At 37.5% G+C, this 71959-nt stretch overlaps 4 protein-coding genes across 4 annotated transcripts; 2 read left to right on the forward strand and 2 right to left on the reverse strand.

Moving 5' to 3' along the window:
* Window positions 1–18448: 18448 nt before the first annotated feature.
* LOC135617509 (uncharacterized) lies at window positions 18449–19570 on the reverse strand. The gene has a single exon (XM_065117831.1). The coding sequence runs from the start codon at window positions 19523–19525 to the stop codon at window positions 18569–18571; it is 957 nt and encodes a 318-aa protein (XP_064973903.1). The 5' UTR covers window positions 19526–19570; the 3' UTR covers window positions 18449–18568.
* Window positions 19571–28164: 8594 nt separating this feature from the next.
* On the forward strand, window positions 28165–28605 carry LOC135616387 (chaperone protein dnaJ 11, chloroplastic-like). Its single transcript, XM_065115573.1, has one exon. It carries the CDS (start codon window positions 28165–28167, stop codon window positions 28603–28605), a length of 441 nt encoding a protein of 146 aa, XP_064971645.1.
* An 11362-nt stretch (window positions 28606–39967) lies between these two features.
* Window positions 39968–41843, forward strand: LOC135617510 (thaumatin-like protein 1). The gene is made up of 3 exons (XM_065117832.1): window positions 39968–40137; window positions 40242–40917; window positions 41565–41843. The coding sequence occupies exons 1-3, from the start codon at window positions 40071–40073 to the stop codon at window positions 41725–41727; spliced, it is 906 nt and encodes a 301-aa protein (XP_064973904.1). The 5' UTR covers window positions 39968–40070; the 3' UTR covers window positions 41728–41843.
* A 553-nt stretch (window positions 41844–42396) lies between these two features.
* Window positions 42397–47946, reverse strand: LOC103992106 (endoplasmin homolog). The gene is made up of 15 exons (XM_009411696.3): window positions 47825–47946; window positions 47571–47697; window positions 47292–47445; window positions 47058–47138; window positions 46856–46967; window positions 46644–46770; window positions 46390–46528; window positions 45692–45809; window positions 45392–45579; window positions 44786–45001; window positions 44531–44696; window positions 44297–44438; window positions 44041–44191; window positions 43207–43611; window positions 42397–42971 (listed from the first exon to the last, which is right to left on the reverse strand). The coding sequence occupies exons 1-15, from the start codon at window positions 47889–47891 to the stop codon at window positions 42720–42722; spliced, it is 2445 nt and encodes an 814-aa protein (XP_009409971.2). The 5' UTR covers window positions 47892–47946; the 3' UTR covers window positions 42397–42719.
* Between the last annotated feature and the right edge of the window lie 24013 nt (window positions 47947–71959).

Raw genomic sequence — 71959 nt, forward strand, 5'->3', positions numbered from 1 at the left:
AAAATATTTCCATTAAATGTGATAACACAAGTGCAATATGCTTAACTAAGAATCCTATATAACACTCAAGAACAAAACATATTGATATTAGACATCATTTTATATGAGATCATGTTACTAATCATGACGTAACCATAGAGTTCATTGATACTAAACATCAACTAGCTGACATTTTTACAAAACCTCTTAGTGAAGAACAATTTGATTTCATAAGAAGAGAATTAGGAATGTTGATGTGTCCGAATAAATAAATTAGTCAAAATTATTTTTCGGACTTTATTGGATGATCAACATGTGTTGAAATGTTTTGTCTTCATGATAATATCTTGTCCAAATACATCTCATTATTCGAATGCTATAAAACATATTTTCTCATACACTTTCATGAAAAATAAGTTTCTGAAATAGATTTGATGAAGTGATTCATGTGTATGTATTCCATCTTGCAATATCTTTACGTATACAATGGATTATAACAAAAAGGGGAAGAAGTATTCAAAGCAATCTATGTAAAACTTCTATATAAGCTTGCTAATATTATTTTTCTGGTATCACAATTACCATGCTTTTTGTTGATGACAAAGGGGGAGAAATATATGAATTGATAAACACTGCTATGATTATGCCATCCTTGCATCACCAAGAGATATATGAACATGTGCTATAGTTTGCATTATGCCTTAAGTTGATATCTTACCATGTGAAGAAAATGCAAAACTTGCTAGAATATTTGAAGTGTGTGCATCATGTAATAATGCTTCACAGCTTTATATGATAATGTTCTACTGCATGATGAATAGTTACAAACACAATCATACAAACTTGATGATGTATGTCAAGCCTTGACATCATCCTTGAAGAGATACATCATGATGGGTATCATGATGGGAGTATTGATAAGTTTAACTGATCTAACTTATCAATACGTCACTTGAATTCTTAGGTCTTGAATTCAAGGTTGACTTATCTCAACTATGGCATATAGATAGAGGGAGTTAAGAATAACTACATTATCAATTGATTGTCATCATCAAAAAGGGGGAGATTGTTGAATCTCGGATTTTGATGATGAAGTCAATTGTCATTTGTTGTCTAATCTATGTGTTGAGATAAGTGTGCAGGATTAACTACGATGAAAGTTAGACAAGCAGCAGGAGTTACACCGGAGTCAAGTTCATGATCATGTTGGGAGTTCGAGAGTTCGACGGAAGTTCGGACGGTCGTCGGAGGTTCTGCGGGAACAGATCCGAGAAGTCCAGAAGCTTGCCAAGCGAAGCTCATCGGAACTCGCCAAGTGGATCGTCGCAAGTCCAAGAGTTTGCCGGAAGTCCGCAGGAGCATCACCGAGGGTTCATCGGATGATCGACGGAAGTCCGCCGGAAACTCGCCGGAAGAAGCGAGTGACGCACCGAAGCAAAGCTGCAGAAATTGTCTTAGATTTAATCGTAGTTAGCACATTGATTAAGTTAGAAATGGGAGGTGATCCCATTAGCTTAATATTGGGGTAGTTGGGCCCCTAAAAAACCGAAATTGGGCTGAATGGAGCTACCCATTCAGACCCTGATTGCACCAGGAGGTGCAACCGCCCCAGCCAGGAGGTGGCACCGCCTGGGCTAAGTCTCCCAGCGAGACTGGGTGGTGCAACCACCCCAGCCAGGAGGTAGCACCGCCTGGGGCTCAGTCTCCGAGCGAGACTGGGCGGTGCAAACTCCCCTGACAGGAGGTAGCACCGCCTGAGCTCAGTCTTTGAGCTCTGGCAAGCGGTGCAACCGCCCCTAACAGAGAGGTGCAACCGCCTGGGCTCAGTCTTCGAGCTCTACTAGGCGATGCAACCTCTCCAGTCAGGAGGTGCAACCGCCTGATCCTAGAATTCCGGGATTTGATCGTTTTGAGCTCCAAATTTGAACTGGGTTGGGGCCTATAAATACCCCACCCATTCAGCACTGAAAAGATACAGACCTACACCGAATTCTTGATCTTTTCTATGATTCTAAGAGCTCAAATTTGTGTAAAGTCCTAAAGTTCTCCTCTTTCTGTTCTTCAAGTTTTGAGTTGTAAAGAGAGGAGAGAAAGGTTCTGTAAAGGTTGTCTCCTGAGCCTGTCAAAAGGAGTGAAATTGTAAAAGGGCAGTTGGCCTTCGCCTATTGAAGGAAGGCCTCTAGTTGACGTCGGTGACCTCGTCGGTGGAGGAAGCCAAAAGTGGAGTAGGTCAAGACTGACCGAACCACTCTAAATCTCTGGTTTGCGTTTATTTTGAGCACTTTATCATTACTGCAAACCACCTTCACAGCTACTGCTCTCTGCGCTTTTACGAACAAGTTTCTAAGTTCTGATCTTTCCGAATCTGCATTCAGACGTAAATCAGTGTCTTCGTACGATCTTTACATTGCTGTTTACGTTTACGTTTTGATTCTATTTATAACTGCAAACTGTCTTCTGCGCTTTTACGAACGAGTTTCTAAGTTCAGATCTTTTCGTAAAACTACGTTTAGACGCAAACTGCATCTAGACGTAAAACTACGTTTAGACGTAAACTACGCAAACTGTGTTTAGACGTAAAACTGTGTTTTAGACGTAAACTGCGCAAATTGTGTTTAGACATAAAACTATGTTTTAGACGTAAACTGCGCAAACTGTGTCTAGACGTAAACTGTGTTTAGACGTAAAACTACGTTTAGACGCAAACTGCGTTTAGACGTAAAACTACGTTTAAACATAAAACTGCGTTTAGACGCAAACTGCATTTAGACGCAAAATTGCATCTAGACGTAAACTGTGTTTAGACGTAAACTGCGCTCAATCTTAAGTAATATTAGAATCGGCTTTTACATCGAAATCGTGTTTATCGAACGAACGCAGCTTTCGTTTTTAATCGCAGAAAGATTTCCGCTGTACTAATTCACCCCCTCTTAGTGCTCTCGATCCTAACAATATCAGGCCTAGTACATAGCAATGACATATATGATAGACCCTATTATTGAGGCATAGAGTATCTTATCCATGTTTGTCCTTTCTTTAGGAGCCTTTGGGGACATACTCCTAAAAAGCGATATCCTATGTCTCATCGGTATGAGACATCTCTCGAAATTTTTCATGTCAAATCTTTTGAAAATGGTGTCTATGTACCTGGACTAGGACAAGCCAAGCATCCTTTTGGATTTATCTCTATAGATCTAAATGCCCAAGATATTGGATGCTTCCCCTAAGTCTTTCATGGAGAAGTGTCCAGATAACCAAGCCTATACTGTAGATAGCATTTCTACATCATTCTTAATTATCAGAATGTCATCCACATACAATACCAAGAAGGTAATAGTACTCCCACTTACCTTAGTGTACACACAAGGCTCATCTTCATTCTTAACGAAGTCAGAAGATCTGATTATCTCATCAAATCTTATGTTCCAACTTTGGGAAGATTGCTTTAGTCTATAAATAGATCTAAGCAACCTGCACACTTTTTTTGGGCAGTCCTTGGACACGAATCCCTTAGGTTATATCATATACACCTCCTTTTCGAGGTTGCCATTGAGGAATGTGGTTTTCATGTTCATTTGTCAGATCTTATAATCATAGCGTGCTGTAATAGCCAATAGAATTTAGATGGATTTTAGCATGGCTACGAGTGAGAAAGTTTCATCATAGTCAACATATTGCCTTTCACGATACCCCTTAGCCACTAGATTTGCTTTATAGGTCTCTACCTTTCCATTTACTCCGATCTTTTTTTTAAAGATCCACTTACAACCGATGGGTACAATAGCCTCAAGCGCATCAAATAGGTTTCAAATCTTGTTGGAGTACATGGAATCCATCTCATAATTCATGGCTTCTTGTTATTTCCAGGAGTCTATACTCATAATAGCCTCCTCGTAGATATGAGGATCAATATCCTCAACAACCTCTCCTCTAATATGTCCCACATATCTTTCAAAAGAATGAGATACTCTGTCGGACTAACGTAAAGTTGGAACTTGTGTATTAGGTACTTAAACAAACTCAAGCTATAGAGTGGTGCTTGAGCTAGGTTCTCCAACCTTACTCAACTCTATCATTCTTGCACTGTCTCTACCAAGAATGTGTTCCTTCTCAAGGAACACCGCTCTCTTAGCCACAAAGACCTTTTGATACTTGAGATAATAGAAATAATACCCACAAGTTTCCGTGGGATATCTCACGAACTTGCACCGCTCCATCCTTGATTCTAACTTATCAGAGTTATACCTTTTAACGTAGGCGGGGCAGCCCTAAATCTTAATAACCTTAAGATCGGGTCTCTTCCCTTTCCATATCTCATATGGTGTAGACATTACCGACTTAGTTGGAACTCTATTCAGAAGGTAAGCTACGATTTCTAGGACATATCCCCAAAATGAGATGGGTAGGTCAGTGAAACTCATCATTGACCGTACAATGTCTAACAGTGTACGATTCATCCTTTCAGATACACCATTGAGTTGAGGTGTAGAAGAAGGTGTCCATTGGGATAGAATCCCATGGTTTTTGAGGAATTGGGGAAACTCTGTACTTAGGTACTCACCTCCTTGATCTGATCAAAGAGTCTTAATACTCTTTCCAATCTGGTTCTCTATTTCATTCTTATACTCTCTGAATTTCTCAAAGGCCTCGGACTTGTAATTCATTAAGTATATATGTTCATACCTTAAGAAATCATCAGTAAAGATAATGAAGTAGGAGTAACCACCAATGGCATGAGTTGACATGGGTCCATATACATCCCTATGTATGAGTTCTAGTAGCTTAGTGGCTCTTTCTCTAGTTCCACTAAATAGAGAGTTGGCCAATTTTTCATGAAGGCAATGCTCGCAAGTTGCATATGACTCATAGTCAAATGGATTTAGATATCCATCCTTTAGCAGCTTTTGAATCATTCCCTCATGGATATGACCTAGCCTACAATACCATAGGTATGCAATGTTTACCTCATTTTGTTTTTTCTTAGACATACTTACATTTATGATAGGTGGAGTAGTGTCTAGCATAAACAAACCATTATACAATATTTCTCTCATGATGATCTCATTATCTAATAACATTGAATAACCATTGTTCTCAAAAACTAATTTACATCCACTAACTATCAAATATGAAATGGAAATAATATTTTTGATAATAGAAGGAATAAAATAACATGCATCCAATGCAATAACAGCTCCACAAAGCAGATATAAGGTGACCTCGTCAACAGCTACTGTAATAACTTTTGCTCAATTGCCCATCTTGAGGTTCATCTCATCTCTCGCGAATCTCCTAGGCCTTGCCAGAACCTACAATGAATTGTAAATATGATAAGCACTACCAGTATCTAATACTCATGTGTTTTCATAAGAGTTTGACAAATGGAGATTGATCATGAATGTACCTGAAGCTTCTCCAAGCTTTTATTTTGCCTTCTTTGTAAGGTACTCTTTGCAATTCCTCTTCTAGTGCCCATTTTTTTTACGGTGGAAGCAATGGCCTTTGTCCTTTGTCGGGTCTTTCTTAGCAACCTTTGCTTTACTTGGTCTGCCCTTGCCTTTGCCCTTCTTAAGGGACTTTTCTTTTTTCCTTTTCTTTCTAGTCTCACCACTATAGAGAACTAGCTTCTCTTTCTTGATAGTGCTCTTTGCTTCCCTCAACATATTGAGGAGTTCCGGGAGAATCACCTCGAGCTTATTTATATTAAAATTCATTATGAACTATGAAAAGGAATCTGGTAGGGACTGAAGTGCAAGATCCACAGATAGGTTATCCTCTAGGATCATTCCTAGACCTACGAGTTTCTCTATCCACTCAATCATCTTTAGGACATGGTTCTGAACTGATGTCCCCTCAGTCATCCTAGCACGGAAGAGGCTCTTGGATATATGTTAGGACTCTAGCTAGGAGAGTCCTAATTGAGAGGGGCATTCATGTTTACCTACTTAGCCGACCCTATTAAAAAAATGAAGAGGTCGGCTAGGGTTAGGAGGTTATTTCTTAGAAAAGCATTAGGAGTTGTAAAGGAATAGGAGTCTTAAGTAGGAGTCCTATTATGAGTTATTTTTAGAGAAGCATTAGGGTAGAGGAATAGGAGTCTTGAGTAGGAATCCTATTATGAGTTATTTTTAGAGAAGCATTAGGAGTTGTAAAGGAATAGGAGTCTTGAGTAGGAGTCATATTATGAGTTAGGGTTTAGAAGCCCTATAAATAGTCATATATTCATCCTCTTTTCATAAGTAATAGGTGAATTTTTTCTATAGCCTTTAAGCAATAACTTGGAGGAAGGAACCCCTATAGAGTTTCAAGGAGGCCAATCCCCTAAAGAGATCAACTCCAAGCTTAGAATCTGCAAGGGTTCTAACATTTGGTATTATCGCAATGTTCTTGGTGTCTCGTTGCCCTTCCACAACCATCCATCAGCCCTCCACCACCACGGATCATCCTTTGATCTCCCCATGAATTGCAATAGGTTTTGGTTTGCTACCTTACTATTGCTGCAATTTAGTTATCCTTATTCAAAAATAAAAATAAAAATTATTCCAATATTGCTGCTTAAACTTTTCGTCGTAAAGTTTTCATCTCTACGACAAAAGATACATTGCAGAATTCCAACCGTGTAGCACAATCTATTTAGTCTTGCTACTACATTTTTTCTATCCAAATCTCTACAAATTTTTTATGACAGCTTTGACACTTCCTAACAGAGGATTTTTCTTTGGTTTTGTCAAAAAAATTTCAATATAAACCACTGATTTTTTACGTCCAATCTGCTACACTTGAAAATCTGTGCTGCAGAAAATTTTAGCTGCATATTGTTGCCTTAATCGATCTATTTGTAATCTTTTTCGAACAAAATTTTTTATATAATTTATAAATTATCTTGGCTTCCATCTAAGATTGATCTATTGAGGAATTCATCTCTAAAAATGATTTTATGTTGCTGTAAATTTTATTGCAAATCGCTGAAATATTTTTACGAGAATTCTACTATCACAACTTGCACCAATTTCCTTGCTGTTATACTACCAAAATTTTTTTGATTAAATAGGATATCCTTACTGTCATATAAACTGAGATTTTTCTGTCAATTTCCTCCTCAAATCTCTTAAGTTTTTGATGGAAATTTCATTGAGAAACCACTGTTTCTTCGACGATATTTCTGCTCTTACAAGACAACACATACCTGCAGCAACTTCCACTGATTTCTATCGAACCTTTGCTGCCATCTGCTACAGATCTAAAACTTTCATCCATAGCCCTAAAACTCCACTAAACCACACCCTCAAACTGCACCCAAAACAGCGATAAAACAAGCCTAAACCGTAGCCTACATCCACTAATCCACCAACCCTTTCGACCATCACTTCTCGCAACCTATATATGCCTTTACCCTACAACAAAAGAGAGATCTTAATATCACAGATTTGGAGGCATATACTATAGCATCTAAGGAGGCAATCAATGCTAAATTCGGAGCCTTCGAGGCATGAATGGAGGATAAGATTCAGACTCTCTTTACCAAATTCAGTTTAGGCCGACCACCAAACCTGAAGAAATCACATCAAGGAGAGAGCTCTATCCAATCGCACCAAGCCTGAAGAGATGACTTCCAAGAGAGGGGAGGCTCTATGATCGACCGCAACTATCCACGCATGAGAGTGGACTTCCCTATATGGGAAGGAGACTTGACTGGTTGGATCTCACGTGCGGAGTGATATTATCAATACCACAAAACTGCGGATGCATCTATAGTGGAAATTATGGCTATACATCTTGAAAGGAATGTCATACAATGGTTTAACTAGTTTGAACACACTCGTAGGGTCCTCTCATGGTGACAATTCAAAGGACTGCTGATCCGCTTTGGACCAACTGATTACGAGAACATTGACGGACAACTAGCAAAGATCCGACAAACCTCCACCATTCAGGAGTACCAAACCAAGTTTGAAAGGTTATCTAATCAAACTCATGATTGGTCTAAAAAATAGCTATTGGGAACCTTCATTGAGGGCTTGAAGTTGGAGATCTAGGGAGAAGTTAAAGCACGACAACCACACATGCTTATGGCAGCCATCTCTTTCGCACGACTTCAAGAGGAGCGATTGAACCATGAAGCTCGAAGGACTAGGATCGTTCCTCGATCGGCAATTCTGAAGCCATCAGCCCCCCCTACTATCAATCGAGTACTTGTTGAATCTCGTATTTTGATGATGAAACCAATTAATAAGTGTTTATGATTTAATATGCGTTTTGAGTGATGCAGGATGCTTCGATCAGAGAGATACAATTAAAGCATGAAAAATCATGTTGGGCCGGGGGAAAACATGTCAAAAGATTGGACGTCACGCTAGTGGATCGACCAACGTATCGATAGAAGACTTTAGACCATGGATTTAGGCATTGGGCCAAAAAGAGCGGATATTGCACTAAGGATATCGGAGTTGCGGAGTCAACTGACCGATTGGGCAATAGGCCGCAAGAGAGGATGATGCGCCGAAGAATCGGACGAAGTGTCGAGGGACGAATGACATGCCGAACAACATGATTAATGCTTAGTATTAATTGTCTAGATCGAAGTGTGTTTTTACATGTGCAGGATTAACAATGATAGCAAGGCATAAAGCAAAATGAAGTCCCGGAGTCAAGAACGTGATTTCATTGGGAGTTCGAGAGTTCGTTGGAAGTCCGGACGTTCATTGGAAGTTCTGCAGGAACCAACCAAGAAAACTCAGAGCTTGCTAGAGAAGCTCGTCAGAAATCATCAAAAATATTGTCGTGAAGTCCGGGAGCTTGCCGGGAGTCCGCTGGAATATTGCCAAGAGATTGTCGAAAGTTCGCCGGAAGAAACTAGACTTACGGACTTGTTTAGCTTAGGAAATGTCTTAGAATTCATAGTTAGCACATATTTGGGATTGGAATTGGGCCAACCTAATTATGAGCCAGTTGGGCCCATGTAAGGACTATGTTGGGCCTAATGAAAGGCCCAAATAGTGACCCAAGAAGTGACATTATCGTGGCATAGTCTCCGAGACTGTGTCAGTGGTGGTACCACTAGTCTAGGCAGTGGTACCGCCTCTGGTAGGGTGCCAGGCGGTGGTACCACCAGTCTGGGCAGTGATACCACCCAGTGGCCTAGTGCCAGGCGGTGGTACTGCCTAGTGCAATGTTATTGTCAAACTAACACTAGTGGTGGTATCGCCGACCATAGGTGGTGGTACCGCCCGAACCCAGGAAACTTGGGATGAGATGTTTTTAGGCTCTAAGTTTGAATCAACTTGAGGCCTATAAATACCTCTCTCATCCTTGGTTAAACTATATAAGACTTGAGAGTAAAAATAGAAAGAAACGCTGTTGCAATCTTGTGTGAACTCTTCTCAAAAGTTATAAGTGTTAGAATAGTTTAAGAGAGGAGTGAGTGGGGGTGTAAGGGTTATCTCCTAAACCCGGTAAAAGGAGAATTGAGTTATAAAAGGTGGTTGGTCTTCGCCTATTGAAGGAAGACTGATAGTGGATGTTAGTGGCCTCGACAGAAGAGGAATCAGCGAAGTGGATGTAGGTCACGACGACCGAACCACTATAAAAATCTGGTTTGCATTTCTCTTAATTAATTTACTTTAACTGTAAACTCACTTTAGTTGCTTTACATCCACTACGCTCTTCCGTGTGCTTTCAAAGTTATTACCTTTACGAAACGGTTTTTCATCGGAAATGGATTTAATCGCAACGAAGTATTAAACCGACGTAATCTTTCGACTGCACTAATTCACCCCCCCCCCCCCTCTTAGTGTCAACTCGTTCCTAATAGGTGGTATCAGAGCCTCGTGATTTCTTATTTGGTTTAACACCCAAGATAAATAGCTCTTTTCCGCCTTCAAGAGGGACTTTCTCTCATTCATTCTCCCTTATTCAATGGGACGGACTACACATATTGGAAAACTCAAATGAGAGTTTAAATTTATAGAGTATTATGGAAAATGGTTTACGAATGTCTTCTCTTCTAATGAACCATTGGAATGATTTGGAGAAAAAGACTTTTTCCTTAAATGCTAGAGCTATGAACGCTCTATTTTGCACTTTGGATAAAACTAAGTTTAATCGGGTTTCTACTTGTGAAATAGCTTTCGAAATATGGCACACTCTCGAAATTACACATGAAAACACTAGCAAAGTTAAAGATTCGAAAATCAACTTTTTAATGCATGATTTTGAACTTTTTCGAATGAAGCCAAGTGAAACCATTGTTAACATGTACACCCATTTTATGGATGTCATCAATAATTTAAAAGCACTTGGTAGAAGTTTTTCGGACTTTGAACTTGTAAAAAAAATTTTACGTTCTCTTAATCAGAGTTGGGATTCAAAAGTAACGGGTATTCAAGAATCAATAAACTTAAACCATTTACCAATTGAAGAACTTATAGGGTCTTTGATGACCTATGAAATGATGTGCAATGCACGTGAAGAACTTGAGAACCACCTTCCAAAGAACATGAAGGATTTTGGACTTAGAACAATTGAAGACCACTCGAGCATAAGCTCAAGTGATGATGAACTTGAACTCCTCATAAAATTTTTAAAACAAGAATCAAAAATTAAAAATAAACTAAAAAATAAGAAGAATGCGACTTTAGACAAATCAAGCTCATCCGAAGACGAGAAAATCAACAAAGGCGAGATGGCAAACTACACCTTAACGGCTTTCTACAACGAGGTAAACAACTCAAACGAAACTCCCTTAGTTTACTTTGAAATTACATGATGTTCTTCATGAGTTATTTTTAATTTAGTTTAAAAAATTATATAAATTTCTTTTCGAAAATTGCATGTTTAATGATGTAATGAAAATGTAAAAAATTGGAATCATGCTAGTAATTTTAAAAATGATAATAAAAATTATATGTTTTATGTTAAAGGAATAAAATGTTAGATTTAAATCTAATGATAATCTTATGTATATTTTTCAAGAAGAAATAATGTATATCTTGATGATTCTTGTATTGATTTTTGACTTTGTTTGAAAATGCCTTATGCTCAATGAAACCATGATTGATGAATATGGTTTATGTTTAATGACTTCTTTGGCTTATATGCCTTATCATGATGAATGTTTTGAAAATAAATATTTGTATCATGCTTTATGATTTTTATGAATAAGGACTTGAAGTAATGATTTGAAATATTTTGGAATTAAAATAATAAATCAAATCTCTTGTTTAAAGAAGCCTTATGTTTAATATGTTATACTTTTTTGGTCTTGATGGTTTTTATGACGAAATCTACTTTTCGATCCTGATGCATGGTTTTGACATAAGAACAAATATTTAGGCATGCTAATATAAAGTCAATCACACAAATTGAAACTAAAAAAGTTTAGATATCTTTAAGAATCATTCAACATTATGTTCAATGAAACCATGCTTAATGCCTTAATGAAAATGTAATGATGGTTTGAAAGTATGCTTAACGAGTTTATATTTCGAACTTATGCATGATAATTTTTATAATCTTTTCAAAGTTCTTTTTTAGTGTTAATGAATGATGCATGGATTTGGCATAAAAGAAAAGAACATACATGTATGAAAATCAATCAATAAGTTGAAACAAAAAAGAGAAAAATATTTTTCTTGAAAATTTTCTTTTTCTTGTCTAATCGATTTTTCATTAAGAGACCAATAAAATTATTTATGTCATTTTGAATCTCTTGAAAGAAATGTTGAGATTTTGATAATTTGAATTTGAATGAGTTTTATCAAAATCATGATCTTGGTTTATTGGAATTACTTGAGATTTTTTTTTGAATCAATATCTCTTCTTTGTACTCCTACGATCTTTTTTTGATATTTTATTTAAAGAAGAGATTTACTATATGAATAATGTCTTTTGGTATTTAAGTGGTCTTATCTTTCATGACATGATCTCTTTGTATTTATGGCTTATATACCTTGAAATGATTGAAATATTTTGCACCATTATGTTCTTCCCTTATTCTTTCTTATTTACAATGACAAAAGGGGAAAAGAAAATAGCTAACATCTCAAGAGAACCAAGTTTGCTAGCTTGAATAATAAACTTAGACATGTTAGATCTCCCAAATGCATAAATTCTTCTTATACATTTTTCGATTATAATCTTGATTTCTTGAATTTTAGACTTTATCTTTCATTTTTTATGATTGAAATAATGATTGAAACATTGATGATATGAATGCATGAAATACTCATGATATTGTTTTAATGCTCTAAAATGATATAAATTTGCTAGCTTATGAGTATTGTGTATGATATGATGATTGATTTATTTTTAGTATCATGCATAGAGTAAGGATGATATGTAAAGTTTTAAAATTATGCATGTTGTAAATTGAAACTATCATGATGCACAAGCATATTGAAATAATGATTGAAACATTGATGTAATTATGAATGATGATTTGATATTATTCATGCAATACTTCAACTTATGATAATGATGCATGCAATGATAAAATATTCATGATGAAAAATTATTTTGATATTCATGACTTGATTTTTCATCTATGTTATTTTACCTTTGTCATAATTTGAAAATTATTGTAAAAGAAAAAAGAGATACAAAATTGTATCATTCCCTTCTTTTTGACAATAACAAAGGAGGAGATAGCTAGCTTACTAGCTAGCTTGCACAAGTCAAAAAGATGCACAATTCTTGCCAACTTTCATATGTGTAAAATTTGCTAGCTCACAAATTCTAAGGAAAAAAACTTGCTTGCTTGCTAGCACATCTAAAGAGAAGATGCAAACGTACTTCATGTAGCTTGCTTCATGTAAAACATTATATCTTGCTAGCTTTTATCTTGCATTATTTTTCAAAAAACTTGTTAGCCTTCATATCTTGCAATATTTCAAAAAACATTAACACTTGTCAAATTGCTAGCTTGTATGTTGTAGAATAATATAAAATTTTACTCGCTTGCACTTTGCAAAGGAAGCAAAAATGTTACTTCTCAAAAGAGAAGAAAGAGCTTGCTATCTTGCCTATCTCAAGAAGCAAAACTTGCAACTTGCAAGAATCGCTAGCTTACACACTTAAACAAGAAAGCTATCTTGCATTTGCTTTTGAAATTTTGCTAGCTTGTATATTGTAGAACATGCTATCTTTCTAACTTGCAAAACTAAAATTTTTGCTAACTTGCATGATGATAAAAATGGAGATTATATTTATTATACAATGATTTGAACTTGTATGTCCAAACACTTGACAGTTGGAACTTCTCCTTTTTGTTGATGACAAAGGGGGAGAAGTATGATTATGTTATGCATGATGACATGTTACAAATATTCATGATAAAATTTACAATGACTTGAATTCAACTTGAATTCAAGGTTCTATTAATAAGGCATATTGATAGGGGGAGTTTGTTTAAACTCTGGGAGTTAAAGTTAACTCCGTTATTAATTGGTTATCATCATCAAAAAGGGGGAGATTGTTGAATCTCATATTTTGATGATGAAGCCAATTGATAAGTGTTTATGATTTGATTTGTGTTTTTAGTGATGTAGAATACTTTGATTAGGATGAGATAATTAAAGCAGGAAGAATCATATTGGGTTGGTGGAACATTTTAGAAGATTAAATGTGGAGTCGGAGGATCAGTCGACGTATCGACAGAAGGCTTCGAGCCATAGATTTGGACATCGGGCCAAGAAGAGCGGATATTGTGCTAAAAATATTGGAGTTGCGGAGTCAACTGGCCGATTGGGCAATAGGCCGCAAGAGAGGACGATGCGTTGAAGAATCAGACGAAGCATCGATGGACCAATGACATGCCGGACAATATGATTCAAGCTTAGTAATAATTGTCTAGATCGAAGTGTGTTTTTACATGTGCAGAATTAACTACGATAGCAAGGTATAAAGCAAAATGAAGTCCCGGAGTCAAGAATGTGATTTTGTTGGGAGTTCGAGAGTTCGTCGAAAGTTCGAACGTTCGTCGGAAGTTTTGCCGGAATCAACCGAGAAGTTTAGAAGCTTGCCAAAGAAGCTTATCGGAACTCGCCAAGAAGATCATCATAAAGTCTAGGAGCTTGTTGGGAGTCCACTAGAACATTGCCGAGAGATCGTCGAAAGTTCATCGGAAGCTCGTTAGAGGAAACCTAGACTTACGGACTTGTTTAGCTTAGGAAATGTCTTAAATTTCATGGTTAACACGTAATTGGGATTGAAATTGGGCCAACCCAATTAGGGGTCAGTTGGGCCCATGTAAGGATTGTGTTGGGCCCAATGAATTACCCAAACAGTGACCCAAGAAGTGTCATCGTCATGGCACAATCTTCGAGACTATGTCAGGCAGTGGTACCGCTAGTCTAGGCGACGGTACCGCCCCTGGCAGGGTGCCAGGTGGTGGTATCACCCAATGGCCCAGTGCTAGGTGGTGGTACCACCTAGTGCAGTGTCAGTGTCAGACTGATACTAGCGGTGGTACCGCCTGAACCTAGGAAACCCGAGATGAGATGTTTTTAGGCTCTAAGTTTGAATCAACTTGAGGCCTATAAATACCCCTCTCATCCCTGGTTAAACTATACAATACTTGAGAGTAAAAATAGAAAGAAATGCTACTGCAATCTTATGTGAACTCCTCTCAAAAATTCTAAATGCTATAATAGTTTGAGAGAGGAGTGAGTGGAGGTGTAAGGGTTATCTTCTAAACCTGGTAAAAGGAGAATTGAGTTGTGAAAGGTGGTTGGTCTTCGTCTATTGAAGGAAGACCGATAGTGGATGCCGGTAGCCTCGACAGAAGATGAATCGACGGAGTAGATGTAGGTCATGACGACCAAACTACTATAAAAATCTAGTTTGCAATTCTCTTAAACAATTTACTTTAACTATAAACTTACTTTACATCCACTACGCACTTCCATACGCTTTCAAAGTTATTACCTTTACGAAATGGTTTTTCGTCGGAAATATATTTAATCACAACAAAGTATTAAACTGACATAATCTTTCCGCTGCACTAATTCACACCCCCCCCCCTCTTAGTGCTGACTCGTTCCTAACAAGTTGATCTAGGGGTGAGAAAGTAATAGTCTTTTAGAAATGATCGACACTTGTATAATATGTTGAAAGTCAATCCTAGTATCAAAATCTTGAAACTTTGTAAAATAAGATCTACTAGCAAATCATATCTTTCAATAGTATTGATATAATTTCTAAATATGTGATCAACTATCAAAGAGTTTTCAACTAGTGTTACTATCATTAATGCATTACTCATTGTCTCAAGATTCTTATACAGTCTTGTAATAAAATAAAATAATATAAAAGAATGTATAAAGCCAAAATCTATAAGCACAAAAGTAGATACACCACAAAGTATAATTATATCTTGAACAATAAATCTCGAGGCTTTAGCATCTTGATGGATGAGTGTATAGACCCTCGCTTAACCTCCCCCTCTAGGTCCTAGCTATTGTTGTCCATATGTTTACTATGGAACTTGGCATTGATATTGCTTCCATGGATAGTCCTTCAACATGTGCTTCGATTGTTGACAAAATATTATACATGCTATCCCATAAGGCATGAGGTGAAAATATGATCAATCTTTCTATAGAAATAACATCTTATGGCAACTTAATTATTGAGAGCTCCTGCTTGCTGGTGTCTAGACTATCTACTCTTGTCTTTCTTTGAGGGTTTAGAACATGATCCCTTATGTGTAAATGATGTAGCACTAAAAGATCACTTTTAATCCTTCGCTTGTTATAATTTATTATCATATTTTTTCGCCACAAAAGCTTGATTGAGAACTTCAACACATATTGGTATGATCAATATATCAAGGACTTTCTAAGCAATGGACGAAGTTTCTAACGAGCCCTTTAATATTCATTAAAGGCAATATGTGAAGAGAACTAGGTCGATTAAGTGAAATAATAATCATATTCCATTACATTCCTACTTTACTAGTAGATGCTAAGGAACTCTTGTTACTTCTCAAAGCGAACTGAATCAGGGAAGAATAGCTCACAAAATATATTATTAAATTACTCTGAAATTACCATATTGTATCTTGCCTCCAACATTCTCTTTTTTTAGATCTATCAAGTATTTATCTTCCCTTCTAAAATAAAAGAAACAAATGCACCTTTTGATTTTTCCTACACTTGATAACTTAAAATATTTTTTCACTTGACAAATCTAATGTTTAATAAAGATTGGATCTAGTTTGCCCTTAAATATAGGTGGTCCTAATCTCTTAAAATGATCCAAAGTATTATTTTTATCTCATGGAGCTCCATCTTGCTCCTCCTAACACTCAAAGTAACTTCTAATAATATTAAGGACTCCTTGTACATCATCTGAAGCATTGACATGTACTAAACTCTGAGGTGCATTATGCAGTGTTGGAGAAGCTAACACATAATCAGTGATAAGTATATGTAAAAATTGAGTTTGTTCTCTGATGCGTGAAACTTCTAAGTTATGATTTGCTCAAACACCTTTTCGAGTACATAAGCCAATAGCATTGCGACCACAAGCACCCCAAGCAATAAGACTACTATTATCTTAAATTGACTCTATTACTCTTATAATAGGTCAAAGATAATCATTTATCAAAATCAATCGAGGGACTTAAGCACCTAAAATAGGCCTAGAATATGCATTGATATCATAAAAAGATATCACATCCTTAATTTTTTTTTAAGATTATAATATCTTTTTACTAGTACATCCAAAGCCAAATAAATAAATATCATTTTATTAATATGGTAAATATTTATTATAATTTATTTATTCATTAAATTACAAGTCAAAAGTAGTTATAGACTTTATTAAGAAGCATAGTGATGTTAATTGGAAAATAAATCTAATTAGCTTTACCTAGCATTATAGGAACATCTAGTGTTATTAAGAGACTGTTTTGAAATAAAAATAATAATAATAATGTTATGTAAGAACCCTTATAAGTCAACTTTATAATGAATACATGACCAAAAGTCAATCATGTCATCCCAATAGCACATATCAAATACCCGAAAAAATACTCTCCTAATAGTGAATAGAGAACAATAGATATAGATAAACTCATATTACACTCCTAACAGTGAATAGAGTGGTGTCTCTCATTTGCCAAAGTGGGAATACGTTTCTCTCAATAGCAAATGGATGAACCATTCAATTGTCACGTATGATAGCCTACTAATCCCCAAAGAAAATCATCCTACTTGCTCTCAATAGGGAAGTAACATCCTCTCATATTGGTCATATCTATATAGGGATAAAATAATATATTAAAACATCTTCTTCAAATATCATTAATGTCAAATAATATCAATTAGCCCTCAACTGACTTGAACCCTAGTTCAATCACTAACTCAATCACTAATCTTTATTTAACTAGTTTAGAACTATCCTAAATTGATATACTTTGGACTAGATTGAGTTCAATTTATCTTAGACTTGAATAAGTTAAACCAATTTGGAATAATCCTGAATCGATCTAAACTGATCAAATTTAATTTGGTTCAATTAATGTTTATATCCAAATTAAATAAAATAAAAGCAATAAGCTAGACTATACAATATTATATTAAGTTGGTCTAACCCATGTATTACTCATGTGCATTGATTGTGCACGTACTACACCAAACTAGGCCAACCCATAGCCCATGAACTCATCATGTGCACCGTACGTGAATACCCATGTTGAGCTAGGCTAAGCTAACCTATAGGCTCGGGCCTAACCTATGGGTTAGGCTTGGCCTAATAACTGGGCTTAGCTTGTGGCTCGACTTATGAGTTGGCCTTGGCCTAGTACGTGAGTGGCTTGACTTGTAAGTTTTGCATGCTAATTGGTTTGAATTTAAATTTTAATCAATTCTCTCAATTTGACATCATTCAATTATAATCAAACATCTATTCACTAGTAATAAGTTATTAAAATATAATAAATAATAATAAATTAAAAAAAATAAATTGCATAATGAGAAATTAACATTCTTAATCAAGTATTGTATAAATCTAACAAAAATCAAATATCATACATTCAAGATAAAAATCTTAGAAATATATATGATAAGAATAATTTCAATATATTTTAATTATAAAATAAAATTCTATACCTTTAGATGGATAAAAGAATATTTTAAAAACTTTATATAACATGTTTTAATCTAATAATAAAATTTTTGAAATTTAAGGAAATAAAAATATTTTAAAACTATATATAATATATTTTAATATAAAAAAATAAAAATTTAAATATTTAAAAGCATCAAAAAATTTTATTTTTCAAGAAAACAAGGAACTTACCTCTCCTCGATGCAAACTCTTCGTTTGTCCCAAGAGAGCACTTCAGATTTTTTTTATTTTTATATTTATTTTTATTTAATTTACTAACAAAAATGATATCATCTATTTTGAATGTTGAATAATTATTTTTTAAATTTTATTAGTAAGAAAGAAAAAAAAAAGTCATACCGATTTGATTACAATATCTATAATTATAATAATATATTATAAACAGATTCCCCCACACCATCAAACACACCTCATTTTATGGTGAAAAAAAAGAAGAAAAAAGAAAAAGAGGAACTCGGTTTTATGCCGTCCCTTCTATTCTTGCGTGAGTCAACCCCACGCACGCATCCACGAAGTCGTCGTTGATGAAGTCGGTCGAGAACACCTGCAACCGATCGGCGATCCCCCTCCCGACGGCCTGCGCAATGAACAGCCTCGCGTGGCCTTGGATTCTCCCCGTCACCGGTCTCACGCACACCACCGGGTTGTCCGGTTGCGGCGTCACCGTGTTCTCCACCCGGTAGAAGTACTTCCTCGACGCATTCGGCTGCTGCTCGCCCAGGCGCTTCAGGTTGTTCTCGAACTTGGTCTTCGGCAGGTCCGTATCGATCCAGTGATCCTTCAGGAATCCCCCGCTCCACAGCGGGTCCCCCGGCTTCGGCGCCGGCGACTTCCGCGGCTTCCACACGCAAATGACCCGCCGGGGCAGCAGCTCGGCCACGGTCTTTTCGAACACGACCGCGTCCTGCGGTATCAGGTGCTCGCCAAGCTGCTCGACGAGGTACTTGTCGAAGTCCGGCGGGTCCTCGTGGCCGAACTCGGTCCGGATCTCGAGGACGACGATCTCGTGCTCGGTCTCGGAGAGGAACCGCTTGACGTCGCGGATCACGACGTCGACGCCGTAGGTGAGGAGGATGCCATGGCAGACGCGGTGGTCCTTCTGGACGCGGATGTCGAGGACGCGGGCACCGCCGGCGAGCTGGCGGTAGACGGAGCAGGACTGGCACTGGGCGAAGGGGCGGGAGATGAAGCGGAGGCCGATCTTGTCGGTGGCGGAGTCGTGGGTGCCGGGCCAGACGATCTGGTGGACGCGTAGGTTGGCAGGGCCAAGGGCCGACATCCAGGTCTTGCGGTCGGCGGGGCGGTAGTCGCAGCCGGGGAATTGATCGCCCGAGCCCTCGAAGAGCTCGATGAGGGCCAACTTCTCGGCGGCGACGGACTTTCGGCGCTCAACTTGCTTGGCGAGTTGGGCGCCCATGGTGGTGGTGGTGGTGGTGGTGGTGGGTGGAGGGGTAGAGGTGGGAGATGGACACCATCGTAACACCGTTATATATGATAAGATAATAGCAAGAAATGTGGGATGTTTAGGGGTTAATTTCTTGTTTTTTAATTATAGTCTGTTTTTTGTGCCTTTAGTGTTGGGTTTGTAGGGAGTTAATATTTATTGTTGTGGCCATTGGGTGGTGGTGACGTGTTTGGCCGTCCGTGGAAGTCTCCCTTGTTGTATGTGGGCCAATGATTGGTCCGATTGCTTGGAGTTCTGCGAAGAATGTTGTGGGGCTCGGAAATTTCAGTGTGGAAAGTCGGGGGAGGTATTTTAACCTTGATTAATGCGAATCGGGCTCGTGGTTGGCGCGGTTAATGCGAAATTGTCTCATGGTTGGTGCGACTAATACTCGAATGTTAATTTGCCTTCTCACATATTTCTCGAACCACACAGGTGCAAAGCAATTAAAAAAAAAAAAAAGAGAAAGAGAGAGTAATTTATAATAAAAAAATTCTAGCAATAAGCTTTTTATCATAATTCATTTTTATTATTTTTTTTTAGATTTTTGATAAAAAGAGTATAAATCCAACTACGAAGAGATAATAAACCTTTCTGATACTCTCTCTCATCACCACACAATGTCATTGTCTTTCTGATACTTTCACACCACCATCGGATTTGTACTATTTGAACCTCCATTTTATATGATGATTAGTTTTTGTCCTCCGATCGAATGCCCTCCGATCATAGGCGGAGCTGATCCAAAAGTATATCAACAATCATGTCACTATAGTAAGGGTGTATGTATCGTTCACATGTCAGCTAAAGCTCAAGAGCTCAAATCATATATGTCTTTTCGCCAAGCTAGGTCATAACCTTTCTCTTCCTATCGTCACCTGTTACCCCATCCTCGAATCTACTGCACCATGGACGAAGTAATCATCCAAAGATTTGAGCGCGACACCATGGTGGTGGTCTCACCGGCTTCCTCTTCCTCCTATAGCGTCGATGCAGATATAAAACTATACTGTATGAGGAATAGGAGATAGAATGGTGCTTCACTGGTACAAATGTCTCTTTTTTTTTTCTCTTTCTCCTTTGGTGTTAATGTAGATACGTCACTGCTCTGCCTTCTCTTTTTCCCTGTCGTCAATGTTTAGATCGATATCGACAAGGTTGATCACTACTACAACAGTCATCTACGATGCTATCATCGATCACCACTATTAAAATTATCCTTTTACCAATTGTGTTTATGTCATTTATGCACATGATGTCACATGCTGTATTTTCTATCGATAAGCCGACGGTGTTAAGAGAAAATGAGATTAAATATTTTTCTTTCATAATTATAAAAATTTTAACATAAATTTTGTAAATATGAGAATCAAAATACTAAAGAGATCTAAAGATAAAAGTAATATGTAATTACCTCATTTGGCGACTGTCCCAACCCAACCCAATTTAAAGACTCATTTGGCCCGTTTAATCTGATTGGCGTGTTGCACGTGACACGCTGACAGCCCCATTACTCCGTACTGACGCCTTGTTCCAAAGATATATATTTAGATTCATCCAACTCCCGTAAAGCATTGTAATCGACAATCGACATCATAACATAATTATATGCACATTCATTTCCTTCGAAAACGATAATTACTACTAATCATATCATACATATTAGGATTATTTGCAGTAACAATAGTACGTAAATGTATCAGCAGAACCCGTCTACGTCGCCTCAGCATCGCTGATACACAGGATGGTTCCTCGAGATATGTGGCGCCAGGACAAAGGGCCAAGAACATGATGACACGCAATTGATCATGAGGCCCTCGTAGCCGGCTAATAAATGATCGTGAAGCTCCGTGTCGGTGGAAATTATTGTTGCATGTACAATGTGGAATATGGATTAGTATGGTTTAGATAAAAGAGAAAGTAATATCTAAAAGATATATAATTATAAATAACACTAAAAATAAATGAATACATGACAGTTCGATTCTCAGATAACGCATGCAATCGCCTTTGTTCATGAATCCATTTTAACTCCCAACATAAAGAGATAAAATGAAGATAACAGAGAAAGTTGGAAGAAGCTTATTACATTTTTGGATTAGTATTCAGCTACGACAGTTATACTGCTTAATTATTCATCCAAAAATAATGTTGTTATAAACACCGAACATGGAATTTCCGATGAAAGTTTCCTTGTATCAGTTCTCCCGTGAAGTCTTCCTCGTCGCCGTCGCCGCTGCCCCTCTCCTTCACTTCATCCTTTTTACCATGCACGTCGTGACCCTTACCCTAATGATCCTGAAGGACAACGCCATCCTATCAATGTTATCCAATCCCACTTCGCTCCCGCTGGCTGTTGCGACTCTACCCGTTTAACCGTGTCTCCTCGCGTCTATTAGAAATCACTGAAACCAACTTGTGTTTTTAAATCATTATAACAGAAACACAATAAAAACTGATGCGGAAACAAAATAGCGTACCTCCAGCCATTGTCGCCAAGAATTTCTGTAGAGGTTTCTTCTTGAACTTTGATACTTCTCGGCTCAGAACTCTCGCTTTAGATGGTGTAGGAAAGTCTTTCGCTTCAAAGAGATGATTGAGCTCAGGGACCAAAATTCTCATATATATAGATGTTCTCCCATCAAGAACATTTATTATCACTAAATCATAACGTTCAAGAATTAATTCAAATTTGTAACGTTTGGACCATAATTAAGAACTTTAATAATATTAAATATGTAATTTAATAATAATGGTTTCATGCATAAAGAATAAAAAACTGAAATCATTTAAATCATAATAAATGAAGAAATTCATGATAATGAATTATGAATCATAATGAGAACAGTTATATTATTATTAAATTAAATATTTAATAATAACGGTTACATTCTTCCACTTGGTCATACGTTTATCTTAATAATTTGAATTAATTTTTCTTGAACAACTTTCTTAAGAAATAAATACACAAATCATAGCGATAAGTCCTCTAAGAGCGAGTATTATCATCCATGTATCACGATGTATTTAGTTTCTTAATCTTAATATGGTAATATTACTTAATGAATAAACCTTATGTTTATTCTTGGTCCAGTAACAATATATTTTCTCAAAATAATGTGCACATGAATGAGAAAATTACATAATATATAAGAGTTTCAATATCATTACAAAGTGGAACCAAGTCCCATTTTCTCTACATGATCCTTAAATTTTAGAGGTGGCATGCCTTTAGTCAAAGGATCAGTAATCATCAATTCAGTGCTAATATGCTCAATGACCACTTTCTTTTCCTTTACACGTTCTCTTATGGCTAGATACTTAATGTCGATATGTTAACTTCGACTTCCACTTTTATTGTTTTTAGCCATAAAGACAGCAGCTGAATTGTCACAGAAAATTCTTAATGGCTTAGAGATAGAATCCATGATTCTAAGCCCAAAAATGAAACTCTTAATCCATACACCATGTGAAGTAGCCTCAAAACAGGAGACAAACTCAGCTTCCATGGTAGAAGTAGCAATCAAGGTCTGCTTAGCGCTTCTCCAAGAAATAGCTCCATCGGCCATAATAAAAATATATCCTGATGTTGATTTACGAGAATCAACACAACCGACGAAGTCTGAATCTGAGTAACCAATCACATCCAGATTATTTGTATATCTATACATAAGTATATAATCTTTGGTTCCTTGTAGATACCTCATCACTTTCTTTGCAGCTCTCTAGTGGTCCATACCTGGATTACTCTAATATCGACCTAACATCCCCACAATAAATGCAATATCAGGTCTAGTACATACCTGAGCATACATAAGGCTTCCTACGACAAAAGTATATGGGATGTTTTTCATTGATTCCCTTTCAAAGTTGTTCTTTGGGCATTGGTTCAAATTGAACCTATCACCTTTCATAATGGGAGCAACACTTGGTGAACAATCCATCATCCGAAATATTTTTAAAAGTTTATCAATATAGGTTTCTTGTGATAGACCTAAAATGTCTCAAGGTCTATCTCTATGGATCTTAATGCCAATGACATAAGATGCTTCACCCATATCCTTCATGTCAAAATTTTTAGAAAGGAATTGTTTCACCTCATGTAGCAAACCCTCATCGTTGGTTGTAAGCAAAATATCATATACGTATAAAACAAGGAAACATATTTTACTCCCACTAACCTTTTGGTATATGCATTGATCCATGGGATTTTCAACAAATCCAAATGAAGAAATCACTTCATGAAATTTAAAATATCATTGGCGGGAGGCTTGTTTTAAGCCGTATATAGACTTCCCAAGTTTGCAAACTAAGTGTTCACCAACACTAGAGGAGAAACCTTCAGGTTGTTTCATATAAACCTCTTCCTTAGATCTCCATTTAGAAATGCCGTTTTCACATCCATTTGTTGCAATTCAAGGTCAAAATGAGCAACTAATGCCAAAATTATACGTAGAGAATCTTTCTTAGATACAGGAGAAAACGTTTCCGTATAATCGATTCCCTCTTTTTGAGTAAATCCTTTTGCAACAAGTCTTGCCTTGTATCTCTCAATGTTGCCTAACGAATTTTTCTTTGTTTTAAAGACCCATTTGCAACCAATAGCCTTTTCTTCATTAGGCAACTCTACAAGATCCCAAACTTCATTGCTCATCATGGAATTCATCTCTTCTTTCATGGCATTATGCCACAAATTTGACTCTTTGCAACTCATGGCTTGTGAAAATGTTTCAGGATCATTTTTTACTCCAATATTATAATCAGATTCTTGTAGATATATAACATAATCACTAGGAATTGCTGATCTTTTATTTCTAGTAGATCTTTTTAATGTTGTACCAATGGTTCCTTGAGGAACTTGTGGTTCAACTAGTTGTTCAGGAGCTTGTTGTAATTCCTGAACTGCTTGATCTATTAGAATACTATCAACAACTTATGGAATTTCAATGATTGGTTGTTCAACACTAGTTTGTACTTGAGGAGTGCTATGAACTATAACCAATCTATCATTTGATGTGGAAGGTTGAGATTCTATATGATCATGTGCGGAAACTATGTTCTTGAAATGATCGCTCCCACTAATCACACCATCCTCAAGAAATTTAGCGTTTCTTGATTCTACAATCCTAGTTGTGTGAGATGGACAATAGAATCTATAACCTTTGGACTTTTCGGCATATCCAATGAAATACCCACTAACAATCCTCGGGTCCAGTTTCTTCTCTTGTGGATTATATATCCTGACTTCAGACGGAGATCCCCAAATGCGCATATGTCGCAAACTTGGTTTCCAACCTTTCCATAGTTCAAATGGTGTCTTTTGGACAGCCTTAGTTGAAACTCGGTTTAATATATACATAGTCGTCTTTAGTACTTTAGTCCACAAGAACTTAGGAAGACTGGAGTTGCTAAGCATACTCCGCACCATGTCTAATAAGGTTCGGTTTCTTCTTTCTGCAACACCTTTCTGGTCTGGAGAACCAGGCATAGTGTATTGGGCAATAATCCCATGTTTTTGAAGAAATTTAGCAAAAGGACCAGGTGCTTGTCCATTTTCAATATATCTACCATAATATTCTCCATCCTTATCTGATCTCACAATTTTAATTTGCTTACCACATTGGTTCTCAACTTCAGCCTTAAAGACTTTGAAGGCATCCAATGCTTCATTTTTGTTATGAAGCAAATATATATACATATATCGTGAGTAATCATCTATAAAAGAGATGAAGTATTTCTGACCATGTATGTCCATGTCTGGACAACATATATCAGTATGAATTATCTCTAATAAGTCTAAACTCCTATTAGCACCCTTTTTGGACTTATTAGTCTGCTTTCCCTTAATACAGTCTATACAAGTCTTAAAATTAATAAAATCAAGAGTACTAAGTACCCCATCTTTAACTAATCTCTTAATTCTCTCTATGGAGATATGTCCTAATCTCCGATGCCATAATATAGAGGAGTCCTCATTAATATTACACCTCTTAATGCCAACGTGAACATGCATTGAACTTTGAGTATTATCATTTTGTAATAAAATACGGTAAAGACCATCAAATAAAATATCATTCCCAACACAATCAGATTTATGTAATAAACAAAATGATGTGTCTTTGAAATTAAAGGAATACCCAAATGGTACAAGTCTGGAAATAGAAATTAAGTTTCGTGAGAAACTTGGTACATAAAAGGTTCTTTCCAATTTTAAAACAAAACCACTACTTAAAGTTAAAATGCATGTTCCAATTGCTTCCACATGTGAGCCCATCTTATTTCCTGATAAGATACTTTGCTCACTTCCCACTAGCTTCCTTAGGTTTTGTATACCCTGCAAAGAGTTTGCAATATGGATTGTTGATCCAGAGTCAATCCACCAGGTGCTAATATTAACATTGATCATATTAGATTCATAACATACATATGAGGTTGGTTTACCTTTCTTTTCAAGCCATTATTGGAATTTCATGCATTCCTTCTTCACGTGTCCCTTTCTTTTACAAAAGAAACACCTTACTTCTTTCTTGATATCAGCTTGGGGTGGTATTTTACCTTTTCCCTGTTGATGAGCTTTCTGATTGGCTTGATGTTTGTCAGTTTTATTTTTCCCTCGAGTGGTTACTATGAATGCATTCTCACCCAATTCCATCACTAGCCTCTCTTCTTCTTGAACACACATGGTCATTAATTCATTGATTGACTATTTGTCCTTATGTGTATTGTATGAAATTTTAAAAGGGCTATATTGAGGTGGAAGGGTGTTCAGAATATAGTGCACCAAAAAGGATTTTGACATATTAACCTCAAGTTTCTTAAGTTGAGCCGCAATATCTCGCATTTGCATTATGTGCTCACGCACACCCTTTATGTTGGTGAGTCTAAGGGATGAAAATTTCATAATAAGGGTACTTGCTAGTGCCTTATCCGAAGTGATGAATTGTTCATCAATAGCTTTTAGCAAGTCTCGGACATTTTCATGCTGGTCAACAGAACCACGTATGCCAGCAGTCATCTTAGTTTTGATAAACATCACGCTGAGCCGATTGGATCGCTCTCATCGCTCATATAACGTGATCTCAGTTGAAGTACTGGTATTAGTGACTATGGGTGGTTCATCTTTCCTGATAGTATAATCGATATCCATCCACCTTAAATGGAGGAGAACCCTCTCCTTCCATATCTTATAGTTATCACCATTAAATTCAGGAATATCATATCGAATATCAGAGAAATTAACAGTTTGAGAAACTGCATAAAATCAAACATGCTTATGTCAAAATTTGAAGCTTAATAGACAAAATTACATGTTTTACCAATGTGAAACATGCAAAAAATATGAATCTCATAACATAAAAATTGCATGTGGACTAAATTCTTAATTCAAATATATTCATATGGTCTTTATGATAAAACTATCAAATTATATTCCAATTCATAATCCCTTTAGGTAAATTATGAAAATAATATGATATTTTATCCTGATTAATTATATTAAATATAATAAAAGATCTTGTGGGATAACAATTATTATATGAAATATAATCAGTCACAATATGATGTCTAATTACTTATGTGATCCTTATTTTAACTTTATATATAATTTTAATTAATTAAGGATGCTGTGGCTAATTCTTAATTAATTAAGATTATATAGATCACTAGACATTTTAAACATAAAAAATTTGCTCATAAGCATAATTTAATATAACTAAATATGCATACATAATATAAGCATTTTACCAACTAAAATGTTGAAAATGATATTTCCTCATGATTTTCAATAAAATATATCAAGAAGTTTCCAAGAAGAAACCAAAATCAAATCATTTTCATGGTATAAAAAATGAAAACTCTTTCGTATCAATGCAGAGGTCAAAAGGCTCTAATACCAAATGTTAGAAATCACTGAAACCAACTTGTGTTTCTAAATCATTATAATAGAAACACAATAAAAACTGATGCGGAAACAAAATAGCGTACCTCCAGCCATTGTCGCCAAGAATTTCTGTAGAGGTTTCTTCTTGAACTTTGATACTTTTCGGCTTAGAACTCTCGCTTTAGATGGTGTAGGAAAGCCTTTCGCTTCAAAAAGATGATTGAACTTAGGGACCAAAATTCTCATATATATATATATATATATGTTCTCCCATCAAGAACATTTATTATCACTAAATCATAACGTTCAAGAATTAATTCAAATTTGTAACGTTTGGACCATAATTAAGAACTTTAATAATATTAAATATATAATTTAATAATAATGGTTTCATGCCTAAAGAATAAAAAATTGAAATCATTTAAATCATAATAAATGAAGAAATTTATTATAATAAATTATGAATCATAATGAGAAAGTTATATTATTATTAAATTAAATATTTAATAATAACGGTTACAGCGTCCCCTCGCTGTCGCAATCAACTTGGTTGCCTGGAATCCTGAATCTGACAGTCTCCCCCACCCCTCTTCCCTGATCCAGTCCCGGGTTTCATCCACGGACGGATAAGCTCGCTCTCCTCTTTCCGTACCACCACTGTATATATTCACCATATGCCCCGTGGCAATGGTATTCTTCAACCTCGTTTAGTTGATACTGTGGCTGTGAGTCGATGATATCTTCACCCTCTCTCGCTGCTCCCAGATCCCACCTCCGGTTCCCACCCCGCCTGCCCTCGTCCTCCTCCTGCCGCCGCCGCCTCCTCCTGCCCCCCCGCTGTGCTTCGGCGTCGCCACCAGTCCCCGCCTCCGAGGCGACTCTCTACGACGTGCTCGGGGTCCCGACGGGCGCCACGGGCGGCGAAATCAAGGTGGCGTACCGGCGGCTGGCGCGAGAGTGCCACCCGGACGTCGCCGCGGCTACCGAGTCGTCGGACGAGTTCATCCGACTCCACGCCGCCTACGCCACGCTCTCTGACCCGGAGAAGCGTGCCGAGTACGACCAGCGGGTAATGGCCGCCACGGCGAACGCAGCGGCAGGGAGGCGGTGGACGCCGCGGCTGTCCTACTCGTGCAGGCCGTGCCGGAGGTGGGAGACGGATCAGTGCTGGTAGGCAGACCCGGCGTTAGCTGATCCGAGTTGTATAGGATAAAGCTGTACAGATTACGGCCATGATCCATTTTTTTTTCCCTTTTTCTTTCGTTTTGTTCCCTCTCAACGCGGGGATTGATTTTAAATCGTTTGAGTTTTTGTGTGATTAAATGGATCTTATAATCTAGTATAAATTTCAGTATGAAAGATATCGTATCCTTCATGTGGTTTGTGTCAATCGAGCCAAGTGAGCTGCACCCAACTCATCAACACCTGGCGATTTCGTGATCCACATGCACAGGTAGGCCGCTCAAGTCATTCTCGGTTGCGTGGAATACGCTGCTGCGCCGGGCCTCATCTGGCCTTCTCCAACTCAGCTTTCCCGACTCCTCATATTGTCCCATTCTATGTTCTCACAGGAAGATATCAACCTACATATCTTCACATATTATACGATTACAAAGATTACACAATGTTTCGACTCAAGAAAGAATCAATGAGCATCAGAAGAGCAGTTTCTGACAAGGTATAGAACAATGACTTAGGAGCTAATTGCAAGAAACTAGTGATTTTTTTTGTTGCATTCGCCGTTTTTATGGTGGGCGGCCATCAAAGACGAGCATTCCATTCCCAGCCATCTTTCTCACCACACGGTATAGCGATCCGCCTCGATCAGTCCTCTTCTAGCGTGCCATCATCCCCATCCTTGAGGACGACGCCACCACATCATCATCGTTATCCACTCCCAGTTCTCTGCCACCGTCCGGGGTCGACACGATCATACTTTTTGTTCCTCCTTCCCTTCGCCCCAGCCCATGAGTCGTCGCCATCGTTGTCCACCGACCAAGCTCTCCTCTCCACTACTTCTTTCCAACACGGCTCCACCACCAGTACATATCATCATCGTCCAAAGTTGTACGCGATTAAGGATGAGCTCCGACCATCCATTATCATATCTTTTATGTTCTGATATCCATTTTTTAATCTCTGAATTATATAATTATGATAGTCTTATTCTTTTTCTCATTGATGTCAAATTGCAGGTTTCAATTTCACTGTTAATGACTAAATCAAACCGGTTAAGGAATATTCAGCTCATTTAGGATGAATTAGACACCATGATATTTGTAAGACGGACTAGAGAAAGGAAAAAAATAATGCCTGGAAAAAACAATAAATAGTCTTTAAATCCTTATCATGATGCCTTGCACGACCATTGTATTTCTTTTAACAGGAGAAATAGAGCGAGGTCGCATCATCTTGACTAAAATTGTTCTCTTTCAGCAATCAGTGTCAAACTTGTTAGCTGCTAAATTTCTTTCTTGGGAGTCACTAATTACTATAGACATGGAGCAACTTCTCCACAGTGACTTGGCATTTGGATGCTACCTCTTTTCATTCATGACTATAAGAATAAAATAACTATGATACGGAATAATATAATATCAGGATAGAAATCAAATAATAATATATTAAAATTAGAATTACGTATCTTTCAATATGATAATAATCTAATCTATAAGAAATAATACAAGAGCAGATTTATTTATCTTCAAAACCAATACAAAACTCTCATTCTCTCTTCAATAAGTTATTATAATTGTTATATAATGTAGTAAGAGGATCGAGAAAAAAGTTATTATAAATTTATTAAAAGACTCCTAGGAGTTTTCTAACATAAACTTTTTTGGTGATATGAATTGATATTAAATTTAAATTTTGATAGGGATAATCTTGGCACAACTAATTCTCTCATCCACGGCTAAGGATGCAACACCTAAGTACTAGCATGGCCACCTACTCCCCGCAATCGCCGGTAGGAGGTCATAACGCTTGACTTGGTCTCTCAAAATGGGCCCACAAAATCCTCTCGTGACATCACAAAAGGGGACCATGCCCCACCCGGCTTAACAAGCCTTCCCTTTCAAACAACTAACAAAGGGATCATACCCTGCCTAACCCAAAGAGCAAAGGGCTCAGGCTAGAGAAGCCAACCCGACAATCCAACCCAGGCAACGCCCTTGGGAGCACATGCCAACAAGCTACTCTTATTAAATGCCTTCGCCATATGGGGTAAAAGAGGGGCCTTCATGAGCATATGTCCATGTCACTACGTGTTCAGGTATAAAAGTTGAACCCTGGGTCAAACAAGGCAAGCGGGCAAGAGTTATTCACTCTCTTACTTACATTATTAACCTCCCTCTTCGTTTTCCAAGCTTAAGCATCAGAAAGGTCGAGCTGGGACACTCCCTGTGTAAGCTTATTGTGCAAGGTCATTGGCATAGTCCGGAGGCACGATTTTGAGGCTACCCAGCAAAGGGGACCGCCCTACTCTCAAATCTATTAGGACTAAGTGGGCACTAAGAGGGGGGGTGAATTAGTGCTTACGAAAAAAATTACGCCGGTTTGAAATTTCGTATGATGAAAAATGATATTAGAAAGATGTTAACTTGAAAACACGTTCGTAAACATAGTGGAAGTAAGAAATCATTTTGCAATGAAAATAAAAAACTCAAAGTAAATGCAAACCAGATTTATAGTGGTTCGGTTGTCCTGACCTACATCCACTCTCAATTCCTCTTTACTCGAGGCTACCGGCTTCCACTATCGATCTTCCTTCAATGGGCGAAGATCAACTACCCTTATACACTCTTTCTCTTTTTGATAGACTCAAGAGAGAACCTTTACAACCTCTCTTTCTTAGACCTCACTTCTCCCTTTAGACGAACTTCTAAATGTTGAATCTTGAATTTTGATGATGAAAATTAATTGAAGAGTTTGTGATCTAATCTGTGTTTTGAGTGACGTAGGAAGCTTCGATCAGGAAGAGATAATTAAAGCAGCAAGAATCATATTGAGCCGGAGTGGAACATGTCAAAAGATTAGACGTTGAGCTGGAGGATCGGTCGACATATCGGTAGAAGGCTTTGGGCCATGGGATTGGGCATCAGGCCAAGAAGAGCAGAAATTACGCCAAGGAAATTGGAGTTGCGGAGGTCAACTGACCGATTATGCAATAGGCTGCAAGAGAGGACGATGCGTCGGAGATTCAAACGAAGCATTGATGAACCAATGACATGCTGGACAACATTTGATTAGCTTTATAATAATTGTCTATATCGAAGTAGGTTTTAGGCATAATTGGGTTGGAATTGGGCCAACTCAATTAGGGGCTAGTTGGGCCTAAGTTTGGGTTGTGTTGGGCCAAGTAAAGGCCCAAAAAGTGACCCAAGAGGTGGAACCGTTTGTGGCACAGTCTCCGAGACTATGTTAGGTGATGGTATCGCTAGACTGGGCAATTGTACCACCTAGTGACAAGGTGTCAAGCGGTGGTACCGTTAGACTGAGCAGTAGTACCGTCCAGTGTCAATGCTACAAGTGGTGGTACCGCTAATACCTTGAAAACCGGGGATGAGACACTTTTAGACTCTAAGTTTGAATCTGCTTGAGGCCTATAAATACCCCTCTCATCCTTGATTAACAAATATAAAAATTGAGAGAAAAAACGTAGAAAAACACTATTGTAATCTTGTGAGAACTTCTCTCAAGCTCTAAGTGTTAGTGTAGTTTAAGGGAAAAGTAAGTGGAGGTCTAAAGGTTCTCTCATGAACTTGTCAAAAAGAGAATGAGCGTTAAAGGGTAGTTGATCTTTGCCTATTGAAAGAATATCGGTAGTGGAAGCCAGTGGCCTTGAGTGAAGAGGAATCAGAAGTGGATGTAGGTCACGATGACCGAAACACTATAAAAATCTAGTTTACATTTCTATTTTGCTCTTAACTTTAATTATAAATTGAATTATTACTTTCACTACCTTACAAATATGCTTTCAAGTTAACATCTTTCCGAAATGAGTTTCATCGTATGAAGATTTTTAACTCGACATGATTTTTATCTACTACACTAATTCAAGCCCCCCCCCCCCCCTCCTCTCCCCTCTTAGTGTTGTTCTTGATCCTAACAGTTGGTATCATAATCACATTCTTTTCTCATTTGGTTTAACACCCAAGATAAATGGTTTCTTTCATATTTAAAGAGGGTCACTCTATCATTCGTCCTCCTATGTTCAATAGAACGGATTACACTTATTAGAAAACTCAAATGAGAGTTTTCTTGCTTTTATTGAATCTTGATTTATGGAATATTATCAAAAACGGATTTTAAAAGTCTTCTCTTCCAATGAATGGTTGGAATGATTTGGAGAAAAAGACTTTCTCTTTGAATGCCAAAACTATGAATGCTTTGTTTTGTGCTTTAGACAAAAAAAAATTTAATCGTATTTCTATTTGTGAAACTGCGTACGATATTTGGCACACACTTGAAATCATACATGAAGGTACTAATAGAGTAAAAGAGTCTAGAATAAATCTTTTGATGCAGATTTTGAATTGTTTCGTATGAAACCAAGTGAAACCATTGGAGATATTGTTAGGACTCTTTTTCTAAGCTTTTGTATAATGTTTATTGAGTCTGTTTGGTCCAGTTGTTTATTGAGTCGGTTTGGTTCAGTTAGAGTCAAGTAGAGGTTTATTTAATATTTATTTATTATTAGAGTTCAAGTCTTGATGAACTTTGGGTGGAACTCTATAAATAGGGATGTAACTGCTTCTTTTCAGTAATCTATGAAAAACACTATTCTGTCTTTTTACAAACCCTAGGAGGCCGATCCCCTCGAAGTGATCAAGGAGGGCCGATCCCCTCGAAGCGATCAAGGAGGCTGATCCCCTCGAAGCGATCATTATCATCCCCTTTCTCTTCTTCTTTTTTACGATAAGACTTTAGGGTCTTATCATTTGGTATCAAAGCGACAATAAGACCTTTAGGGTCTTATCATTTGGTATCAGAGCTTACGATAAGACTTTAGGGTCTTATCATTTGGTATCAGAGTGACGATAAGACTTTAGGGTCTTATCATTTGGTATCATAGCGACGATAAGACTTTAGGGTCTTACCATTTGGTATCAGAGCCTACGATAAGACTTTAAGGTCTTATTATTTGGTATCAGAGCAACGATCCTTGGCGCAACTTATCGCAACCTTGCTTCCCTTATTCCCCACCACCACTACAAGGCAACTCTTTCTTCACCGTTGTTGTTGTTTCCCCGGCCCGACCTTCGACCACCGCTCGACCTCCTCGCTGCCTTATCTCGTTCAAAAAAAATAAATAAATAAAAAATAAAAATAAAAATAAAAATAAAAAGGGAAACACGAGAGGAAGAAGAAGCCGCGGCCACCCCTGCGTCCCCTGCTTCCGGCCAGCCCACCCGCCGCTGCTGCTCTCCGGCCAGCGCCCACCATCGCCCCGCTTCCCGGCCGGCGACCACCACCGCCGCTGTTCCCCAGCCAGGAGACGACGCTGCCAGCGTCCATCCCAGCCCTACTGCCGCCGCCCGCCTCCCCTTGCGTCTCAGCGCAGCCGCTCGACCTCTCCTCCTCGGCGATCGTTGGTGACGCTGATCCCAGCCGCGCCACCACCGCTGCCTCTCCACCGCTGCCCGCCTCTCCTTGGGTCGCAGCAGCAGCCGCCGATTGTCGCCCTCCTCGCGGCGACCGAAACAGGGCAACTCACGGATTGCCCTTGTTCCCAGCCGCGTCACCACCACTTTTCCCAGCCGCATCGCCGCCGCTCGATCACCCGGGCAGCGACCTCTTCTCCTCGCGTCTCCATCTCGCTCGAGCGAGAAGGACTGCCGGCACCGCAGCCGCAGCCGCCGGTTGCCGCAGCTCCTCCTTGCAGCGGTTGCAGAAACAGAGCTTCCTCTGTTGCCGCAGCCCCTCGTCGATCGCAGCCACGCCTCGAGCGCCGTCGCCTTCCAGCCGACCCACCACCACTGACAGCTACCGTGCGGCGACTGCTGCTCGCCTCCCAGCCGCCGCTCCCCCTGGCTTGGGCGAGAACGACCGCCGCCACTCCCCCTTGCTCTGCATCTTTTGTAACCGAAACAGGGCAATCACGGGCAACTCACATCTGCTGCCCTTGTTTCCAGCCGCCGCCGTCGCCTCGAGCGCCGTCGCCGTCGCCTTCCAGCCGCTGCTCCCCCGTGCGACGACCGCCGCTCGCCTCCCAACCGCTGCTCCCGCTCGCTTCCCAGCTGCTGCTTCCATTTGCTCTGCATCCGTGGTGACCGAAACAGGGCAGTTACCACCGTCGCAGTCGCGGATCCCCTTGCTGCTGCGAACACCGATTGCCACCACCGTCGCGGATCCTCTAGCCTATGACCCTTCATATCGCTCCTATTTATAAAAGACTCCATATCAAATTAACCTTAATGGATCCTATCCTATTCTGGACTTGATCTCCATCCAACTCGAGCCTCTTAAATTAGTGGGTCTTTATCTAATAATCTCTTACTAGCTCTTATTGGATATCATCCATACGATCTAATAATTCATGAGCTTATTCGATATTCAATAAGATATGGGCTCCAAAGGATATCTTATATCTGAACATCTACTCGTTGCAACACCTACCATATGTGTGTAACCCTTTAAGCCTAATATCGAGTTGGCCATAAGTCTTAACTATCATAACTCCTTCTGGTTTAATGAATTATTATCTTCATAATAATTCACTCGACTAATCTACTACAGATGTACTAGACCACTACACCACAGTCCCTAGATGATACATGGGAATCAAATCCATTATATATGTTTGTCATTAATTACCATATATCTATAGTCTCTCATCAATCTAATATTCCAAAGACTATATACCAAGTTTTGTATTGTCAAACTCATATAGTTTTTACTGAGTCTCGCTCGAATCAGATTCTCTCGAAGAATTCTTTCTCTCTCAATCTGAATGACCCTATCTAAAGATTTGTTTTAGCAAGAATATATGAGATATTTCTCTCATGGCACCGAGATCGGATGATCGTCTATCGACACTTAATAACCCTTGTAAGGTTGGCTTCCACTCCCGATGACTAGTTGTACTATATCTATAACTTCCAAGCCTATAAGTCTGGTATCAAAGAGTGGAGTACTCATACAAGATATTAATGGTGTCTTAAGTCTAAGGACCAGATACACCATTGGAATGACAAAATCATTATTTAACAATGAGGTATCATCAATCATCTAACATTTCGTAAGTATATCAATTAATAAACTCATTCTCCAATAAGCACTTGTGCAGTATCCTTAGTCCTCACATGAGTAACTAAAAGACCAACCGTCTCCATCATATGGATGGGTGTACAGCACACCAGTTTATCCAATCATCTCGATGTCCTACTCGAATGGCTTATGATCGAAATTATTTAGGGTCTATACTTAAAGGCGAATCAGTCTCATTATCATAATCTTATCATGATCTGATTCTCATTGCATAGATCCACAAACATCACAATATATGCAGCATATAAGATAAAATGATAAAATATCAAATAATATAATAAACAAAAAGAATGTGTATCATGTCACACGTGTCATCACTCACATAATTGATTTGCAAGACATCTATGACTAGCAAGTAGTTAAGTGCTTGCCCCCAGAAGTAGAAGAAGAGGTAGGCCCAAAAGAAGACCCAACCTCCCAGAAGGAGGAGACAAAAATAGGAAAGGAAATATCCCAAAATAGGAGGAAGTCAAAAAATAAAGAAAATGAACTCCCATGCGGAAGAGGGAGAACAAAGATAGAGAGGGAGAAAGAAGAGAGGGTCTCTTAGGATAGCATCCGTCTACCGACAAAGCAAATATCATAGTCCGCCCTATCGGATCTCCCACCAACCACCACAGCCTTAGTGATAAACCATCCACCAAAATGACACTTGCATAAACACATAGGGATATAGGAAAAATGATGTCCTTCGAGACCTCCATTTTAAGCTTCGAAGAATGCCTTTTCAGGTGGGGAAGAATGATAAAGATAATCTTCGCACTACTAGCTCCCCCTACCATTTCGACCAAAGAAGCAACACCTAAGCACCAGCATAGGAGCCACCTACTCCCCGTAACCACCAGCAGGAGGTCACAACGCCTGACTCGGTCTCCTAAAATGGGTCCACAAGACCCTCCCCCCAGCACCACAGTCGAGAAGGGAACTACACCCCCTCATTAATGGCTAGCAGCATGGCTCGACTTGACGAGCCTTCCCTTTCAAATAATTGACAAAGAGACCACACTCTACATAACCCAAAAGAGCAATGCAGGGTAAGGGAGGGGGCCCTCATGAGTATCCGTCCACGCCACCAAGCATTCATGTATAAAAGTCGAACTCTAGGCTAAATAGGAGCAAGGAGCAAGAGCTCTTCACTCTCTTACTTACATTATTAACCCCTCTCTTCGTTTTCCTAACTTAAGCATCCGAAAGGTCGAGCCGAGATGCCCCCATCACAAGCCTGTTGTGTAGGGTTGTCGACATGGCCAGGAGGCCACCCAACAGAGGGGATTGCCTTGCTTCTAAATCAAGTTTCACCGCTCATGAAGCTACTCCCCGTGAACCGCCTCTCCTTATAATATCCTTCATCCTTCCCATAACACCTAAGGAGGAGTCATCAAGAGAGACCTACATTTTCGATAATGAATGAATTACAATAGGGCCACATTATGACAAATAATGCAATGGGAGTAATATGTTCTCATCCCATGAATAAGAACAATGTCTAACACTCCTGGATTCGGCTATCGTGACGAGCTCTTCCAAGAAGACCTATTTGATTGGATTATCTCTTCCTCCTGACCCTTCAGACTGCGTTACTCTTTTTGGCTGCTGCTGGTTTCTTTAATGAAACTTTGGTACACAGCCCACGTCTAACTCATCAACTACAACATTTTTATTGTCTTTGAGGTCTCTGATTCTACCCTCGTGATCTGCAAGACTGTAATCCGCATACTTTTGTCAGGTCGGGATGGTGTGCCTGGTGGATCAGCAAACCTTTTCTTCCATGAAACAACTTAATTGGATTCCTTGGTGAATGAGTTGGCCATGGAGTGGCAGTACTTTTCTGTGGAGTGTTGGAACAACGAGTCTCTTCCTTTTTTTGGAACAATGAGAACATGAATTAGGACTGGGAAGTATAAGTTTCAAGTTCTACGAACAATGCTCGGTGCTTTTGCTGCTCAGTGATGCAGAAATCTGCATCTGCCTCAGTGCGACTCCCACCGTAAAAGAGAGAAGGCTTCACGTTTGACCGACTTTACCGGTATACGTAAATGACATTTCGACAACCCCACCAGAGAAAACAAATGCTTTCTGTGGTAAAAAATGAATGGATCGTTCAGAAAAGTGTTGTTGGTGTGCGAGAAAAAAACCGATCCCAAACATGCACAGATTTTTGGTACAAGGAGATCATCAATGTCTTGCAAACTTGAACTGTTGTGGGCGTCTACCATGCATGCATCCTTGGAATGGTCGTATTACCCCCTTCTTATGATCTCTCCCTTCATCCAGCCACGCATCTCCAAAGAATGATCAGGTCGAGCTTCGGATCTATATCTCTGCCTTATCTTATCCCGCGATCCCTCTTCTTCTCGATAAGTACAGACGCAAGCACCGAGAGATGCAGCAGGAGAGAGAAAGATAGGGGAAACTTCCGTCTTTTGCTTTGTGCAACCAAAGGATGCCTTTACTAAAAAGCAAAGGATAAATATAAGAATGCAGATTAGCATCTAAAAGTGAAACATATTCAAATCCAAAGCACAACCAGTCGACACAGCTTCAGAGTAGTCTTACAATGAACAAATGGCGTCCCGGGACTACTACTAATGCTTGCCTGCAAACAGTCACTCCATTGTCTGTGAGTTACTGCAAAACAAAAGCTTATGCACAGAAGACAGTGGATCTAATTTAATGTCAGTGATCCTTCTCAGAAGTCCTCCTCCCATTCTTCTCCTATAACTAATGACTAAAAGGCTACTGCTGATTTGAGATCTCTCCTTAGCGACCAAGTCTTGCGTGCATGCATGCATTTGACCTGAGAGTTCTGGTGGAAGCTGACAAAATCCTATCACCTTCCACTTCATCCCTTGTTGTAGGCCGTACTGCAGAGATCCTCCATTTCTGTCAGAGATTTTGAGCCCCACATATATAGCTCTGATCCACCTCAAATTCTGTCTTGCGCTTAAAGTTGGAAGACCAATCTCTCCACCGACATTACATTCGAAGTCAATTGTGTAGCAGATCACATATCTATGATTTCCGGCATATGTAATAAAGTAATGAACAATTAGGATTGCACCAAGTGTTCATGTCTTTGATGCTATCGGGATTATTGTGTTAAAGCAAGTCATTGTTTAAGTTGGAAAGCAACTCGATCAACTCTTGGAAACATTGAGTCACTAGTCAGATTGTATATTTAATATAAAAACAATTTAAAATTATATGTAGTAAAAAAAAGATTTAGATTAAGAGTATTTAAGTAATTCTATATATTATTTTGTTCATTTTGTTTTTTTACTTTTAACATAACCAATCTAATAATAAAAATTGGAGGGATTAATGATCCGTTCTTTAGCTTTTCGGACCCAACCATCCAATATAATCGGGTTCTAATAACAATGGCACATCATAAAAGAAAAGGTTGCAGTTGATATCCTTAATGAGTGAGGATTAACCCACATCATAAAAAGAGAAGATATTAACACATTTAGTGTGCCTTTCATCTCGATCTTATCTTTACCCTTAATGGAAATGCTTTCAGGCTGAGGGTGGGTCTTTTCAGGGACCGACATGTTCTGCAATGCACCAAGTTATTCACAAAGATGAACAAGCTGTCGATGTGGATTGCTTAACAGCTACGGGTGTTTTTGTTGCGTTGAAATTAAATTAAATCATAAATTTATAGTTAGAATCAAATTGATCACTAATTCGATATTGGCGAGAGCTTCGTATAATGGTTTTAACTTTGATATTATATTGATCTATAGAAAAGGGAAATAATGAAAGAGAAGAGAAGATATATGAAACTAAATTTCTATTATAGATACATAAAGAGTATTTTCTATTGTAATTTTGTTACGATGCCTCCATCATTTTCTGGACTTTTTATTCTTAAAATTCTAAGTCAACATTTGTTACAAATAATTTGAGGCATTTCAAAACCGGTCTATTATTCTCACCAATCTCCATACTTTGGAATGGACATTCCATTAAGGAAAATTATTATGGATCATGTCCACCTAAGAAATTATCCATATTTTTAGTTTCAAATGTAACATTTCTAATAGATTCATATGTGCATCTTTTAAGGCATTTCCTGACCTCCAAAACTTCGGAAGCTTTTGGTAGTCGTTCCCAGTCAATGTATATAAATATTTATATTTATATTTAGATATATAATATGCTTTATTGGATTAGAAAGAACACTGAGAGCATCTTTGCAAATCCACCGCCTAATCAAGAGAACCAGAACAAAGTTATAATATATATAATATTATATATATATATATCCATCCCTCTTTGCTCACTGCAATCTATCACCATTCCAAAAAGCCCTGAGCCTTGTTTTCTGCTCTGTCTTCCCACTGCAGTCTTCTCACTTCGACAATGGATCACATCATCTCACCTCAGAGTCTCGTTCTTCTCTCTACTCTGCTCTGCTTATTCCTTGGAGGTCGTGCATTGTTTTGGTTCAAGCATTTCGTCGAACTCGTGTGTTTGATTCTTTGTTCGTGATTTTGCTCGAGTTGGATTCATGTTTCGATTGCATGCATGCAGGAGATTGCGTCACGTTCGTGTTCGTCAACAAGTGTGAGGATACAGTGTGGCCCGGGGTCCTCTCCAATTCCGGCAGCCCGCCACTGGATGCCACCGGCTTCGCCCTCCCTTCCGGCGCCTACCGCACCCTCCTGGCCCCGGCGGGCTGGTCGGGCCGCTTCTGGGCTCGCACTGGATGCTCCTTCGATGGCTTCGGGCATGGTTCCTGCGCCACCGGCGACTGCGGCTCCGGCCAAGTAGAGTGCAACGGCGCCGGGGCCACGCCGCCGGCGACCCTGGTGGAGTTCACCCTCGGCGGCGGCACAAGAGGGGGCGAGGACTACTACGACGTGAGCCTCGTGGACGGGTACAACCTGCCGATGACCGTGGAGGCCAGCAGAGAGGGCTGCGCCGCCACGGGTTGCGTCGAGGACCTGAACCGGCTGTGTCCGCCGGAGCTGAGGACGGGGGAGGGGGCCGCATGCAGGAGCGCGTGCGACGCTTTCGGGCGGCCGGAATTCTGCTGCAGCGGGCAGTACAGCAACCCCCAGACATGCCGGCCGTCGGCGTACTCCGAGCTGTTCAAGTCGGCGTGCCCGCAGGCGTACAGCTACGCCTTCGACGACGCCACGAGCACCTTCACCTGCGCCGAAGTTCAAAGCTACGCCATTACCTTCTGCCCTGTGTCCACTCCAAGGTACACTAAAAATCTCCCCCAAGTATTCGATCATATCTGCTTAGTTTTCTCATACAAAAAGAGCATATGCCTTACCCACCCACATGAACAAGGAAAAGAAGCTTCCTTTCAGCTTTAGTTGTCATATTGTCTCTGCACCTACTAAACGGCAGTGTTCCAGAGAAAAATAATGGCATTTGATCTCTTATTTAGGTCATCAGCATTGTAACATATCATCATTTTCCTTCACGAGTTGACAGTTGCATGCTAACTAGTTGCTTCCATGAGGATAAGGAACATGTCAGTGCCATTTGTTGAAAGTGGTGATTCTTTGCATCCATGCTTTTTGGCATGGCTTCATCACATGATGCAGGGTTAGCTACTTTCCTTGAAGGAGAGTAACAAGAGCAGGGAGAAGAGGAGGAAGGACCATGGGGGAAAAAGAGGCTTTGTTCCTCCTCCTCCTCCTCTGCCGCTTTGTTCCTTCCCCACCTCATGTAGTGGGTGGAGGTGGTGGTGATGTAAAGTGATGGAGAATACATCTGGAAAAGATGGATTCCCAACACTTTTACTAACACTTGTTCAAATGTGTAGGAAGGTATTATTATGTTTGAGCCAGTCGAGCGATCCCTCAAGTCACTTAATTTTTTTTTCCTTTGGATTTGCAGTAGAAAAGCATCGAAGAACCCAACAGGAGTAGTGCTGCAAGACGACTCGTGGCTCGCGAGCTTGGCGATCGGAAGCGCGAATCCCACGAGGAGGAGCGTGGCTTCGGTATCCGCAGCAGCAGTAACAGTTGTAGTTACTGGTTTCCTATTTGTTTCCTCGTAACGCTTCAGAATGGTCACACTTTGGGGTGACTCTGAAAAGCCTGGAATGTAGCCGATGGCGACAGAGCGACTGACTGTTCTGAGATGGGAGTTTTGATCAAGAGCTACATTCTCTCATTCTTCGTTGAAACTGATACTGGCATGCCTTCTTCGCTAATCGTAAGTGTCTGACATGCTCTACGATGAGATAGAAGGTTCACATCACTTTTAGGGCTGAGGAATCGACCTGACAATACATAAAGGGAGGTGATGGATTAATAAAAGAAGAAGTAATATTCTCTCTATCCAAAGAAGAGAGAAAAGAAAGGGGACGGCAAAAAGGAGTTTGGTGGGATTCTTATTCCCGTGTATCTAATAATTACCTTGAAGACGATTTCACCTGCTCTAAGTGGGTTCTCGGGTGGACGGTTCAAGCATCATTACAAATCTTTTGCTTGGAAGAGAGAATGCAATCATTACAAATCTTTTCCTTGGAAGAGAGAATGAAACGGTGTGAAGATGGTCCAAGAATTCAGATTGTAGCTCCAAAATCCTTGGCCAGACAAATTTGGCTGACAAGAACTGAGACTGTTTTCCAGTTATGCATCTTCACCATGTTTTGCTATAAAAAACAATGAATGCATCAAAATTCAGAAACAGATTAGTCTACCACCAGATGCAGTGTAGGGAATTATTCTAGAAAACAAGGAACACATAATTAATCACGGTTATAACATCCAAAATGAAGCATCCATGAACGATGACTCTGGTCATCAGAAATGATACATACACAAACAGAGAAATTAAGCTAGGAGGAGGTATCCAAAGGCATGAGTAAACGGGAACACTGACCATCATATTAGCAACACATCCGAATCGATGTTTGTGGTTACCTCGTGGATAGATCAGATGGCTCTAGGCTTCCTATAGTCTTTTCGGGTTGTGTTTCCCGGTTTGGAATTATCAAAACCTCAAGAAGGACATGGGTTTATGCCCTTAAACAGACCTAGAAATCTACAGCTCATCCTTGACAAAAGACTCATCTGCATCTTCAGGTTCAGCCTTAGCAGTTGATTCCTTCTCTTCAACCTCGGTTTCCTCTACTTCGTCCTCCTCTTCTACAGTTGCATCGGGGCTGATATCCAGGCTCTTTTGCACAGATTTGTATATACTGGAGGCAAAATCCTTTGGATCATTGAGGATGAAACCACTCTCCATTAGGGCTGTTTGGTATATCAGCCGTGCTGTATGCTTGAGGCCCTCATCCTGCATATATTAGAACATTGTTATCATAATACATGACTCAGTAGATAGAAATAATGAAGCATCCAAGGTATGAAAGGTAACCTAAAGATAAGAGAAATAAGGTGAATTTTGATACTTCTTAAACTTAGTGCTAAGCAAAATGATATTAAAGCATTAAAAATTTCTCGGGCAAGAAAGAGAAAGAGATGGCAAAGGGATCAGACTAATCACTATCAAGTTGCAGGGATTTTAATACCTTTGAATCCTGAGCAACTCGATCACGAAGTTCCTTGATGATTGGATGCCTGGGGTTTATCTCAAGCACCCTCTTTCCACGCATGTAAGCTTGCTTGGTGGCATCAGAAAGAGTTTGAGACTGCATGATCTTTTCCATATTTGCACTCCATCCGTATTTGGAGGTGACCACCACACAAGGGGTGTTGTCTAAACGGTTGCTTATCTTGACTGAATCTACATTCTCACTGGAGAGAGCATCCTTCCACCAGTTTGTCAATTCCTTGAAGGATTCCTTGAGGTCTTTCAGCTTCGAGTCTTTTCCAAGTTTGAGACCCTCCTTTGACACATTCTGAAACTTTTTGTCTTCATAATCCATCAGGTATTGCATCAAGTATTCATCAACTGGATCGGTGAAGAATATAACCTACATCAAGAAAACACATAAGAGGGTAGAGAAAACTGGGTGACAAAGGACCACTTTGAAACAATGCTAGTCCTATCTGAGTCTTTTTAACTGGATGCAACCAGTGCAACATTATCTAAATGTGTTCTTTTATAAATTACATTATATATAATGGTATATTAATATCACATAAGACCATGCCCATGTCATTAAAAGACCCTCTGAACCCTCAATGGTGAACAACAACCAGACTGGATTGGATCAATCATATCAGATATCTGGATCCCAATAGGAGAACATATGGATCACATACTTGATATTGGCCCTGATAGGACCTGATCTGAACCAAATCCGAGACAGACTGACCCCAAACTAATATGGGTTTGATCATTTACAGGCATAAAAGACAGAAAAGATTACATATAGCATGTAAAATGTGTTGAGACTGACCTCATAGTTCTTCTTTGTGAGTCTTTCAAGGAATGGAGATTTCTCCAGTTGTTCCTTGCTAGTTCCTGTAATGTAAAATATGTCCTTTTGCCCTGGCTTCATTCTAGAGATGTACTCATCCAGCGAGGCCAGTTTGCCATCAGACTTTGTACTGTATACCCCAGAAAGATATCAAAAGATGATTATAACCCCATAGAATCTGGAATGTACCAAATGATATAAAGAATGGAAAATAAGATCTATTAGTATAACAAACCTCTCAAATCTAAGAAGCTTTGCAAGACGATTTCTGTTATGTGCATCCTCTATGATTCCAAGTTTGATAGATTTGCCAAACTCATTCCAGAACTTAGTATATTGTCCCTTTTTCTCATTCTCTTCACTTTCTTTTTCAGAATCTGACCCCCCAAAAATAAAGAAATAATCAAACCCTAATTTAACAATCAACAAAAACACAGTCTGCAAAAGGTAAATAAGCTAGAAAGCGAACCTGTCTTAACTTTGTTATTGAACTCATCAGGATCCTCATCTGCAATTCGACGAATCATATCAAGGGCCTTACGGATTAGCTTTTTCTTGATTGTCTTCAGACTACTGTGCTGTTGAAGCATTTCTCGTGATACATTAAGTGGCAAAGTATCTGAGTCAACAAGACCCTGCACATAAAAAACATTACAAAAATGAAGTCACTAATATAACAAAATTGCTTTGTTATAAATGACCTCTGATGCTATTGAATGCTAACCTTCAAGAAGTTAAGGTACTTAGGAAGAAGTTCATCAAACTCATCTGAGATGAAAACCCTTCTGACATAGAGCTTCAAGTTGGACTTTTGGGTGTTATAATAACTTTCATAGAGATCATGAGGAGCCTTGGGAGGCACAAAAAGCAAAGCTTTGAACTCTACATCACCTTCAGCAGTAAAGTGATTCCAAGCCAGTGGTTTCTCATCAGCAAAATCCTACATAACCATGAAAAATGTATTGAGAAACATGTAGTCCAGGAACTAGAGTGCTATTGGGTACAACAACAGGGCAAAAACAAAATATGATTTCTATTGTATGTGTTGAGCACATGCCAGTCCTGGATGAGCAAGTTGTTATGACATTTTAAGCATGACATTTCAGTTACATGGCCAAGCATGCTTGGGACTTGTATCCCCCTTACACTAGCATACATTGGCATGACAGCAATGACTGAATAATATTCTTCATATTTTTTTCTATTAGCAAAAAAGTAGAAAATGAATATCAATAGTTAATAAAATACATGAGGGATCATGATTTTCTTCTATTTTTCTTGAAATTCCTCCAGTTCAACTACCACAGAAACATTAAATATAACCATTTACCTTAGCTAGAGAGTGATAGAATTTTGTGTATTCTTCTTCAGAAACCTCCTTGGAATTGCGAAGCCATATAGCTTTCATGTCATTGAGAACTTCCCAATCATAGGTTGTTTCCTTCACCGTCTTCGTCTTTGGCTTTTTCTCAGAAGCATCCTCTTCTGTTTCTTCTTCTTCCGGAGGTGAGGTTTCAGCTGTCCAATGAAAAAAAATAAAAAGCACCAATTTTACAAAGGAGCACATGTAATAAAATCTGTACTTGGACAAGAAAAATTCTTTAACACGGAACAAATATCAAAAGCATACATGTTTCCTCTTCATCAGTAGACTCTTCTTCATCAGATGGAACTTCAACATCCACCTCTTTGCTTGCCCAGAGGTAGATTGGGAAGTTGATGAATTCAGAATACTTCTTCACCAGTTCCTACAACAAGTGGAGTAAATTGCAACTTATGTCTTTGGATGCAAACTAAAATAATTTCAACAAATGCATAAAATAACTAAGCAAGATTTGATTCAGATAACTGGACACCTACAAGCATTCTATGAATTGTTAACTAATAGCAAAGGTAAAAAATTGTTGTGTTAATAAGCAGTCAAACTTAAGCCATTATCCAGACCAAATGGGGTAATCTGTTATCACTCCAGTAATTTCAGATCTCTAGAAACAGCATATCAAGAATAGATCCTAATAACAAAGCACCTGAAATAATGTGAAATAAAAGGAACTACACAGTTCATAAGAAAATACAGATATATCAGAGGCTGCGCACCTAGTGGGTTAACAGCTTGGTCCAAAATTGATGTCAAGATAAAATTTATGAATAACTAGGGATGACTTTCACAAATCCAACAAACATACATAATCTTGCTGGTGTTGGTTAATAGAGTTATAATATTATTGTTGTCAGTAAATGGAGTTGAACTGTGAGGAGAAAACATGTCAAAAAAATGTCAATAAGAACACAGAGTAAAATAGACACTAAATCATAATAAACACCAACCTTCAACTTATCTTCTTCAAGGTACTCCTTGGCTTCATCCCTCAAATGCAGCCTTATCTCTGTTCCACGACCCAGAGGTTCATTCCATGTATCTTCGGAGATTGCAAATGACCCATCAGCCTTGGACTCCCATACGTACCTGAAAGGGCAATAAAGAGCAAGTCAAAAAGTGATCATCACTAGGAAAGAACAGCAGCACAGTACGGAAAACTTATGGATCAGAATAGAATGAACATATGACTATGTTAACTTACTGCTTGTCATCATTGTGCTTGCTAATCACTTCAACATAATCAGCAACCAAGTAGACTGAATAGAAGCCAACACCAAACTGCCCAATGAGGTTGAGGTCACCCCCTGTTTGCATTTTCTCCACAAAAGCTGCATAGAGTAACAGCATAAATTTCTAAACTTAAGCCCTCAATTGGCTAAAATATATCACAAATACCAGTTCCAATAATAACACCTGAAGTTCCAGACTTGGCAATGGTGCCCAAATTCTTGATCAAATCTTCCTTTGTCATACCAATACCTCGATCACGAATTGAAAGGATCTTCTTTTCCTTGTCCAACTTTATCTGCATTTCAACATGAATCAAATCTTTGCTAATTTTAGTTGCGGCTATCAAAAGATTCTAAGAAACCAAGTCTCTAATGATGCTACTCACAAGGATGTCAAGCTTAGTGTTGTCGCCTTCGCCTAGGACCTCCTTATCGGTGAGAGAAAGAAATCTGATCTTATCCAACGCCTAAATTTTAATTAAAGGAAAAAGATAATATCAAACTTGATGAATCTGATCTTGTGCAATGCTTAGCTTAAATTACTATTAATAAAAATCTAAGACATCAACAGGAGATGAATGGAAAATCAGATATTGGGGAGAAGGAAACTATCTGCTTACGTCAGAGGCATTGGAGATGAGCTCTCTCAAAAAGATGTCCTTATTACTGTAGAGAGAATTGATGATAATATCCATCAGCCGAGAAACCTCAGCCTGGAACTCGAACTTATCAGCGTTGCTTCGCAGAGTTCTCCGCGAGATCGACTCAGCCTCTCTGTTACAGATCATGAGAAAAAATAAATATACATCAGAATACAACACTATACAGAAACAGATCAAGCAGAAGGAAACCAAGTGCAATGAATGAATAGGAAACGAGAACAAAGAAAAAACGATCACCTCTTGGCAACCTCGGAATCGGTGGACAGCCCATGGGGAACAGCTCCGAGCTTGTCCTCCACCTTCGGCGGATCCACGAGCTCGTCCGAGTCCCCACTGTCCTCCGCATTCGCATGGAGCTTCCGCCCTACAAGATCCGCAAAGACCAAATAAGAGATAGTCCTAAAACCTCACATAATGAGAGCAAACCAACACAAACGAGTCAAGGACGCATCGGAAGATCAGGATCGGCGAAGTGAAACGGCAGAACGTACCACGATCGGGGATGGTGGAGAGGAGGAGCAGGAGAAGAAGAGTGGAAGGGAGCGCCCACTTCCTCATCGCGTGCAGCTCTCCGCGTGTTGGTGGCGTTAGGGCTCGGTCAGATCACTTCCGCTTGGGTTTTGGGGGTGCTATAGTTTTCATAGTGGACGCGTGGGGGCACCTGATTGGATCATCCTTTGGTTTTCGACGTCGATGAAAAGGGGACCCCACATTTTTGGGACCCCGTGGTATTTCGCCAAGGGCAATGGGTCCACTAAGTTCGCGGAAGGATTACGTGCATGTGGATCATCTGCAACCTTTACTTTAAATAGGATTGTCAACTTCTCTCGTGTCAACCGCCAGTTGCTTTGATCCCTCTGTGCTGACCGTAGGTTAGTCTAAACTTTCCATATTAAACCTCTTCCAATTTTGTATTCTTTTGTTATTATTTAATATCTACCATCTATAAGGAAGCGGCTGTGGTGGAAGAATTGAGAGCAGCGAGTGAGAGGGATACAAGGAGTATACACGAACAAGGTTTTACTTTTATTTTTTTGAGAATAGTATTTTTTAATTATTCTCACAGAACATATCTTATTTTCTAAAAATTAATATTAGTATTCCTGATTGCCTCTATCTCTCACCACCACTTATTGCTTGTCTCATTGCTTAGTACCTCCGTTATTCCATATTTTTTTATTCCTCTGGTCCCCACTTCCATCCATCGTAAGTTTTATCACCTTTGTATAATTACCAATACTCTATCGGTATCATTCTTACTCTTATTCGTTGCCTCCGGTCTTACCTTCGATCGTCTTTTAGATTATGTAATCTTATTTAATTGAGTAAGATATATTATATATCTGATTTGATTCTATAGAAAGGAAGTTCACTCGTAGTAGGATTCTTTAAGAAATAATTTTGATAGGAAGAACTTTCCTAGTTGCTTATTTTAGACCCTCTACTCTCATCTATAAATAAATAAGACTTCATATGGATTCAACAAGTATAACTCATAGGGACTCAACATATGTGATAACACAATATAACATAAAATTATAAATCTATTCTCATCTTCTTTTATCCTTATTTCATCACTCATAATAGACATATGAGAGATAGAAAGAAGAGAATGAGAGTTTAGTTCATCTTGTAGATATGTGTTGTTGCTACATATATATGAAATTATGAATTGTGTTCTCGAATTAAATAAAGATTTTCTGAATGACATCTAAATGTATACACATCTAATCTTTGATCTATAGTTATTAAATTTTAGTTCTTGGCAATAAAACTTTTTTTTTATATAATAGTAGCACAATGATAGATTTCATGCTTACAATTAGTAAATCAAATATATTAAATCGTAAAAATATATTAGATCTATTTGTTAGCACAATTTGCTTACGAAGAGATATTATTTGATTTTAATCGTATGATGCTTAAATGATCCATTTATATTGTCAGTTTTCTTTCTTATCTCATTCGTTTTATCACTTGTTTACGGTGATACAAGGTTCCTCGCCCTATGTAGGTAGTGCCGAAGATGATGTGCTGCCCGTTTTTAGTCATTGGGTTGTTGTGGGCAGCTTACTATCGATAATAGTATTACGAAAAGTGATATGATCGTCGACCATGCTGTCATTGACTATTACACTATGGGTAGCGATGGAGGAACTTACAAGTGGTTGTCCTGCATGCAATGGCTACTACTGAGAGAAGTAATGGCATTGTATGTGGTGATTGCCACTGTGAGTAGCAACTACCTTGGGTGGCATTGATGTTGCACGTAATAGTGCTATGATGTGCGATAGTCGCTCAATGTCACGAAAGGGAGTCACAACAGAAAGGGGAGGCCTTACAATTGGGCTGTAGTGGCAGGACTTGGCCACAGGTAGCACTACATATGCGGGATAAGAGAGCAATGATCTTGATGGGTTGTCGACCACATGTGGGAATTGTGGTTTGTGATTTGATGACAGTAGGTTATAAGGGACAATGCGATCTGGGTGGCACCATGTGAAGGTCTCGGTGCTGCTCCCAACGATGACGTATGAGTTAGTGGTTAGCTCATTGCTACAATGGGCGATGTAATTAGGCGCTAGTAGGTGGAAGGACAATTCAACATGGATGGCAACGCAGGCAACGAATGAGGGGCTCACTAGGTTACATTGGGTGTTGCCCACTGAGCTATTGGGTGTCACGACAGTGGTGTTGCTCTAGGCCAAGAAGAATGGCCGAGTGATTGCAGTTACGGTAATGACACTGAGGAGTAGGAGGAAAGGGGATTAGAGTTTTTCTTTTCACCCATTAAAAGGACACTCTTGTCCTCTTAAAACTTATTAATTCCCATAGGTGTCCCCCCTTTGAGAGTTCTACCCTTGGGAAACTCGGGATGAGATCTTTTTTGGCTCCATTTTTGAAGTCATTTGGGGTCTATAAAAACTCAGCTATTCATAAGCAAGAATTGAGCATAAAAGGAAAAGAATTTTAAGTTAAAAAGTGTTGTAATCTCTCTAAGTTTAGTGAGTCTCTTCCTCCTAGAGTTAGAAGGTTTCTTAGGGAGGGATGGGGTCTAAAAGAAAGAGACGTATAAAGGTTTTCTCCTGTGCCGATAAAAAGAAGAAAAATAGTGTAAAAGAGTAGTTGATCTTCGCCCATTAAAGGAAGATAAGTAGTGGAAGCTAATGGCCTCGAGTGAAGAGGAATAGAGAGTGAATATAGGTCACCCCCACCCAGCGCCCCACCCCACCTCCCCCCCCCCCCCCTCTTAATGCCAACTCGGTTCTAATAGTTGGTATCAAACCTACGTTTTCTCATTTGGTTTAACACCCAAAAGAAATAACTTTTTTTGGCTTTCAAGAGGGTCATTCTATCATTCGTCCTCTTATGTTCAATGGGACGAACTACACTTATTAGAAAACTTGAATGAGAGTTTTCTTGCTTTATTTAGATTTCAAGTTATGGAATATCATTGAAAATGATTTTCAAAAGTTTTCTAATCAATAGAATAATTTAGAGAAGAAAACTTTTTCTTTTAATACTAAAGTGATGAACGCTATGTTTTGTACTATAGATAAAAATAAATTTAATCAGGTTTCTATTTACGAAACTACACACGATATTTGACCCACTTTTCAAATCACACACAAATGTACTAGTAGAGTTAAAGATTTGAAAATTAATCTTTTAATGCATAATTTTGAATTGTTTCGAATAAAGCCAAGCGAAACTATTTTTGATTTATACACCTATTTTATGAACGTCGTCAATAGTTTAAAAGCTTTTAGTAAATATTTTTCGAATCTTGAACTTGTTAATAAAGTTTTACGATCTCTTTCTAAAAATTAGGATTCGAAAGTAATTGCAATACAATAAGCAAAAGACTTAAATAAGTTTCCACTTGAAGAACTCATCGGGTCTTTGATGACCTACGAAATGACTTATATGGCATATGATGAACTTGAGAACAACCTTCCAAAGAACAGGAAGGATTTTACACTTAAAACAAAATAAGACCACTTGAGCGAAAGCTAAGTGATGGTGAATTTGATCTCCTAATAACAAAGTTTAAAAAATTTATAAAAAAAGAATCAAAAATAAAAATAAACTTAAAAAGAAGAGGTTGCCAAAGAAGAAGAAGACACTCAACACGACTTGGGACAAACTGAATACCTTTAAAGACGATGAGCAAACCAACAAAGACAAAGTGGTGAACTATGCCTTGGTGGCTCTCGATGATGAGGTAAATTACTCACCCGAAACCTCTTTACCTTACAATGAAATTACTTGAGTTGTTTGATTATTTTAAATTAGTTAGTAAGAAATAAAAAAATATTAAAAAAATCATGCTTCTTTTTCTAGTGATTTTGAAAAAATTAAAATTTTGAGCATGACAATTGCATGTTAACTCCTAGCACTAAACATGAAGAGTTAAATTTGCTTAAAAATAAAAATGCATTACTATAATAAACAAAATAATTTTGATTGAAAATGATTTATATTTAATGAAATCATGCTTAATGATTTAATGATACATAATAATGTAATGATGTAATGAAAATGTTAAAAGTTTTGGTATATGATTTTATACTAAGAATTTAAAGTAATGATGATTTGAAATCTTATGTTTCGGAATTATGTGTTAGATCTTGATGATTTTTGTAATAAATCTTATTTTTTTGGTTTTAAACATGATGTATGTTTTGATTTGGCGTAAAAAACTTGGTATATGAAATCAAATCACATAAATTGAAACACATAAAAAAAGAATGCATTTTAATTTTTTTTATATCTTATCAATTTTCAATAAGAGATTGATAAATTTATTTATGCCATTTTGAATCTCTTGAAAGTGATTTTGATGATTTGATTATTTAAATTTGAATGAGTTTTATCCTAATCATGATTTTGATTTCTCGATATTTGATACTTGAAGATTTTTTTGTGAATCAAGATCTCTTATGCTTTATTCTCGTATGATTCTTGCATTTTATTTAAGAGGAGATTTTCTATATAAATCATGAAATTTCTTATGTATGAATCAAGATATTCTACCATTCTATTCTCGTATGTTTTTTTTTCGCTATTTGATTTATCCAAATGAATCATTCGATATTTGATTCACAACTTGAAAGTTATTTTAGTACTCCCTTGTATTCATGAAGTGTATAACTCATTATTAAATTAATTTTTATTGATATTCTTCATGTGATGATTTGATAATTGATGTAATGGGAAATGAACTACAATATTATATTCTTCTCTTATTTTTGACAATAACAAAGAGAGAGAAAGTATTGCTAGCTTACACATTTCAATGAGAAAGAACTTGCTAGCTTGTGCATTGTAAAGAAAGCAAAAATTGCTAGCTCGAACATTGCAAAGGAAGCAAAACAATTGCTAGCTTGCATTTCTCAAATGAGAAGAAAAAACTCACTGGCTTGCATGTTCTAAAGTGGTGAAAATTTTATTAAATTGCTAAGCTTACATATATCTAAAATATTGATAGTTGCACTTCTCCTTTTTGTTAATGACAAAGGAGGAGATGATGATCATGCATGAAATGATATATTGAAATTTTGATTATGCATGATTTTATGATGACATGTTGCTTGAATTCATAATTTATTTCTGAATCTACGTTTCTATCAATATGACATATTAATAGGAGGAGTTTGGTTTAAACTCTGTCATCAATTGGTTGTCATCATCGAAAAGGGAGAGATTATTAAATCTTAAATTTTGATGATAAAACAAATTTGATAGCATTTATGATTTAATCTGCATTTTGAGTGACATAGGACTAGCTTTGATCATGAAGAGACAATTAAAACAGTAGAATCAAAAGTTGGGCCAGAATGGAACATGTCAGAAGATTAGATGTTGGACCGGAGGAAGGTTGACGTGTCGGCAGAAGGCTTTGTGCCATGAATTCGAGCATCGGGCCAAAAGGATTGGACATTGCGCTAAGGAGATCGGGTGTTGCAGGGGTCAACATGCCGATTGGGCAATACGTCATAAGAGAGGATGATGCACCGAAGGTTCGAGCGAAGCATCGGATGAACCAATGATATGTCGGATAACTTAGTATTCTTGCCTATAATAATTTGTCTAGATCGAAGTAGTTTAGAGGGCTAATTGAGTTGGTTTTGGGTGTAACCATGCCAACTCAATTAGGAGCCAACTAGACCTGAATTTGGACTATTTTAGGCTAAGAGAAAGGCTCATTCAGTGACCTAAAAGTTGGGTTAGGTGGTGGCACCGCTAGAGGCTTAGTCTCCAAGACACAATCTTCGAGACTATGTCAAGCAGTAGTATTACCAAATTGGGCAATGGTACTGCCTAGACACAGTCTCCCAAACTATGTCAAGCAGTGGTACTGCTAGTCTGGGTGGTGGTACCGCCCAGTGTCAGTGCTATATGCAGTAGTATCGCCCAACATATGCGATGGTACTACCAGGACCCAGGAAACCCAGAATTAGACCTTTTTTTGCTTCATTTTTGAAGTCATTTAGGGTCTATAAATAACATAGCTATTCCTGTATAGAGAAGCAAGAATTGAGCACAAAGGGGAAAAAAATTCTAAGTTAAAAAGTGTTATAATCTCTCTAAGTTTAGTGAGTCTCTTCCTCTTAGAGTTAGAAGGTTTATAAGGAAAGAGTGAGGTCTAAAAGAAAGAGAGGTGTAAAGGTTCGCTCTTGAGCCTATGAAAAGGAGAAAAAGAGTGTAAAAGGGTAGTTGATCTTCCCCCATTAAAGAAAGATCGGTAGTAGAAGCAGGTGGCCTCGAGTGAAGAGGAATCGGGAGTGGATGTAGGTCACGATGATCGAACCACTATAATTCTGGTTTGCATTTCTATTTTACTTTTCATTCTCATAATGCAAATTGATTTACTAGCTTATTACTTTCACTATGCTTACGAACACGCTTTCAAGTCAAGCATCTTTCCGATATGAGCTTTTATCGAACAAGATTTTTGAATCGATGTAACTTTTACGAAAGCACTAATTCACCCCCTCTCTTAGTGCTGACTCAGTCCTAACAGATACTCATTTATCATTTTAGTAGTTATTTTTCTTCAAATCACTAAATAAATTAATTATGATGAATAATAAAATAACATTGATGATCTTCCCCATGATATTGGTCACTGCTAATGATATTGTAGAACAATCACAACCGACAATTTTAAGAAAATCTCAAAGAGAAAAAAGATCTATCATTTCTGATGATTATATGATATATTTACAAGAATCATATTATAACATATGAATCAAAAGAGACTCATTATTATTTTCAAAAATCATAAAAAGTAGGGATACATCGATATGAGATGAAGCTCTTAGGATAGCTATGTATATCTTGAATAGGTTCCTAGTAAGTTGTTTCCATCAACTCTCTTTGAGTTATGAATTGATGAGAAACATAGTTTGAGATATCTACAAATTTGTGGTTGTCTCACAAAAATAAGAGTCTTCGATCAACATAAAAAGAAATTGGTTCCAAGAATCACTTTAGGTATTTTATTAGTTATCTAAAAAAATTTAAGAGATATAAATTTTATTATCCTAATTATAGTATGAGAATGATAGAATTTGGTAATATAAAATTTCTAGAAAATGATGAAGTCAATAAGAGTAAAAAATCTTGAAAGATTAATTTTGATATAAAATAGATGCAGGTTGATACTTCTTTATTATTTTCTATTCGAGAGGTTATTCCACAAATCATTAAACAAATTGATGAGGGTGAATAATAAAATAATATTGATGAAATCTCACATGATGTTGATGCCACTATTAATGGTTTTATAGAATAATTATAACTAATAGTTTTGAAAAGATCTCAAATGGAAAGAATATCTATCATTTTTTATGATTATGTAGTATATCTATAATAATCAAATTATAATATAAGAATCAGAAGGGACCTAATATCATTTTAATAAGTTATGAAAAGTAATGATTTTAAAAAGTGTTATGATATAATAAAGAAAAAATTAAAATCGATTGATTAGAATGATATATAAGAACTTATTGAATTACTCAATAATTGCAAAAAAGTAGAATATAAACAAATTCTTAAGACAAATTGTGACTCAAAGGGTAATATCGAATGATATAAAATTATACTTGTGATCAAAAGTGTTTTTTAGAAAGAAGACATCGATTATAACGAGATATTTTTTCTAGTTTCTAAAATAGACTTATGGAAAATCATCTAGAAATTAGTGACTCATTATGATCCTGAGTTACATCAAATGGATGTGAAAATAGTATTTTTGAATGAGAATCTAAATAAAATCATATGAAAGATTCATAGAGAAGGAAAATGAAAGTTTGGCTTATAAAATTAAGAAATATATTTAAGACTTTAAATAAGCTGCTAAATAATGGTATATAAAGTTTTATAATAATATTACTTTCTTTAGATTTTGAGAAAAATATTATATTGATCAGTATATATATTTAAAAGTTATTGGGAGCAAGTTTATTATATTGATCTTATATGTGAATGGTATTTTATTTGTCAACAATGATCTTAGTTTATTACATGAAACCAGGATATTTCTCACCAAAAAATTTTAAGATTGTTGGTATGAATAAGGTAGCTTATATAATTAGAATTAAGATATTCATAGATAAATCTCAAAAATTACTAGGACTCTCTAAGAAAGAGTATATTAATCGAATCTTAAAGAGATTTAGTGTAGCCTTTTTTAGCTCATAATACACATATTATTAAAGATGAAAAATTCAGTCAAAGTCGATGTCCTAGGAATGATTTAGAAAGGAATTAAATGAAGAATATTCTTTATGCATGCGTAGTTAAAAGTCAATTATTTACTCAGACTTATACGAGATCATATATCAATTTTACAATTGGAATACTGGTTAAATACTAACACAATGTAGGAATAAAATATTAAAAAGCTATAAAAAAATGATGAAATATCTATAGGAGATGAAAGACTACATATATAGAAAACCAGCTCAACTTGAAGTGATAAAATATTCAAATGTTAATTTTATAACTTAACTTGATAGTAGGAAGTCTACTTTAGGATTTATATTCATGTTAGTTGAAGAGATAATTTCTTAAAAATGTACAAAGCAATTACTTATTGCATTATCAATAATAGAAGCTAAATTTCTAGCACACTTCAATGCTATAAATTAAGCTTTATGGTTATAGAATTTTATTTCAAGATTTGATGTGATCGACTCAATTACTAAACTATTGAAGATATTTTGTTATTATATTATAGTAATTTTATTCTCTAAGAATGACAAATACACTAGTGATTTCAAGTATATCAAGATAAAGTACTTGATAATTAGAGAAAAAGTCTAGAAATAACAAGTATTAATTGAGAACTTAGCACAACTTTAATAATTACTGATTCATTTGCTAAAGTTTTATAGCTGAAAGTGTTTAGACAATATGTTCTTAGAACAAGGCTTATGAGCAACTCATAAAAAATATGATCATGTATATTTAAGTGGATATTATTTTTTATTTACTTAATTAAAGTTATTTATTATTATCATCATGTTTATATTTATGTATATATATATTATAATTGAATATAATAATAGAATTATCTTAACAAAATAATTTATAAGATTATTATGAACTGCATTATAAAAGAGTAACAATATTGTGGTACATAGAAGTAACTATAACATCGATGACATATAACTGTTATGCTCGTATCGGTACTCAGAATTAATGAAGTATTATTATACTTATTAGATTTATTTATTTATTTAAAATTTATGACAATATATAAAATACTTTTTAAAATTTTAAAATCTAATTAGATAAAATTATTTTTAAATAAATTTTATTTTAATTTTAAATTATTTTTATATCTTACTAATTAATAGGCCAAGTAAGAGAATATTAGATTATGTAGCTTTGTTTAATTGGATAAGATATATTATAGATCTAAATAGATTCAATTATGATTATCAACCAATGAAAAAATTCACTTATGATATGATTCCTTAAGAGATTAGTAACTCTCTTATTTATTTATTCTATATCCTATTCTCTCGTCTATAAATAAATAAGACTTCTTAGAGACTGATAATACAATGTGAAATAAGGTTATAGATCTATTCTCGTCTTCCTTAGTCTATATTCATATCTAATCTAAAATATAAGTCTATATTCATAGTGGTCATCTGAAATATAAGAAAAGATGAGAAAAAAAGTCTAGTTCATCTTTTAGATATGTATTGTTGTTACTTGTATATGAGATTATGGAGTACGTTTTTGGATAAAGTAAAGGTTTTTTGAATGGCATATGCATATCTAATCTCCAATCTATAGTTATTAGATTTTAATTCTTGATATTAAAAACTTTTTTTAATATTATTATATTTTTATGCTTACACCTTCAACATTGTCGTCTCATCCTCTTCATAGTTACCTTCATCGTCATCATCTCATCCTCTATGTGGCTACCTTTATCATTGTCGCATCATCTTCTTTTTGTTATGATCGAGTCGACACTAAGAGGGAGAGGGGGTGAATTAGTGCTATCGTAAAAATTACGTCGATTTGAAAATCTTCGTACGAGTAAAACTGATATCCGAAAAGAGTTTAACTTGAAAGCGTTCGTAAGGGTAGTGAATAAGTAACGAGGAAGTAAAGCAGTTGCAAAGTAAGTAAATGACAATGAAGAAAGTAGGCACACCAATTTATAATGGTTCGATCATCCTGACTTATATCCACTCCCGATTCCTCTTCACTCGAGGCCACCGGCTTCCATTACTGATCTTCTTTCAATGGACAAAAATCAACTACCCTTTTATACTCTTTTTCCTTTTCACAGGTTCAGGAGAGAATCTTTACACTTCTCTCTTTTACACTTAGACCTCACTTCTCCCTTTAGACGAACTTCTAAATACTAGCAAGAAGTGATCATACACTTTAAGAGAGATTACAACTTTTTTCACAAGAATTCTTTCACCCTTTTTCAACTTAATTCATGCTCATCTATGCAGGAATAATTGGGGTGTTTATAGATCTCATATGACTTCAAAATTGGAGCCAAAGAATGTCTTATCTCAGGTTTCCCGGGTCTTAGCGGTACCACCACTTGTGCTAGGCGGTACCACCACCTGCAACACTGACATTGGGCGGTACCATCGCCCAGACTCGTGGTACCACTGCCTAGTCTGGTGGTACTACCACCTTACATAATCTCGAAGACTGTCTTGGAGACTGAGCCTCTGGTGGTGCCACCGCCTGACCTAACTTTTAGGTCACTGAATGGGCCTTTCTCTTGGCCCAAAATAACCCCACTTTGGGACCAGTTGACCCCTAATTGAGTTGGCTTAATTACATTCTAAACCAACCTAATTACAACTAAAACTACTTCGATCTAGACAATTATTACAAAGCATTAATCATATATTGTCCGACATATCATTTGTTCATCAGTGCTTCGTCCAATCCTTTGGTGTATCATCCTCTTTTATGGCCTTTTGCCCAATTGGCATATTGACCTCCACAACTCCGATCTCCTTGGTGCAATATCCGCTTTTCTAGCCCTAATGCCCGAACTTATGGTACGAAGCATTCTATTGACACGTCGACCGATCCTTTGGCTCGACTTCCAATCTTCTGACATGTTCTGTTAGGATCGAGTCGGCACTAAGAGGGAGGGAGGGGGGTGGGTGGGGGGGTGGGGGAAGGGGGATGAATTAGTGTAGTGGATAAAAACGATAAATTTTAATGATTTCGAAAAACTTCGTTCGGTAAAATTTTAAGTTCGACAGAAACCGTTTGTTTGACTCGAATAAGTTTGCAAGTGAGTAGAGAAGAGGGGATTGGATAGTTTGCAATGAAGTAAAGTTGAATGTAGTAAAGAGAATAAGTAGTAAGGAAAGAACACATTGGAATTTATAGTGGTTCGGTCGTTGTGACCTACATCCACTTCCAATTCCTCCTCCGTCGAGGCCACCGGCATCCACTAGCGGTCTTCCTTCAATAGGTGAAGACCAATCACCTTCTTACAACTATATTCTCCTTTTGACAGGCTCAGGAGAGAACCTTTATACCCCTACAACCTTCTCTCTTAAACTTAACTAACACTTTAGAGTTTGAGCGGAGTTCTCACAATATTATAACAGTGTTTTCTTCCTTTTTTGCTCTCAATTCTTATGTATATTAACCAGGGATGAGAGGGGTACCTATAGGCCTCAAGTGGATTCAAACTTAGAGCCTACAAATATTTCATCCCTGGTTTTTGGGGTACTAGCGGTACCACCACCTAACACCCTACCACTAGGTGGTACCACTGCCTAGTCTAGCGGTACCACCACCTAACACAATCTGGGAGACTGTGTTTGGGCAGTATCACCACCCAGACTGGCGGTACCACCGCCTGACATAGTCTCGAAGACTATGTCACCGATAGTTCCACCTGTTGGGTCATTATTTGGGCATTTTACTTGGCCCAACACAGCCCAAACTTGGGCCCAATTGGTCCCTAATTGAGTTGGCTCAATTCTAACCCAATTACACCTAAAACCTATTCTAATCTAGACAACTATTACAAAGCTTGAATCAAATGTTGTCCGGCATGTCATTGGTTCATCGACGCTTCGTCCGATTCTTCAGCGCATCGCCATCTCTTGCAGCCTATTGCCCAATCGGCTAGTTAACCTCCGCAACTCCGATTTTCTTAGTGTAATTTTCGCTCTTCTTGGCACGATGCCTGAACCCATGGCCCGAAACCTTCTGTCGATACATCGACCGATTCTCCGGCTCAACGTCTAATCTTCTGACATGTTCTACTCCGGCCCAATATGATTCTTCCTGCTTTAATTGTCTCTCCCTAATCGAAGCTTCCTACGTCACTCAAAACGTAGATCAAATTATAAACATTATCAATTGGTTTCATCTGTTAGGATCGAGAGCACTAAGAGGGGGGGGTGAATTAATGCAGCGGAAATCTTTCAACGATTAAAAACGAAAGCTGCGTTCGTTCGATAAAAACTATTTTGATGCAAAAGCCGATTCTAAGATTACTTATGATTAAGTGCAGTTTACGTCTAAACACAGTTTGCGTCTAAGCGCAGTTTACGCAGTTTGCGTCTAAATGCAGTTTGCGTCTAAACGCAGTTTTACGTCTAAAACGTAGTTTTACGTCTAAACGCAATTTGCGTCTAAACGCAGTTTTACTTCTAAACGTAGTTTTACGTTTAAAAGTAGTTTACGTCTAAAACACTGTTTTACATCTAAACACAGTTTGCACAGTTTACGTCTAAACGCAGTTTTACGTCTAGACGCAGTTTGCGTCTAAACGTAGTTTTACATCTAAACGCAGTTTGCGCAGTTTACGTCTAAACGTAGTTTCGAAAAGATCTGAACTTAGAAACTCGTTCGTAAAAGCGCAGAAGACAGTTTGCAGTTATAAATAAAATCAAAACGTAAACGTAAACTGCAATGTAAAGATCGTATGAAAACACCAATTTACGTTTGAATGCAGATTCGGAAAGATCAGAACTTAGAAACTTGTTCGTAAAAGCGCAGAGAGCAGTAGCTATGTAGGAGGTTTGCAATAATGATAAAGTGCTCAAAATAAAAGCAAACCAGAGATTTAGAGTGGTTCGGTCAGTCTTGACCTACTCCACTTTTGGCTTCCTCCACCGACGAGGTCACTGACGTCAACTAGAGGCCTTCCTTCAATAGGCGAAGGCCAACTACCCTTTTACAATTTCACTCCTTTTGATGGGCTCAGGAGACAACCCTTACAGAACATTTCTCTCCTCTCTTTACAACTCAAAACTTGAAGAACAGAGGGAGGAGAACTTTTGGGCTTTTACAACAATTTTGAGCTCAAGAATCACAGAAAAGATCAAGATTTCGGTGTAGGTCTGTATACTTTCTGTGCTGAATGGGTGGGGTATTTATAGGCCCCAACCCAGTTCAAATTTGGAGCTCAAAACGATCAAATCCCGGAATTCCGGGATCAGGCGGTTGCACCTCCTGACTGGAGAGGTTGCACCGCCTGGCAGAGCTCGAAGACTGAGCCCAGGCGGTTGCACCTCTCTGTCAAGGGCGGTTGCACCGCCTGAGTCTGGCTCGGAGACTGAGCCCCAGGCGGTGCCACCTCCTGACTGAGGCGGTTGCACCTCTCTGCCAGAGCTCGGAGACCGAGCTCAGGCGGTGCTACCTCCTGGCTGGGGCGGTTGCACCGCCCAGTCTCGCTGGGAGACTTAGCCCAGGCGGTGCCACCTCCTGGCTGGGGCGATGCCACCTCTTTCACTATTTCAGCTCACTTGGTTTGGCTCCAAACTTGGCTCAAACCAGTCCGAACTTGGGCCTAATTGGCCCCTACTTGGGTTATAGGATTAACACCTAATCCTAACCCTAATTAACGTGCTAACTATGATTTTAAAGACATTTTCTAAGCTATTACAAAGTCCGCAAGTCAAGACTTCTTCTAGCGAGCTTCCGGCAAACTTCCGGCGGTCTTCCGATGAACTCTCGGAAACCATTCTACGGACTCCCGGCAAGCTCCTAGACTTCATGATTTGTTCTTAGCGAGTTCCAACGAGCTTCTTCGGCATGCTCCGATCGTATTCCCGACGAACCTTCGGACTTCCGTCGAACTCTCGAACTCGCAACAAATCCTTCGTGCTTGACTCCGACACTTTGTTTCGCTTTATGTCTTCATCGTTATCATAGTTAATCCTGCACAATTAAAACCAAACTTCGATCGAGACAATTAATCCTAAGCAATTAACCAAGTTGTCCGGCATGTCATTGGTCCCTTGACGCTTCGTCTGATTCTTCGGCGCATCGTCCTCTCCTGCGGCCTTTTGCCCAATCGGCCAGTTGACTCCGCAACTCCGATATCCTTGGCACAATAACCGCTCTTCTTGGCCCGATGCCCGAGTCCACGGCCCGAAGCCTTCTGTCGATACGTCGACCGATCCACCTGCCCGACGTCCAATCTTCTGACATGTTCCTCCGGCACAACATGATTTTCTTGCTTTAATTGTCTCATCCTGATCAAAGCATCTTGCATCACTCAAAATGCAGATTAAATCATAAACATATATCAAGTAGTTTCATCATCAAAATACGAGATTCAACATCATCATCAAAATTCGAGATTCAACATGTTTCACTTCGGCCCAACATTGATTCTTCCTACTTTAATTGTCTCTTCATGATCGAAGCTAGTCCTACATTACTCAAAATGTAGATTAAATCATAAATGCTATCAATTAGTTTCATCAAAAAAATGAGATTTAATAATCTTCCCATTTTTTATGATGACAACCAATTGATGATGGAGTTTAAACAAAACTCCCCCTATCAATATGTCATATTGATAAAACCTTGAATTCAAGTTAAAGTAATTATAATCATATGCAACACATTATATACATATCATTGCATTGCATGCATCATTATCATAAGTATTGCATACATCATAAAAACATATATAATCAAAATATCCAAGTACATCATCCCATGCATGATTATCATCATATCTTCTCCCCCTTTATCATCAACAAAAAGGAGAAGTGCAACTAGCAAATTTTTGAGATATAATTTCAAATCATTATATTATAAACATAATATCAAGTTTTTGAAACATCATCATGCAAGCTAGTAATTTTCTTTTGAGATGTGCACACTAGCAATTCTTTCTCCCCCTTTATTATTGGCAAAAAGAAAAAGTGCAACTAGCAAGTTTTTAGATATACAAGCTAGTAAGATAGTAAGTTTTTCACATATCAAAGTTAGCAAAATTTTACATCTTTTGAGATGTGCAAGATAGCCTATTTTTGCATCTTCTTGAAATGTGTAAGTTAGCAAACATTGCTTCTTTTGAGATTTACAAGATAGCATTTCTTGCTTTTCTTTTGAGATGAGCAAGCTAGTAAGATTTGCCTCTCTTTGCAATGTGCAAGTTAACAATTTTTTGCTTCTCTTTTGAGTTGAGCAAGTTAGCAAGTTTTGCTCCCCTTTGTAATTGCCAAAAAGAAGGGATGGTTACAATAGTGCAAAACTTTTCCCATTACATCATTTTTCAAATCATCACATGAAATATATAAAAAAAATTTAACTTGGTGATGAGATATACAATTCATGAAAAAAAAAAGGGTATACAACCATAGATACAAACGAGTTGTTCATAAAAAAAATTATAAGCATCAAGAAGTCAAGTAACATATCATGGTGTATTTGGATAAGTCAAATAGTGAAAAGAAAGAATCATAGTAAAAGATCTTGATTCATAAAAAAAAATTCTCAAGTTATAATTCTGACAAATCAAGAGAAACCATGATCATTTGGATAATTCTCTAAATGACAAAAAGAAACATAGGAGAATAAAATGGTAGAATATTTTGATTCATACATAAGAAATCTCATGATTTATATAGAAAAGCTCTTCTTAAATAAAATGAGAATACATAATACGAGATTTTGATTCATAAAAGATTTCAAGTTATAATTATCAAAGAAACAATATCATGATTTGGATAAAAGAAAAATCTCAAGTTATAATTCAAAAAATCATGATTCATAAAAAAAATCTAATCTTAAATAAAATGCAAGAATCATACGAGAATAAAGAGTAAGAGATCTTGATTTATAAAAAAAATCTCAAGTATCAAATATCGAGAAATCAAGATCATGATTAGGATAAAACTCATTCAAATTCAAATCATCAAAATCACTTTCAAGAGATTCAAAATGACAGAAATAGATTTATCAATTTCTTATTAAAAAATTGATAAGATAGAGATTAAAAAATTTTCAAGAAAAATGCTTTCCTCTTTTTAGTTGTTTCAATTTAAGTGATTTGATTTCTTACAAACATGCCCAAGATTTTTTACGCCAAGTCAAAACATGCATCCTAGTTTAAAATGGAAAGAGCAAATCTCATCATAGAAATCATCAAGATCAATAAACCATAAATCACCCAAAAATCATCATTACTTCAAATCATCATGCATAATTAAATATAAAATCGTCAAGCATAATACCAAAACTTTTTAATATTTTCATTACATCATTACATTATTATGTATTATTAAATCATCAAGCATGATTTCATTAAACATAAAGTATTTTCAATCAAAATCATTTTTTTTGTTGTAGTAATATATTTTTATTTTAAATGAATCTAATTTTTCATGCTTAGTGCTATGAGTTAACATGCAATTGTTATACTTAAATTTTTAATTTTTTTTAAATCACTCGAAAGAGAAGCATGATTTTTTTATTTTTTTTATTTTTTTACTAACTAATTTAAAAACAACTCATAAAAAGCTTCAAGTAATTTTATAGTAAAAAGAAGATTTGTTTGAGTTGTTTACCTCATTGTCAAGAGTCATCAAAGCGAAGTTCGCCACTTCATCTTCATCGGTTTGCTCGTCGTCTTCAGATGCACTTATTTCGTCCCAAGTCACCTTGAGTGCTTTTTTGTTCTTTGGCAGCTTTTTCTTTTTAAGTTCATTTTTATTCTTAGTTTCATGTTTTATAAATTTTATAAATTTACTTGTGAGGAGTTCTATGTCATCATTACTTGAGCTTTCACTTGAGTGGTCTTCTTTTGTTCTAAGTGTAAAATTTTTTCTATTCTTTGGAAAGTTATTCTCAAATTTGTCATGTGCCACATAAGTCATTTCGTAGGTCATCAAAGACCCGATAAGTTCTTCAAGTGGAAATTTGTTTAAATCCTTTTATCTCTTATACTGTCGTCACTTTCGGATCCCAACTTTTTGGAAGGGATCTTAGTATTTTATTAACACATTCAAAATTAGAAAAATATTTACCGAGTGCTTTCAAACTATTGATGACATCCATAAAATGGGTGTGCATGTTAATGATAGTTTCGCTTGGCTTCATTCGAAACAATTCAAAATCATGCATCAAAAGATTAATTTTTGAATCTTTAACTCTACTAGTACCTTCGTGTGTGATTTCAAGAGTGTGCCAAATATTATACGCAGTTTTGCAAATAGAAATCTGATTAAATTTATTTTTATCTAAAGTGTAAAATAAAGCATTCATAGCTTTAGCGTTCAAAGAAAAAGTTTTCTTCTTCATATCATTTCATTCGTTCATTGGATTAGAAGACTTTTCAAAACCACATTCGATAATATTCCATAAATTCAAATCCATAGAAACCAAAAAAATTCTCATTCGAGTTTTTCAATAAGTATAGTCCGTCCCATTAAATATAATAGGATGAAAGATAGAGTAACCATCTTGAAAGCCGAAAAGAGTCATTTCTCTTGGGTGTTAAACCAAACGAGAAAAATATAGCTATGATACCAACTATTATGATCAAGTTGGCACTACGAGGAGGGGGGGGTGTAGAATTAGTGCTATCATAAAACATACATCGATTTGAAAATCTTCGTACAATTAAAATCGATATCCGAAAAGAGTTTAACTTGAAAGCATTCATAAGCATAGTGAATAAGTAACAAGGAAGTAAAGTAGTTGCAAAGTAAATGGCAGTGAAGAAAGAAGGCACACTAATTTATAGTGGTTTGGTCGTCGTGACCCACATCGACTCCCGATTCCTCTTCACTCGAGGCCACCGACTTCTACTATCGGTCTTCTTTCAATGGGAAAAGATCAAATATCCTTTCATACTCTTTCTCCTTTTCACAGGTTCAGGAGAGGACCTTTACACTTCTCTCTTTTACATTTAGACCTCACTTCTCCCTTTAGACGAACTTCTATACTAGGAAGAAGTGATCTTATACTTTAAGAGAGATTATAACTTTTTTCACAAGGATTCTTTCCCCCTTTTTCAACTCAATTCATGCTCATCCATGCAGGAATAGCTGGAGTATTTATAGGCCCAAAATGGCTTCAAAATTGGAGCTAAAAAATATCTCATTCTGGGTTTCCTAGGTCCTGGCGGTACCACCGCCTATGTTGGGGTACCACCGCCTGCAGCATTGACACTGGATGGTACCACCCAAGAGAGATGGATTTTTTTAGCTTTCAAGAGGGTCACTCTATCATTCGTCCTCCTATGTTCAATTGGATGGACTACATATATTAGAAAACTCGAATGAGAGTTTTCTTGCTTTTTATAAATTTTAAGTTATGGAATATCATTGAAAACGGATTTCAAAAGTCTTCTCTTCTAATGAACGAATGGAATGATTTGGAGAAGACTTTCTCTTTGAATGACAAAGCTATGAATGCTTTATTTTGTGCTTTGGATAAAAATGAATTCAATCGAATTTCTATTTGCAAAACGGCTTATGAGATTTGGCACACACTTGAAATCACACACGAAGGCACTAGTAGAGTTAAAAATTATAAAATTAACCTTTTGATGCATGATTTTGAATTGTTTCGTATGAAGCCAAGAGAAACTATTATTGATATGTATACCCATTTTGCGAATGTCGTCAATAGTTTAAAAAGTCTTAGTAAATATTTTTCTAATTTTGAACTTGTTAATAAAATACTAAGATCCTTTCCAAAAAGTTGGGATCCAAATGTAACTGCAATACAAGAGGCAAAAGACTTAAATAAGTTTCCACTTGAAAAACTTATTGGGTCTTTAATGACTTACGAAATGACTTATCTGACACATTACGAACTTGAGAATAACCTTCCAAAAAACATGAAGGATTTGGCACTTCAAAAATAGATAATGATGATATAGAACTCCTCATTATAAAATTTAAAAAGTTCATGAAACAAAATCAAAGAATAAAAATAAACTTAAAAAAAACACAACTACTTGCTATGAATGCAAGAAGCCAGGGCACTCCAAAGATGAGTATATAAAACTGAAGAAGAAGTTACTAAAGAAGAAGGAAGTACTCATAGATGAATCGAGCACATCCGAAGATGAGGAGCAAACCAACAAAGGCAGGGTGGCCTTTCAAAATGAGGTATGTAACTCACCCGAAATGTATTTACCTTATCATGAAATTACTTAGTACTTTCATGCTTTGATTAATTAGTTTTAAAAATATATATATCATGACAATTTCATGTTTTATGATAAAGGAATAAAAATGTTAAAATTAAATGTGATGCTTATACACCAAATAAGATTAATTCTATGTATGTTTTAAGAAGAAATAATGTGTCTTGATGATTTCTGTATTGCTTTTAGGATTTAAATATGATACATGGTTTTATAATAAAAACTTGGGCATGCTTATATGAAATCAATTGCATGAATTGAAACAACTAAAAAACGAAAAAAAAATTTGAAAACTTCTAAATCTCTATCTTATTAAGTTTTCGTCATAGATATCCTTGATGATGAATCTATTTTTGTTATTTATGAATCTCTTGAAAGTGATTTTGATGATTTATCGATTTAAATTTGAATGAATTTAATCCAAATCTTTCATTGATACTTGAGATTTTTTATGAATCAAGATCTTTGTTCTCCTATGATTCTATTTGCTATGTATCAAAGAGAAGCTTTATTAAAGTCATGATCTTGATTTTTCATAATTGTAACTGAAAATTTAAAAGAAAAATCAAGATCTTTGATCTCCTAGGAATTCTTTTCGTTATTTACTAGAAAGGAGATCTGTCAAAGTGAATCATGCCTTTTGGTATTCACGAATTGATCTTTCTTGATCCTTTATATTAATATCTTTCATGACTCCTTTGCATCTATGTGTGTATATCTTTTGTTAAGATTAGAACATTGAGATAAAAGAAAAATTTTGTACCATTGTATTCTTCCCGTCTTTTTGATAATGACAAAGGGGGAGAATGTATTGCTAGCTTGCACATTTCAAGGAGAAAAACTTGCTATGAAGCAAAATTACTAGCTTGCACTTCTCAAAAGAGAAGAAAGAACTTGCTATCTTGAACATCACCAAGAATTGTTAGCTTGCAATCTCAAGAGAAGCAAAAGTGTTATCTTGCCTATCTCAAGAAACAAAACTTGTAAACTTGTATATTTAAAAAAAGAAGCTAAATTTGTAAAATTGCACAACTTAAAATTATTGCTAGCTCGTATGTTGTAAAACTTGCATATCTCAAAAACTTGCTAAATGCACTTCTCATTTTTATTGATGACAAAGGGGAAGAAGTAATGATGATTTGAATTATGTGTGGTATGATGTATTTTTATATTTTGAAACATTACATGATTTTCTAAATTTAAAGATTCTATCAATATGATATATTGATAGAGGGAGTTAAGGTTAATACAATTATCAATTGGTTGTCATCATAAAAAAGGGGGAGATTATTGAATCTCAGATTTTAATGATAAAACTAATTGATAATGTTATGATCTAATCTGCATTTTGAGTGATGTAGGACTAGCTTCGATCAGGAAAGGTAAATTGATTAAAGCAGGAAGAATAAGAAGTTGGGCTGGAATTGAACATGTCAGAAGATTGGACGTCAGACCAAAGGAATGATCGATATGTCGGCAGAAGGCTTTGTGCCATGAGCATCGTGCCGAAGAATTGGACATTGCACCAAGGAGATCAGAAGTTATGGGTATCAATATGTCGATTGGATACTACACCAAAGGAGAGGAAAAAGCGCCGAAGGATCGGACGAAACGTTGGAAGAACCAATGACATGTCGGACAACAGATGATTCGTGTTTTATAATAATTTATCTAGATTGAGTTAGTATAGGTTGTAATTGAGTTAATTTTAGGTGTAACTATTACAACTCAATTAGAGACCCATTGGGCCTGAGTTGCGATTATTTTGGGCCAAGTGGAATGCTCATTCGGTCACCCAAGATTAGGTTAAACTACCCATGAGCTGAAAAAGTCAAGAGCACACTTTTCTATGCTATCAGGTGGTGGTACTACTAGACTAGGGGGTGGTACCACCCAATGTTAGTATGTCAGGTGGTGGTACCGCCAGACTAGGCAGTGGTACCACCCAGTGTCAGAATGGCAGGTGGTGGTACCACCCAATGCAGGCGGTAGTACCGCCCGTACCCCAAAAACTCAGGGATTTGAATTTTGGCTTCAAGTTTTAAAGTCATTTGGGGTCTATAAATACCTCACAAATTTCTGTTTGGAATACACATGAAAAGAGAGTAAAAACTCTGTGATTCTTAGGTTGTAAAACTCTTTTAAGTATAGAGTCCCTCCTCCAAGAGTTTACTGATAGTCTTAAGGGAGGTGTGTGAGGGAACACTTATAAAAGATGGGTGTAAAGGTTCTCTCCTAAACCTGTGAAAAAGAGAAAGAGTGTAAAGGTAGTTGATCTTTGTCCATTAGCAAGAAGAATGATAGTGGAAGCTGATGGCCTTAACGGAGGAGGAATCGGGAGTGGGCATAGGTCACGACAACCGAACCACTATAAATCAGTTTCTATTTTATTATTTACCTTTATTGTAAACTACTTTACTTCCTCATTACTTTAACTATACACTCTTACAAACATTTTTAAAGTTAAACACTCCTTGATACGATTTTATCGTACGAAGATTTCTGACTCGATGTAATTTTTATGTACTATCACGGACTTAGCTGGTTTGCTTAAGTTGTGCGGCACTCTTGCATGTTCGTCTACAAAGGTTAGCCTCCTCAAAACCTTCTATGGTCCCTTAGGACCTACAAAAGAGAAAACATGTTAGAGAAAGCACCTCACACGGGATCCACAAGCAATCATTTCAAGAAACACTTTACAAACAGACTTTTACAAGCTCTGAACTGTCACACAACAAAGGGTCCAAATGGTCCATTACAGACTGAAATCTCCCACAAGTGTCAATATAACATAACCTTTATTTACAAGCATAAAATGGCCACCAAACCCAACTAAATTGGGCTTGTTAAGCATTCGACCATCCTTCTACATATTGTGCAAAGCATAAACAAACCAAAAGACACAGATATACATGAGCATTATATTAAACATCATGTTTACAGTTTTGTCCATGACATTCTCCCCCACTTATTACTTCGATGTCTACTTCGAAGCCTTTACTGACACTACAACTCCTCACCTTTGTTGAGTCTTCAATCTTCTGCTCCAACTGCAATGCGCCTCTTGGCTCTCAATTGCTCTCCACTGCTGTTGTTGAGTAGTCGAACTTTTGATCCACCATGCTGCTTCAACTCGCCACTGACTCTGACTCTAGTGTGGGGTTGGCTGAGTTATATTGATCCCAGTTGGTTCTTGTGGATCCTTCATATGAAAGAAAAGGCCATCCTTACTATGCACCAGTCTCTTAAATGCCTCATGCTACTTAAACTAGGTGGATGCTTGTTGGAGCTTTAACGAGCATTGCTTCGTAAACTTTTAAAGTTTTTGGGTCCTTCCTCCATAAAATTTACCCATCGATTCTTCTTTCACTTAATTGTCACTTTCAAGTAGGTTTACATCACCTCCGCTTTCGATTGACATTCTGTTGGGAAATTAAGCGAATAATCTACTCTTAGTAGCACTTATTACTATTGGTGAGGATTTGACCACTATTGTCTTCCATTTGATTTCTTCGAAGGGTCTTTGAACATGTGCAAAGCTCCTTTGCTGGATAGATAAGAGAATTGGAGTACTTGGTTTCGCTCATTCTCTTAAGAGTTGAGAAGGCAAAAGTTTCTTTACTTCGCTTGCCTCCTCAAGGGTTGTACTCCATGCATCGAGTTGGTTACTAGTCTTCGCCCACTCTTTGCTCACACTTCTGGAGCACTCAAAGTGCTTGCACTCCTTGCATTGAGTTAGCTATTATAATTCACCTTCTCAATGTCATCGAACTTCTGGAATGTAGAAAGTTTTCTCCCCAACTTGGAGTAAGTCTCTAATAGTTTTAGTCGCCTCTGGGATTATACCATCTTCTCCATCAACCTTATCGCCTACTCCACTTAGTAGTAAAGGTACAACACTACGTACTACCTGCTTCATTCCTTAGTCGTGCACTCTCGCACAACCCGAAGTCTTTCACTTTCAACTATCTTGATGAGAAGCTCATTGACACCGGTCTTACGAAGTTCCTTGGTCTTTGCCCTTCAGCCTTATCTCGGTACTTAGAGTTTGCCTCTACATACTCCACCTCCTCGACCCCATTCATGACCAAGTGCTCTCCCTCCATAAGAGCAAGGGATTGATGACTTCACAGAAGTCTCGAATCTGCGGTACCATGGCGGTGTCATGCCCATGGCCCTTTTATCTGTCGTCTCATATCTGTATCCCTTTCTTCACGATCGGTAGATATGTCTTTGTGGCACTCCTCTGAGTCTACCTATATTCTAACTGATGCTTAGTTTTGTGTAGCTAAGTCCCTCTGGACTCGGCATCACTTCATCGCCCCTTTCGACCCCCTACTTCAATACCTCTGTGTTCTCCAAGTAGTTCCCCTTAGTCGATGGAAAGACATACTACAACTCCCATGTATGGCCTTTGCCATCATGTTATAGGTTCGCACCGATTTTGTTCTCCTTAGCTTCCTTGATAGCAACATTTGCTTACTCGGCCTTGTCCTCTGACTTGCCGAGCTCCCTTAAGCAAATATAAGTTTTAGAGCAGTCCAACTCTCCAGCTGCTCTAATCATACCTCTGCATGATCAAGTCCCTCCCATGGGACTCATTGGTACTTGCATTCAAAATTTTCCCTTAGTGGTACACAGCTCCCATATACTAATGACCAAGGCTTTCATCCGATACAAAATTCGATGCATG

This window comes from Musa acuminata, chromosome BXJ2-7 (assembly GCF_036884655.1).
Source record: "Musa acuminata AAA Group cultivar baxijiao chromosome BXJ2-7, Cavendish_Baxijiao_AAA, whole genome shotgun sequence".
NCBI classification, from domain to species: domain Eukaryota; kingdom Viridiplantae; phylum Streptophyta; class Magnoliopsida; order Zingiberales; family Musaceae; genus Musa; species Musa acuminata.

Excerpts from the sequence above, each read along its gene's own strand:
- LOC135617509 (XM_065117831.1), bottom strand. The coding sequence starts at position 19,525 with ATGGGCGCCCAACTCGCCAAGCAAGTTGAGCGCCGAAAGTCCGTCGCC.
- LOC103992106 (XM_009411696.3), bottom strand. The coding sequence starts at position 47,891 with ATGAGGAAGTGGGCGCTCCCTTCCACTCTTCTTCTCCTGCTCCTCCTC. Across the intron at positions 47,698-47,824 it reads CTCCACCATCCCCGATCGTG|GGCGGAAGCTCCATGCGAAT; the intron begins GTACGTTCTGCC and ends CGGATCTTGTAG. Across the intron at positions 43,612-44,040 it reads TCACAAAGAAGAACTATGAG|GTTATATTCTTCACCGATCC; the intron begins GTCAGTCTCAAC and ends TTCTTGATGTAG.
- LOC135616387 (XM_065115573.1), top strand. The coding sequence starts at position 28,165 with ATGATATCTTCACCCTCTCTCGCTGCTCCCAGATCCCACCTCCGGTTC.
- LOC135617510 (XM_065117832.1), top strand. The coding sequence starts at position 40,071 with ATGGATCACATCATCTCACCTCAGAGTCTCGTTCTTCTCTCTACTCTG. Across the intron at positions 40,138-40,241 it reads GCTCTGCTTATTCCTTGGAG|GAGATTGCGTCACGTTCGTG; the intron begins GTCGTGCATTGT and ends GCATGCATGCAG. Across the intron at positions 40,918-41,564 it reads TGCCCTGTGTCCACTCCAAG|TAGAAAAGCATCGAAGAACC; the intron begins GTACACTAAAAA and ends TTGGATTTGCAG.